The sequence below is a fragment of the Salvelinus namaycush genome, chromosome 16, assembly GCF_016432855.1.
Source record: "Salvelinus namaycush isolate Seneca chromosome 16, SaNama_1.0, whole genome shotgun sequence".
In the NCBI taxonomy this organism is placed as follows: domain Eukaryota; kingdom Metazoa; phylum Chordata; class Actinopteri; order Salmoniformes; family Salmonidae; genus Salvelinus; species Salvelinus namaycush.
Window position 1 is genome coordinate 13,572,666 of NC_052322.1, and position 72,089 is coordinate 13,644,754.

Genomic DNA, 72,089 nt, shown 5'->3' on the forward strand with positions numbered 1-72,089 from the left:
AAAAGACCAAGGCCGATTCAATTCCCTCTCCTTAACTGTTTATTGATTCCTACACGCGGTGAAATAACTTAAGTCATTATGAGCTTTTCCTGGGATAAACTAAATAAGCTACTTCCTTCACTTCTATAACGACGAGTCTCCACAGGGAGTGGTGAAAATCCTGCTTCACGCACCCTCGCACGCGTACGTACACGGATACACAACACACACATACGTGAACCTTTATTTTTGCAGACCACTTAAAATCTAATTTCTTTGTTACATTTCCTTCTTTAGATATCAACCTGTATCTCAGCTAAGCCTCATGCTCCAATCTGTGTATATTTATATTTTCCTCCAGCAGACTAAACCAAAACACACACTCACATACATGTACCATAACCGTAGGCAACAGTTTGCGCTCTGCCACAGCACCCCGTCACTGAGAAATCGGATTGTGGGAGATTTACCCGGGGGGCCGAGAGGCCCGGGAGCGCAGTTGGGGTAGATAAGACTTATCAGTCACAAACAGACTTACTGGCAGATCATTTTAAATGTTAGAATCCGTTTCTCTTCCCTCGTTGCCCTTCTCCCTCACCCCTCTCCCCCTCCGCCCTGTCAATAATACACCACCACCAACGACACAACCTCTTCCTCTAAACTTCTCTCCCTTTTCTCCCCCAAATCCACCTGCAGAACCGCTGTCCTGGTAATGCCAGTCTTCTTTATGCTCTCTGTCACACTCATATTGCTGTGTGTGTCGGTGTGTGTTTGTGTGTTTGTGTTGCGACCTATATGTCGCAGCCTGTTTAAGACTGCTAATGTGTGTGTGTCTGTGTGTGTGTATGTGTCCCACCCCAGGCCATGTAGTGTAGTGTTACTAGCGAGCTGTAACACTACACTAACATTGGCTGCGTGGCAACGTTGTGGCCTGTTTAAGAGGACTGATTAAATCCTCAGAGCGTGGCATGGATTCCTGAAGAGTTGCAGGATTTAACATCCAAATGCACCAGCCTTCTCATCTCTTCCTCCTACACCCCCCCCGCCTGTCTGTCTGTCACTCACTCACTCACTCACTCACTCACTCACTCACTCACTCACTCACTCACTCACTCACTCACTCACTCACTCACTCACTCACTCACTCACTCACTCACTCACTCACTCACTCACTCACTCACTCACTCACTCACTCACTCACTCACTCACTCACTCACTCACTCACTCACTCACTCTCACACACACACACACACACATACACACACACACACACACACACACACACACACACACACACACACACACACACACACACACACACACACACACACACACACACACACACACACACACACTAGATCCACACTCAACACATGCTCAACGCAATAACACAGCATACACACACAAACACACACACACAAAAACACTGACACACACACTATATTAACACTCGACACATGCCCAACGCAATAACACGCACGCGCACGCACACACACACACACACACACACACACACACACACACACACACACACACACACACACACACACACACACACACACACACACACACACACACACACACACACACACACACACACACACGAAAAAAGAGATTCTTGCCCACCTCATAAGACTTCCATGGCTGTGTGTGTTTGATGGCTCTGGGTGACCTGGTAGGTGCTGTTCAGTTCATTGTATGTGATGAGGTGCCTGTTCTGGCTGTTAAGATATATTGGGCTGTTGTTCTTTGTTCTTCTAAAGGGACTTTGTTGAAGATGGGATTATAATCAAACAACATGTCTCGTCATTTATATTTTAAGGGGCCCTACCCAAAAGGTTGCATCATTCTAGGCTTTCCGTGTGTATGATTGTGTGTGTGTGTGTGTGTGTGTGACGAAACAAAATGGAATTCAAATAATTGAACCGACGTTGGTCAATTTGTAAAAAAACAAAAAAACATTTCGATTAATCGCTCAGCATTAGGGGACACACAATTTATAACCATTCAAAATCCTATTTTCCCTAACCCTAGCCTTAACCCCAAAACCTAACCTTAACCATCACCCTAAACCTAACTCCTAACCCTAAACCTAAAACTAACACGAACTCCTAACCCTAAACCTAAAACTAACACGAACTCCTAAACCTAAACCTAAACCTAACTCCTAACCCTAAAACTAACACGAACTCCTAAACCTAAACCTAACTCCTAACCCTAAAACTAAAACTAACACGAACTCCTAAACCTAAACCTAAACCTAACTCCTAACCCTAAAACTAACACGAACTCCTAAACCTAAACCTAAACCTAACTCCTAACCCTAAAACTAACACGAACTCCTAGCCCTAAAACTAACACGAACTCCTAGCCCTAAACCTAATTCTAATCATAACACTAATTCAACCTTAACCCTAAACCCTCTAGAAATATCATTAGACCTTGTGGGGACTAACAAAATGTTAGTTTGTTTACTATTCTTGTTGGGAATAGTAAACACGTCCACACACACACACACACACACACCCACGCACCCACGCACATACACACACCACACACACACACCACGACAGTGTGATTTACAATGTATGCTAGCCCCCAAAGGAAGCTTAAATTTAATGGGGTAATTATACACTGGGGGCAGGAAGCAGGCACACTGATTTACACACACTGGCTGGGGTCTCTCTCTTTGCTCTAAGGGCAACTTCCCTGCTCCCTCTGTCCCTCTGGAACACTTGACTTCCTATTCCCCACAGGTCTTATATCCATGCACTTAAATATATATATTTGATTTATTTTCCTTCTATATTATCTTCCCCTAACCATGGTCACTTTTTCTCTTGTGACAGGTGTGCCTACATTCGCTGCAGCGTAGCCTATGCAAACATAATGTAAAGACTGAATGCGCGTCTCATTTACCCATCTCCATCTGGCTGCCGGGGGTCACCTTATTTTTTTATTGCAAATATTATTTTGTTTCAACAGTCCTGTGAAATCCATAGATTAGAACCTAATGAATTTCTTTCAATTGACTGATTTACAGTACCTATCGCAACTGTAACTCAGTAAAATCGCTGAAATTGTTGCATGTTGCGTTTATGTTTTTGTTCAGTATAGAATAGCTTGCTGGACAATATTTTGGGGGTTTTTATTATACCGATAGACTATTCTGAGACGGGTGCAAGCTCTTTTTTGCTGAACGTTAAACACAGCAGCCAATAGAATTGACCTTACGGGTAGTTTGAAAGAAGAGCGAACGCGGTAGGCTTCAGCAGTTATTTATTCAGATCCATAACCATTCAATCTCCGTGAAGACAAGTGAAAGCCTGCATCTAATTAGAATGAAGAAGATAAGGACAACAAAACGTATTTCATTTAACTGTTGAAAGCGGGGAAGAAATGAAGCAACAATAGAGAGAGAACGAGGAGGTAGGCTAATAACAACATTAGGGGAAATATTATGAAAGGTATATATTCGTCAGCCTACTCATTATACAAATAGTCCCTATTATATTTCAAAATTAAAATCAGCCTATACTTGTAACTTTGTAGGCTGCATGTGCTGCACCAGAATTGCATGTAATCTCCCTGCTTTATCATGGTTTAAACGATGTGCGTAATTCCAGTCCATATCATACAGTATAATACAATACAGTATAATACAACACAGTATAATACAACACAGTATAATACAATACAGTATAATACAGTACAGTATAATACAGTACAGTATAATACAACACAGTATAATACAATACAGTATAATACAATACAGTATAATACAATACAGTATAATACAGTACAGTATAATACAGTACAGTATAATACAATACAGTATAATACAACACAGTATAATACAACACAGTATAATACAATACAGTTTCAGGTAGCATCAGGCTTGAATTTTCAATCAAAGCTCCAATCAAATCCAGACATATAATGCTTTAGAATGACAGTTCCGGTTTTGATGGGAAATGCTGATTTACCCGGGAGAAAATTTATTTATTCTCTGGATGGATCATTTGTAAAATACCGGGAAAATATTCAACACACTCATTGGTGCAGGCCATGCATCAGTATGGCAAGCTAGTCATGCTCTGTAGTTGTGCTCGCGGAGAGACTCGGTGAAGAGAATGATTATGGAAGCACCACCAGCAAGAGACTGATTGTCTCTTTAACACCAGTACTCATGGAGAGAATTCTGTGTCTGAATGCAAGTGCTTGAGGGATTTGAAGTTTGTATGTGTGTTCTCGTAGCTGTGTTTTCGGGGGTGCATGTGTGTTTGTGTGTTAGAGGAAAACCATGCATGTCTAATGGGACTTAATGATGCAGGCCTCAGCAGCTCAGTTCAGCTCAGCTCAGCCCTGGGGCTCACAGATGCACTGAGCGTTGGGGTGGACAGGGAGTAGAGAGCAGAGGCAAGCAGCAGCTGGGCTTTGGCTGAGACAGCACATTCACAAAGTCTCTCAAAGTCCCTTTCAAATGAGCCACAACTCCCTTTCACTTTAACACTCTCTCTCTTCTCTCTCTCTCTCTCTCTCTCTTCTCTCTCTCTCTCTCTCTCTCTCTCTCTCTCTCTCTCTCTCTCTCTCTCTCTCTCTCTCTCTCTCTCTCTCTCTCTCTCTCTCTCTCTCTCTCTCTCTCTCTCTCTCTCTTCTCTCTCTCTTCTCTCTCTCTCTCTCTCTCTCTCTCTCTAACCCTGTTCTCTGACTGGGAGACAGCTGCTGCTGAGAAGCCTGGGCTTAACATCCCGTCACATCACATTCCCCTCAACAGACAGAGGCCACTTTGGGCTGCTCTTTCAATGCAGCTGAAATTATTCGAAATACGAACAACAAACTTTTTGAGAAGTGCGGGGTGAAAGCCCTCCAGGAAATTAAGAAAGTATTTAGGTGGGTAGGAGGAAGAGAAAAATAGTATCAGGCAGCTACAGAGAGAGAGAGAGAGAGATAGTGAAAAAGAAAGAGAGATGGTGAGAGTGAAACGGAGAGCGATAGCGAGATAGAAAGAGAGAGAGAGATGGCTAGCTAGTCAAACACGGAGAGAGATGGAGCAAAAAAAAGGAAGAGACGGCCGGGAGAGCTTTAAGTCTTGGGGGAATTTGAAAGTCACAGAAATCCAGTTGCGGATATTAAGAAGCTTATTTTTTGCAAGCTGACTTTCTGAGGTTTGCTGCTCGGTGCGGAGCCCCCTCAGTGTCATCCTTGACAGAGGTTACAGAAGAGGAAGGGGATAAGGAGGAGGCAGAGAGAGAGAGAGAGAGAGAGAGAGAGAGAGAGGGGGATAGGAGGAGGAAGAGAGGAAGAGTGAGAGAGGAAGGGGTGAGGAGGGGGGCAGAGAGGGACACAGAGAGAGATAGGGACGATGACATAGACAGAAGACATGTTTCATAACCACTGCCTGACACTGGCAGCCTGTTAAAATGAAATGTTGACTTGTGTCCTCACAAGCTATGTTGGTTCTGTTTTTATCTCCAACATTTCCACTAGAAAGGTGTTAGAGGACAATAATGTCTAAAAATCTGTGTGTTATTCTACGAAAGTGAGTAAATTATCATTTGTGGCCCACTGTTATTGTTGCTGGAGTTGATGCAGGTCCTCACCATGTTTCGGAAAGTGTTCCTTTCAAGGAAATACAAGAGCCTACACTCTTAGAAAAAAGGGTTTCAGAAAGGGTTCTTTGGCTGTCCCCAAAAGGGTTCTACGTTGAATCAAAAATAGTTATTCAAGGGGTTCTCCTATGGGGACAGCCGAAGAACCCTTTAGGTTCTAGATAGCACCTTTTTTGCTAAGAGTGTACTGTCTGTACTAGTCAGTGTATGTACAGTATTTTGACTGTGTCCCTCCCTCCATCTTCTCTCTCTCTCATTCTGTAGGAGGTATAAACCGTGCGGGGGCGATGCCTGCATTCCTGCGGACCCCCACTATGATCCAGCCTCACCTGGATATGAAGCCCTTCCTGCAGTTCCCTATGGATACAGCTCCACCACAACACAGCATGGGCTTGTTTCACAACTTCAACACCGTGAGTAGTATATACAAAACCGTGAGTACATGCACCCCCCCCCCCCCCCCCCCCCCCCACACAAACACACACACACACACTATATCCACACTCGAAACATGCCCTAAGCAATAAGCAACACACACACACACACACACACACACACACACACACACACACACACACACACACACACACACACACACACACACACACACACTATATCCACACTCGACACATGCCAAACGCAATAACAGAACAAACACACCCACATACACACCCACATACACACCCACACACACACACACACACACACACACACACACACACACACACACACACACACACACACACTATATCCACACTTGACACATGCTCAACGCAATAACACAACATACACACACAAACACACACACACACACACACACACACACCACATATACACAATTATGTACTATTCTGTAGATACTGACTCCAGGTCACAAGATAAAATACCAGCACAGTGTTTGTGTTTGCACATCATGGTCAGGAAACCTCCCTGTTAACTACAGTTAAGGTCAGGAAACCTCCCTGTTAACTACCTTTCAAATGAATTGGATTGAAAAGTAGCTTCAAGGTCGTTTTTACAATTCTGTATACTTCAGAACACACTTTACAGTGCTCTACTTACACTTTAAAACACACAATCTATCAAACCTGTCTGAGATGGTTGTTTGATGTGTGTTCTCCAATGTGCCCTGTGGATGTCCTTCTCTCATTTCTATAGGGACTCTCTGTGTCCTCAGGCCATTTGGGCTCAAATACTACTTGAAATCTTTCGGAGACTTCGAGCGTTTGCCTGGAATTCAACATGGGTGGGGCTTGCAGTCTTGTCCTTTGAGCCAGACAAGCTCAATGAAACGCAGCGGATGTATTATAAAGATGTCAAATACTATTTGAACCCAGGTCTGCCCTAGGCTAGGAGTTATGGCTGATCATTTTGATTAGGAGGATATTTAGCATATCACCACACTCAGCATATTGTTGAAAAGAGCTGTGCATTGCGTTCTCATTGTAAAAAGTACAGTGTGGTTCTGTTGGTCAGCAGAATAGAATGAATAGAACAGACTAGGATTGTTCTACTAGACTGGACTAGGAACATCATTCAAAGAGCATCTTGCTGATCTAGGATCATGTTTTGCCTTTTAGATCAGACAGGGGGGACCTGATCCAATTCTTTGTGAATAGACTATGGGCCCTGGTCTTTATGTTGGGTAAAAAGGTAATTCCCACACCAGCTGACTTTTTCTCTATTTGTTTGCCATCTCAATCTGTATCCTTGTCTCTCCAGCTGGCTCGGGACATAGCATGGCAACATATCGTACGACGCTTGTTGCCAATTGGAAGTATGGCATGTGACTTGGCCTCAGTGCAGGTGATACAGACATAGAACAAACAGAGACCTTAACCTCCATTTTATTTTACTACCCATTGACTTTAACCTCCCCCATAGTTTCCATAGAGCTGCACCCTGCTGACACTGCGTTGAAATTAGAACAGGACTGACCGGTCATAGATTGATAAAGTTACAGTTCTGTTTCAGATCTCGACAGATCTGATGTGTTCCTCTTAAACCAAACTAAACCCAGACTCTCTCTCATACTGTAGGCATTCTAGCTCTTTCCAACAGTATCGTGCTGCTGACCCGAACCATACTGTGCTGTCTTGGATATTTAGCCTACATCTCACAGACCTGTTCAGTACCGCTTGGCTCGATGCTGCTCAGGAGTGTGAAAAGCCCTTTTTGACTTTTCATTCCAAGTGCTCCTGTTTACCACAGCAACTATCTATATTTGGTCCAGTAGGATCTTGTGAATTGTAACAGCCTACAGACTTGTACTGCTGCTGACCAGTAGATGGGGGTGTTGGAGAGGACAACCTGACCTTACCAACGACGTCTTAGGACACCTTCAGAAAGGGATTACTGCATTGTGTGCACTAAAAAACAATGGGGTGATGAGTAACAGAAAGCGACATTAACGAGGATTCGCTCACGCAGGTAATAAACAGGTATTTCATCTGGAACCGTTGGGAGGGGAGTCTGCGGTCTAGAACGTTGACTACAAGTTCTAGAACGGATCGGGACTTACAGTGTGTCTATGGCAGTGCATGTGTTGTTGCTTCTGTCAAGTACGTATAGTAGTTGTGCAGGAGACGGCAGTCTTGTGCTGTACATAGATATAGCCAGTACATTCCGACAGTACATGTAGGATCAATGAGAGTGAGACCCATGTTTTCAGGAGCAGTACTTTTTACTAATGTACTACTTCTGTCTGCATGGTTGTCGTCATAGCAGGCGTTTATGGATTTTTGCCTTTTTTGGGGAGAGAGAGGTGTAAACAATGTACATTTTAGTGATTCAGCAGACGCTCTTATCCAGAGCTACTGTACTCACAGTAGTGAGGTCGTACATTTTCACACTTTTTTTCTTTCGCACAATTAAAGAGAAGAGAAGAGTTATCTGTTTGGGATCATCTTCTGTACTGTCTTTGACCCCCTCTGAAGAGACAAAGCCAGTACTCTGTAGTCCGTCTTTCAAGTTAACTCATGCAGTTCCAAATAGGTTTTAAATGTTACATTTAAAAGGATGCGAGATAACTAACCCGAGGCTTCTCGGTAACTATACAGTATAGGTGTATAGGTGGTTTACTACCAAAGTGCTAGCAGGTACACTATATGTATTTTACGGCTCTTTGTACCGGTAACTTCAGCAGGATGTCAATCTAGCTAAAAGCTAAATGAAAAAGTACTTATTCATAGTCTCTGTTATTAAATCTTCTACTGCCTTCTCTTATAGCTCTGTAGCGTCAATGTCTCTCTATAATGTCATTTGTTCTCTACCTGCATGTGTGTCAATCTGGCCCAACGTGCCCTGAGACAGTGATCATTTATCAGCAGCAGCTGCTACTGGTGGTACTATAGGCTTAAGGGTTGGGCTGAGGTAGACTGAGGTAGATGCCTCGCGCAGGCGGCAGAGTTAGGAATTTCCAAGGAAGCTGCCTAGTCATGCGAGCCATGCGCAGACGTGTCGATTCTCACTCGCTGCGGGGCCCCACCTGCACCTCCCTCTCTCCTTCTCCCTCCTTTCTATCCCTCCCCCTCCCTCTGTCCCTCCCTGCTTTCTTCCCTCCATGTCTCCCTTCGAACAACTTTCTCTAATACTGTAGCCTCAGGTCCCCTCTCTCGCTGTGTGTCTAGTCCGTCGACAGTCTCGTCTCACACGCTAAACATAATCCTGCCCCCCTTTAGAGACGTTCTGATGAGTATCCCTCCAAGGACCCTGAAACAGTTCAATAGTCTCAGGCTATGATTTAGCACTTATGTAAATGTAACGTAATGCTATCCATGTGACGATACTGTGGTGGAGTTGTTCCATTTGGGACTAGGGACGCGTCCCAAACGGCACCCTATCCCCCATATAGTGCAATAAAGTAGTGCACCCTGAAGGGAACAGGGTGCCATTTGGGACAAAGCCTAGATTTCTGATGTGTGTAATGAGGTTTTCTCTGGAAGTGGTTCCACATAACATCGCCATTTGTTTTGAACAGTTGGTGGTGAGTAGTGCAGTATGGGGCGAGGGAAAGGGGGGGATGAGGGGAGAGGGAATGAAAAGGGAAGGGGTGATGGGGAGGGCAAAAGTTCTACTGGCTGAGGATGACAACCATTGGTAGATGGCAAGAACAGAGGAGGGGGGAGGGAGGGAGGAGGAGGAAGAGAGGAGGGGAGCCGAGCATGACACACTGCACTGACTGCATCTGGGCAGATTGTGGGAGTAAGCATGTGACGGAGAGAGAGAGAGAGTGGGAGAGAAGGAGAGAGAGGGTGTGTGTGTGAGAGAGAAGGAGAGAGAGGGTATGTGTGTGTGAGAGTGAGTGAGTGAGTGAGTGAGTGAGTGAGTGAGTGAGTGAGTGAGTGAGTGAGTGAGTGAGTGAGTGAGTGAGTGAGTGAGTGAGTGAGTGAGTGAAGGAGAGAGAGGGTGTGGGAGAGATGGGGAGAGAGAGGGTGTGAGAGAGAGAGAGAGAGAGAGAGAGAGGGTGTGTGAGAGAGAGAGGGTGTGAGAGAGAGTGAGAGAGGGTGTGGGAGAGAAGGAGAGAGAGAGTGTTGGAGAGAAGGAGAGAGAGAGTGTGGGAGAGAAGGACAGAGAGAGTGTGGGAGAGAAGGAGAGAGAGTGTGGGAGAGAAGGACAGAGAGAGTGTGGGAGAGAGAGAGTGTGGGAGAGAAGGAGAGAGAGGGTGTGAGAGAGCGAGAGAGATGGTGTGTGTGAGAGAGAGAGAGAGAGAGGGTGTGGGAGGAGAAAATGACTACAGCACTGGGAGAGCGAGAGAGGAGCTGGAGAGAGAGAAAGAGGAGAGAAGTCTGCGTTGATAAGGCAGACACTTGCTAGCTAGGTGACGTATCAGTAGAGAAACAACAGAATCCCAACAGAATCCCTCATGGCCAGAACTGCTACTTCAAACACTACAGCTATGTAGAGACACAAGAAAGAAGGAGAACAAATAAGGAAAGGGAGAGGAATAGATGGAGTGTACCATTAGCTACATTCCCTGCTGAGGTTATACCAGTCTAGCATAGTGTAGGAGGTGGCTGAATGAGTAGAGAGACAGAGACACACACTCCCACTACCTCACTCTTACACACCACACGGAGACAGAGGCACAAACACACAGAGAGATACACACCGGCGGAAGCATGCAGCTTAAAGATCCAGCTGACTCAGAGCAGGAGACGAGGGTGAGTACAGGTCCAGAACCAGCAGTAGTGTTGAATACAGGGGTATATGGGACAGAGGGGAGTGATTTCATGTTGAGGTACTCTACAACTGGGCAGGAGACGAAAGGAGAGACTTTTGGCGCACGTTGGTGTTCAAAGGATGTTTCATCTGGCTTGGTAGAGTTGTTGCTCCTGTCGCCAGCCAAGTCCCACAGCGTGAAATAGAACAGTGTATGGTTGGACTGCAGGAATTTGAGTTGAGCGCCACAGGCAGAAACATTTCATCTCTCAGGGCAATGATAGACACACTCGGAGAGAGAGAGAGAGAGAGAGAGTGATGAGAGAAAAGGAGAAATGGAGAGAAGAAAGTTGACTCCTTGGCTGTTACTTTTTGGGGAATGCCATCGTTTAGTGCTGTTTTGTGGAGAGATGTGTGGTATGCGTGTGTGTGGTGTGATGTGGGGGGTGCCGGTATTGGTCTGTCTCACAGACACTGTTGTGAGTCTGGTTTGTGTTAAAACACTATTTAGGAAAAGAGAGGAGTGTTGGTGTGTTGAACTGTTGACATGTGCTGTGGGAGTGATGCCATTCTACAGTGTGTGTGTTCATGTGTGTGTGTGTGTGTGTGTGTGTGTGTGTGTGTGTGTGTGTGTGTGTGTGTGTGTGTGTGTGTGTGTGTGTGTGTGTGTGTGTGTGTGTGTGTGTGTGTGTGTTTGAGTGTGTTCCTTTCACCTGCTATGAAGGTGTCCGGTTGCATAGACACTGCCTGCCACTGTAGCGCTGCCAGAGAAGACACGCTCTCTTTCTCAAAAAACGTTTTACCAGAGATCAGAGACCAGTGGAGCAGTGACTGAGAAAACCTTGTTGGTTATAGTACTGTTTAGTACTAAAGTGAAGTGGAGCAACACCCAAAATACTGACCTGGACACTGCAGGAATTCAGACTCAACCCACCATTACTGTTCTGTTCAGCTTCTCATTATACTGACTTTATGAGGGTGTTGGACAGATCCTTTGTATTTTAGGAGCTAGACACAGACACACTCCCATTATGGGAAAACTGCCACTTTATACAGTATCTGTTCTTCTTTGATAAGGTCTGAAAATAAATACCAGTTACTGTCTCACTCCGACTTACTTTGAACGGTTCTTAAAATCCGAACGGATCATGGCAAAAAAAAGTTTGTTTGTTATTCAGCTCCGTGGTCTTGGAATTCTCTCCGGACCGGCTTGAAACCCCAGGATCTTGTTTCCTCTGAGGAGTTGAAAAGTTTGGTTGACTCGCGTCACTGAGAAATGATTATGTCTGATATTTGTCTGAAACATTGTTCCCCCCCCCTGCCGCTGTCTTGGTTGGACCAGGTCTCTCTTGAAAAATAGATTTTTATCTCAGCGAGACTAACCTGGCTAACTAAAAGGTTACGTAAACCTCTGAACAAACGACACACACAAACACACACGCACATACACACTGACGACAGCTTTGTTGATGTATGAGGGTTGCGCGTGCATTTAATCAACAACATATGGTGGCAGTGGCGTTTGTTTCTATGTGTGGGCTATGTGGCTGTAAGACAGGATTAGTGTACGGTGTGAGTGGAGGTTTCTCTCCTTTTTAGACCACTATGTTATAGAGCATTGACCAGTGAGCAATGACCAAGCAGGCTGCATGGTGTAGCTATGCAGTAACTTCCTGGAGGTCCAGGACCTCTGTATCATCATAGTTCAGCGTTACTGGCCAGGATCCATCCCCCCTTCCGCTTTCCCTGTGTTCACATGTGGACAACAGCACCAGAAGACCCTTGGAGAGATGAGTTTTGGGGAAATTGGAAGAGTGCAGAACAGAGGGAGAAAGAGGGAGAAGAGGGCCAGAGGAGATAAGAATGTGCGATGTCAGGATGTCCGGCGCTGAGCCTGGCTCTCTCTCTCTCTCTCTCTCTCTCTCTCTCTCTCTCTCTCTCTCTCTCTCTCTCTCTCTCTCTCTCTCTCTCTCTCTCTCTCTCTCTCTCTTCTCTCTCTCTCTCTCTCTCTCTCTCTCTCTCTCTCTCTCTCTCTCTCTCTCTCTCTCTCTCTCTCTCTCTCTCTCTCTCTCTCTCTCTCTCTCTCTCTCTCTCTCTCTCTCTCTCTCTCTCTCTCTCTCTCTCTCTCTCTCTCTCTCCTCTACAGATGGTGTCTGTCTGTACTGTCACCCTGTCACTCCCTTTCTCTGTTCCTCTCTGTGTGGTTTTTCCTTATTTGGGTTGCCTGGTTACAATCCCAGTGCAGATTTCCAAATAGTTTTGTTTCACTTAAGAGCGTATTCATTTCATCCTCTTCAGCTGGCTCCCCAGCCAACTTAAGCTATTTTTTAGACATGGCTCATTTTGGCCGTACGACAATGAGAAGAAACGTAATGGTTATCATCTAAACTTAGAATCTAAAATGTTAAAATGTTTTTTTTTTGTACAGTTGAGTTGAGAGAGATTTGTGTCCCAGTAACTGTCTGAATGATTTTTACTAGGACATGTCAAGGAATTGAAATTCAGATTGGTGTCGAATAAAGTTTTATCTATCTGGCAATGCTAGCGTAGGCTACACGACCTGAAGTACCCGACGGTTGGCTATGGTGGGAATCAGACCTGGGTTCAAGTAGTATTTATAATCTTTCACACAGTGAAGCTGTGCTTGATTAAGCTTGTCTGGCTCAATGGATCCAATGGAATCTCCGCAAAAGTGCAAACCCCTCCTAATGCCTTCCTGGCAGGCTCAAACAAACGCTCAAAGTATTACTCAAAAAAATGAAATACTATTTGAATCCAGGGCTGGTTGAAATCCATACCAGCGATGGATCTCCAACTAATGCTAATGTCAATTAAACATGAGCCCAATAATAAATTACAGTTCAGACAAAACAAGATAGAAAAAGATAAGGATACAGTTCAGAGACCACAGGACAGGCTGGCTGTCTCTCCTGTCTCTTTGTGTCTGGGACCAGGGCCGGCCCTAGCTTTTTGGAGGTCTTAAGCAAGATTTTGGTCAAGTGGTCCCCCCTCTTGATGGCTGAGAGAAAAAAATGAAGTTTTAAAAATAATTTCCTGCTATTCTATGCATCTTTCCATGGGGCGTAGAGAAAATGTTGTGGTTTTAAAACACATTTCATGCAATTCTACTCATTTTGCCATGGGGCGGACAGAAAATGTAGCAGTTTTAAAGCCAGTTTCCTGTAATTCTGCACCGTTTGACATGTTCATATGATATCTGAGTGAGAGTGACTAAACAAAATCAATGAGGGCCTCTGGAGGTGAGGGCCCGTGGGCACCTACCCTGTGTGCCTGGTCAGTACGTCGGCCATGATTACTACAAGGTGTAGATAGCTGGCTAGACTAACTTACCATAAAAAATGTTTTTAGTGAGGTGCTAATTGAGTGACTGTCAGTGACTAACATTACAAGAGAAAAACTGGTGCAAATATCGAAACTGCACCTTGTGTGTTCTACTATTCTAATTCGCAACAGTAAGTTGACACCCCGACTGAGTTCCTAGGGGCCGGTGGCCCCTTTTGCCTAGAGCCGGCCCTGTCTGGGACTGTGGTTTAAAAGAGGCTTAGCCTCCTGCAAATCATTGTCCTGGTGCTAAAGCTGGACAGTTAAATTTATACTGAGTGGCCTTACCGGCCTAACATCCCCATGATGGATACCCCAGCTGAAACAATTAGGAGGAGGTCACTCACTCACAAAGCTCTCCACCAGTTGCACCTGCCCACATAGCTTTCAAAGGTTGTGTTTATTCGGCACCAAACGTAAGAAAACAGACTGAAACAGGGAAGCACTGCCTCATTTTCTATTGCAAACCCCCACCCCCACCCCTCAGTGAAGGACGTACAAGGGAAAATATAAATGTGCCTTTCTTATTGGATTCAGATAGTACCTCCCTGTTCCCCCACAGCAGCTCTGGAGGGCACATGGTGCTCACCGACTGCTCTACAGCACTATGATCAGCTGGCCTGTTGGGCTAGACACTGCGCTTTGTAAGTGAGGGAGGTACACAAGCATATATATCATTTCCCTGTCTCATCAGTCTCCTTTTCTCTCCCTCCCTCTCTCTCTCTCTCTCTCTTCCTCCACCCATCCCGCTCTCTCTCTCTCTTTTCCTCCACCCATCCCTCTCTCTCTCTCTCTTCCTCCACCCATCCCGCTCTCTCTCTCTCTTCCTCCACCCACCCCCCCCTCTCTCTCTTCCTCCACCCATCCCGCTCTCTCTCTCTCTTTTCCTCCACCCATCCCTCTCTCTCTCTCTCTTCCTCCACCCACCCCTCCCCCTCTCTCTCTCTCTTCCTCCACCCATCCCGCTCTCTCTCTCTCTTCCTCCACCCATCCCGCTCTCTCTCTCTCTTCCTCCACCCACCCCCCCCTCTCTCTCTTCCTCCACCCATCCCGCTCTCTCTCTCTCTTCCTCCACCCACCCCCCCCTCTCTCTCTTCCTCCACCCATCCCTCTCTCTCTCTCTTTACCCATCCCTCTCTCTCTCTCCCTCCCTCCACCCATCCCCCTCTCTCTCTCTACACATCCCTTGGTCTCTCTATCCATCCCTCTCTCGCCACCCATCCCGCTCTCTCTCCCTCCACCCATCTCTCTCTCTCTCTCTCTCTCTCTCTCTCTCTCTCTCTCTCTCTCTCTCTCTCTCTCTCTCTCAGATGGACCCGGTTCAGAAGGCGGTGATTAACCATACCTTTGGCGTTCCGCTGGTGAAGACCAAGAGGCCCATCATCTCCTGTAACGTCTGCCAGATACGCTTCAACTCTGAGGTACAGTACACTATAGCACTTCTCACAGCATACTCACCATACTGTACCAATCTAAGCTTTTTTAAGCTAGCGTGCTAATCCAAACTAAACTCGACCGAATCTGCAAGGTTCCAGCAGCTATGATGGATGTGTAACCAGGCCAGTTCAGTACCCGCTTGGTTTGGCTCAGTAGTGTGAAATGCCCTTAACACTCCTAACACATCGTACAGTAGAATTTCGGACACCATATGCACACTGTTTAGTAGGCTCTCTCTGTTTACTATTGTTTATCTCTTTTTTTATATCTCTCTGGACAAAGTGGTGACACCATGGACGTGTTGCATACATCTGCTTGTGTTTCTGTAGTGTTTGTGTTGTGGTTTGGCAGTCAATGCCTCATTGGAATATGGCGTACCTAGCCCGAGTGAGAGTTGTGAGACAAAGACACAGAACAGCTGACCTTGGTTGAAATACTATTTGAAATCAATTCTAATATATTATCTGTACTTGATCGGGCTTGCTTGTTGCGATGGAACCAATAGAATAGTCCCAAAAGTCCCTGTCCACCTGGCAATCCAGGCAGGCTAAAACAAAAGTATTTTAAAGAATTGAAATAGTATTTGAACCCAGGTGTGGTATAATACTGCAGTAACAGCTCTGAAGTGTTGCTAGGCAAGCTGAGAGCATGAAATAAGATTTTCCTCCACGTTTCAAAGGGATTTTCTCTCCCCAACATCAACACGGGGAATGTTGATTATGTTCTTCTTGAGCGCATGAAAACTCATTTCACATAAGCATACCACAACGTTTTAAGTCTACATCTCAAATGGCCTATATAGTGCACTACTTTTGACTCGGCGGCCCCATAGGGCTCTGTTCAAAAGTAGTGCACTATGTGCTAGGGGATAGGGTGCCATTTGGGATGCACATGAAATCTCTCCAGAAATAAGTGCAACAGCAGTTTTTAGACGCCTTCTTTTATATAATCTGATTAATGTGATTAATCCACCCCCGCTAACTACATTTTCATCCAACCATATGGCACAGTTTATTTTGACTTGTTTTTAATGTGCATACAGCATGACTTGAAAAGCAGAACATAGGGGCTAGGTTTATCTAGATGTGTAATGTTGCAATGCAATATGCATGAATGATTTCATGAATGTACTGTATGTGCAATGTGTGTTTTTTGAAAGCAAAATGGAGTGGGTAGGTTTAATGTCTCGTGTCACCAACGTTCTCTGAATGCTTTAGAAGCTCCCAGTATACAAAGCATCCTTTATCTTAGCAAATCACACCATCAACGTGTACATCAGCAAAAATACTTTAGTCTGTAGGCCTATAGTGAAATATTTAAAGTTGGCTGTTATGGGCAAAATATTCTGCAGCATAGACTTCAGTTTAAAGCCAGGGTGGATCTTTTCCCATATCCCAATCCCACACAGGGACTAGGGAGTGCCCCATAACACATCCATGATAATAGTGTCAACCTAGTAAACAGTTTCTATTTTTACTGAGCAGGCCTACAATCATGGCCTGCTTGTGGTTTCTGTGGCGGTGGAGCTGTACTCTTCTAGGCTGCATTGAGCAGAGGTAAAGCCCTCCATTGGCCTCTGTAGGAAGCTGTAGATCTTGCGTGGCTCTGTTGTTAATCGTGTGGCACTGGCAATGCCAAGGTCGTGGGTTCAATTCCCACAGAGATCCCACGTAGGCTACATAGTGAAAGTGAACACAGTCATAGCTTAGACTACTATGCCACAGGAAACAGCTGAATAAGTGGATGTTTATGTCTGTTATTCCGTTGGAAACTTGACCCGGGCTATTAAACGGTAACACTGTCTGTTAGGTCCATTTTAAGTGATGGATATTTTTATTCAAGCTAATCTACCCATCTTCATGATTTCTATACTTTATTACTCCCATATCTGAAATACATGGCAACATATGAGACATGATTTCATGGACAAAATGTGATCGTTGCATAGGTATGCAGTGTAGTAAGTGAAGTGCATGTCTCAGACCTGGATTCAAATAGGATTGGAAGTCTTTCAACTGTTTTGAGCTTTTGCTTGAGCCTGCCTGGAGTGCCAAACGGGGGAGGTTCTCACGTCTGGGATTGTTCTTCTTGTCCCATTACGCCCGGCAAGCTCAATAAAGCACAGCTAAAGTACTTGAAATGATTTCAAATAGCATTTGAACCCAGGTCTGATGTCTTCAACATAAATGCCAGCGACCAGGGACTTGCAGGGTATAAGCTCACTGTTTATAGCCTAGTATGTGACCTCTCAGCCAAACAGGTCTGACACATAAACATGCTGGTAAATATTTACACATACCGTCCAATAAAGAGCTAAGTACACTAGCGTTGTCTGGCCACCTATGACCCCCGACTCCCAGCAGAACCAGTAGCTGCCTCGCTGTGTTTTGCGTGTGTGTGTACGTGCGTTCACACATGCATCCATGTATGTGTTCTTCCTTGCAGTGCTGTGTGGGTGTGTGGGTGTGTGTACGTGTCACCTTTAGGGACTTCTGTTGCAATCCCTTCTTACTGTCACAGCTAACACACATTTTTATTCCAAGCAGGTGAATGGCCTTACTGCACACTACGTTACGCTATGGAAAATAGGAAAGGACTGTGCTTTCACCAAAGCTTTTTCCAACAACATAGTACAGTATGGAAGTTAATATTCTAGATAACACTGACAGTTCTCATATCAGTGTTTATCTTTAAGATAAAGCCTCTCTTTTAATCAGAGAAACGTCTGCCTGGTACAGCCCAGAGAAACAAGTGGCCTCTGACCCTATCAACATACCATCAGCAGATATAGTACTTCTTCAAAAGCTTATCCCCCCCCCCCCCCCCCCATCCCATCTCTCCCCCCCCCCCCCCCCCCATCCCATCTGTGCTCAAGTCAGTCGAGCCATTTCATGCTTCATTGCTGCATTCATATTCCTCTCTGACTGTCTGTCATTCTCTCTTGGTCTCTCGTGCTCTCGCTCTTTTCCCATCTTTCTCAATCTCTTTCTCTCTCTCTCTCTCTCTCTCTCTTGCTCTCTCTATTATTTACAGTGCGAAAAGCCTGAAATTGGCTGCCACTACTTATCATAAGATGCATTCGTCAAGGGCCAAGGTTATGCCATGGTCTGTGACAGCCCTGTTGCACTCTGATTAAAGGGACAGAGAGGTGGAGAGATGGGTGAGAGAGGGTAGAGAGGTGGAGAGATGGGTGAGAGAGGGTAGAGAGGTGGAGAGATGGGTGAGAGAGGGTAGAGAGGTGGAGAGATGGGTGAGAGAGGGTAGAGATGTGGAGAGATGGGTGAGAGAGGGTAGAGAGGTGGAGAGATAGGTGAGAGAGGGTAGCGAGGTGGAGAGATAGGTGAGAGAGGGTAGAGAGGTGGAGAGATGGGTGAGAGAGGGTAGAGAGGTGGAGAGATGGGTGAGAGAGGGTAGAGAGGTGGAGAGATGGGTGAGAGAGGGTAGAGAGGTGGAGAGATGGGTGAGAGAGGGTAGAGAGGTGGAGAGATGGGTGAGAGAGGGTAGAGAGGTGGAGAGATGGGTGAGAGAGGGTAGAGATGTGGAGAGATGGGTGAGAGAGGGTAGAGAGCTGGAGAGATAGGTGAGAGAGGGTAGAGAGGTGGAGAGATGGGTGAGAGAGGGTAGAGAGGTGGAGAGATAGGTGAGAGAGGGTAGAGATGTGGAGAGATGGGTGAGAGAGGGTAGAGATGTGGAGAGGGGGATGATGTGGCATCAGCCTCCAGTGTCCCCGATCGGTGTGTATGGTGTGTGTGTCGCCAGCCCCCAGTATCTCTCGCCCTGCCTGTGTGTGGGGTTGACAGCGATGGGAGGAATAACCTTGCTGTGAGTTGCTTCAGGACAGGAGTGATGTCACAGGCCGGTTTTACGCTGCATTGGTCAACGTCACTCAGTGCTGCAGCATGACCCAGCTGGTCCGGCCCCTCCTCTCTCCTCTCTCTCCTCATCTGGAGCTGCTGCTGCACTGCAATGTGTGTCCTTGTGCCACAGCTCTTCTCTCAGTATCCAGGCTTGCCTTACCCTGAGAGCGTATATAGCAGGTCCCTGTAACTGTAAACGTCCTGGGGTCTTAAGGAGGCTAAAGCCGTTCAGAGTCGGTATCAGAAGGAGAAGGTATTAAGGAGGAGCGATAAAACAGGACACACACACACACACACACACAATGATAGAGGCTTTTTCTCCGTCTCTCTGGCCAGCCATTATCTTCTCCCATAACCCCTGCCAACCCCCCCATCCCCCTCTCTCTGTGCTGTCTTCCACCCCCCTCTATCTCTACCGCTGTCTTTCCATCCAGAAACATATGAGCACCTGGGTCTTGGCTGGTGATCCCAAACTTTGGAAGTAGAGGTTAATCAGAAAGCCTCCATCATTGTGTGTGTGTGTGTGTCCTGTTTTATCGCTCCTCCTTAATACCTTCTCCTTCTGATACCGACTCTGAACGGCTTTAGCCTCCTTAAGACCCCAGGACGTTTACAGTTACAGGGACCTGCTATATACGCTCTCAGGGTAAGGCAGTCTGTCATCGGCAATTACAGCTCTCGGCTTAAAGAGACATCGACCATACTGGCTGTTGCCTGGGCATACCTTACGCCCTGACCACAGGGGATAGTGCTAGAACCATCCGGCCTAGCCCGAGTCCCAGATCTGTTTGTGCTGTCTTGCAACTCCTATGTCATTGTCACGCCAACAGCAGGGAATGCCAAGAGTGTGCAAAGCTGTCATCAAGGCAAAGGGTGGCTACTTTGAATTATCTCAAATATAAAATATATTTTGATTTGTTTAACACTTTTTTGGTTACTACATGATTCCATATGTATTATTTCATAGTTTTGACGTCTTCACTGTTATTGTACAATGTAGAAAATAGTAAAAATAAAGAAAAACCCTTGAATGAGTAGGTGTTCTAAAACTTTTGACCAGTAGTGTACCTATTATTTACAATGACGGCGTACGCCGGCCAAACCCTCCCCTAACCCGGATGATTCTGGGCCAATTGTGCACTGCCCTATGGGACTCCCGATCACTGTTGTAATACTGCCCGGAATCAAACCAGGGTCTGTAGTGACGCCTTAGACCGCTGCGCCACTCGGGAGCCTGAAGCCTTGACCGCAGACTATTGCCATCCAAACCACAGGATCTCCAGCCTAGGCCCTCTCTCCCTCTCCCCCCTTCTCACCTCCCCACCCCACCTCCTCTCCTTCCCTGCCGAACCAGTATAACTGAGCCCCTGCCCTGTGCCCCTAGTTAGCCGGTGGTGTGGTGTGCTGTGCCACTTGATTTCTCTATCCCTGTCATCGCCTGTCTGTTGCAGCTGTCAGCGGCTCTCCAGCCCTGTTTTATAAGCCTTAATAATCATCATCATCATCATCTTGATACAATAATTATTCGCCCGGCCAATGTATGCACGCACACACACACACGCACACACACACACACACGCACACACACACATCAACATTCCAGAGGCTTTGGGCATGCCTTTTTCATCCTGCTAGCTGCCAGATGATCTGTTTGAAGTGCTCACAGCGCACAGCGGGAGGGCAATGTGTGTGTGTGTGTGTGTGTGTGTGTGTGTGTGTGTGTGTGTGTGTGTGTGTTTGTGTAAAGCACAGCACTGCTGCAGCAGCAGGCCATCATGAGGAAGTAGACCATGGGCGACTGCTCCTAGGTGTCTCAAGACCTAGCCAGGCAGAGGTCAATCTGTCCATCCAAACAACCACACAAATACAGACAGACAGAGACCAATTGGCCAATCAACACACTGAGCTGAGACAGACGTATAGCTGTGCATATTTCCAAATAGTGGCCAGTATCAAAAAGCGTTTGGTGGTGAGAAGTGAGGGATGGATGGAGAGTCTTGCAAAAGGACAGGGGCTGTCTCTGTCTGCAATGTCCCCTACTCCAGTCCCGTCCTTTTAATGGATGACTCCCTCTGTTGTTTACCCCTGAACCAACACATTACCAGGAGCATTACCATTACCATTACCTTTCAACAGGAGATTAACCAGAACAGTGCTACTGTAATGGACACGTGGATTGTGTTTCTCTCTGTTGAACTGCAGGACATTCTCCAGCCTTTTACAAAACATGCCTTCCATCCACCAGCACCTTCCAGTTCCCACCACTGCCACAAAGGGTATAGATACCCACTGCCCAGTAGCACGTATATTTAGAGAGATATGCATTTCTATGTAAGCAATTAACTCCGAGTTTGTCTAGGCCTATTGGAGAAGCTGTAGGCAGCCTTGGTATTCTGGTGTTAGGTTTTGCTCTGTAGGAGTAGAAGGATAGACGAATGCCGGCTTCCCCATTGATAATTTACACAGTCAGATGATGAGGTCGAAGGGTGAGGTGTGTGTAGGGGTGGGTGGGGCTTATGGGGCCATAGGCAGACAAGATGGCCCTGACCTGCAGTGCAACCCCCCCCCCCCCCCCCCCCCCCCCTTACTGCAGGCATGTCTCTCATGTCTGTCTGGGATAATTACATGAGTGGGGGAGGGGGAAGAGGAGGGGGGGGGACCAGGAAGTTTTCCTTGATCAGGTAAAACTCCTGCCTCCACAGCCTAGATCATTACTGCCTAGAGTATCAGTGATCAGATCACCTGTTACACTCTGCATGCCATTTTGCAGCCTGGCTCCTGTCTCCTATCCCCGATGCAGATTGAATAACATACCAGACACCGAAACTGTGTGTGTCTGTGTGTGTGTGCGTTTATCACTCCTGGATTCGTGGATATGTATCAATGTACCCAGGCGCACAATGGCAGGTATACTATATCAAACTGCGTCATTGTGAGCACCACATTCATTGGCTGGTGTGTATGGTGTTTTGGGCCTCTGTCTTCCAGTCAATTTGTATCCATCCAATGTTTTATTCACCCGTTGTTTTCGTTAGCCTAAATCCTCTTCTCCATCTCTCCATCTCTACACAGAGCCAGGCAGAAGCCCACTACAAAGGCAACCGCCACGCCCGGAGAGTCAAAGGCATCGAGACCTCCAAGAGTCGCCCCCAGGAGGGTGACAAGCCGGCCCCACCTGTCCCCCCCTCCCCGTCCGACCCCGGTGGACCGCATACAGCCACCTCGGACATCAGCGACCCCTGCAACGCAGGTAAGACCATGGTGGAGAGAGACTTTGAATATCCCCTAGCACTTACATACAGGGTGTACAGTAACAGTATACTGCCAATACCAGCTCTCAGTACAGGGTGTTGGGTGTATACCAACTATACCCTACACAGTTCCATCATCACCACACACCAACACAGTGGAAATAAATAAACCTAAGACATCGAAACAAATTGTATTTGTCACATGCGCCGAATACAACCGGTGTAGACTTTACCGTTTATGCTTACTTTTAAAAAGTAAGAAACAATTGCTAAATAAAAGAAGGGAATAGTAACACAATTAAATAACAGTAACGAGGCTATATACAAAGAGTACTGGTACTGAGTCAATGTGCAGGGGTACGAGGTAGTTGAGGTAATTGAGGTAATATGTACATGTAGGTAGGGGTAAAAATGAGGATAGATAATAAACAGAGTAGCAGCAGCATATGTGAAGAGCGTGAAAGAGGGTCTATGTGTGAGTGCGTGCTTGTGTGTGCGTGTGTGTGTGTGTATTGGAGTGTCAGTGTAGTATGTGTGAGTGTGTGGGTAGAGTTCAGTGAGTGTGCATAGAGCCGGTGCAAGAGAGTCAGTGCAACAACAAAAAAGCGGAGTCATTGCAAATAGTCTGGGTAGCCATTTGATTAACTGTTCAGCAGTCTTATGGCTTGGGGGTAGAAGCTTTTCAGAATCCTTTTGGTCCCAGACTTGGCGCTCTGGTACCGCTTGCCATATGGTAGCATACAGATCGGTCTATGACTTGGGTTGTTGGAGTCTTCAACAATTTTTAGGGCCTTTCTCTGCACCGCCTGGTATAGAAATCCTGGATGGCAGGGAGCTCGGCCCCAGTGATGTACTGGGCTGTACGCACTACCCTCTCTAGCGCCTTTGCGGTCGGATGCCAAGCAGTTGCCAAGTGGTGATGCAACCAGTCATATTCTCTCAACGGTGCAGCTGTCAAACTTTTGAGGATCTGAGGGCCCATGCCAAATCTTTTCAGCCTCCTGAGGGGGAATTGGCGTTGTCATGCCTTCTTCACGACTGTATTGGTGTGTTTGGGCCATGATAGGTCCTTAGCGATGTGAACACAGAGGAACCCGAAGCTTTCGATCCATTCCAATAGAGCCCCATTGATGTGAATGGGGGTTTGTTTGGCCCTCCGTTTCCTGTAGTCCAAGATCAGCTCCTTTGTCTTGCTGACATTGAGGGAGAGGTTGTTGTCCTGGCAACACACTGCCAGGTCTCTGACCTCCTCCCTATAGGCTGTCTCATCCTCGTCAGTGATCAGGCCTACCACCTTTGTGTCGTCTGCAAACTTAATGATGGTGTTGGAGTCATGCACGGCCACACAGTCGTGGGTAAACAGGGAGTACAAGATGGGACTAAGCACACACCCCTGAGGGCCCCCCGTGTTGATGGTCAGCGCGGAAGATTTGTTGTTGCCTACCCTCACCACCTGGGTGCGGCCCGTCAGGAAGTCCAGGATCCAGTTGCAGAAAGAGATGTTTAGTCCCAGGGTCCAAAGCTTAGTGGTAAGCTTGGGGGGGTGGCACTATGATGTTGAACGCTGAGCTGTAGTCTATGAACAGCATTCTCACGGAGGTGTTCCTTTTGTCCAGGTGGGAAAGGGAAGTGTGGAGTGCAATAGAGATGGCGTCATCTGTGGATCTGTCAGGCGGTATGCGAATTGGAGTGGGTCTAGTGTGTCTGGGATGGTGGCGTTGATATGACCAGCCTTTCAAATCATTTCATGGCTACAGATGTGAGTGCTACGGGGCAATAGTCATTTAGACAGGTTACCTTGGTGTTCTTGGGCACAGGGACTATGGTGGTCTGCTTGAAACGTAGATATTACAGACTGGGTCAGGGAGAGGTTGAAAATATCATTGAAGACACTTGCCAGCTGGTCACTGCATGCTCTGAGTATTTGTCCTAGTGATCCATCTGGCCCTGCGGCCTTATGAATGTTAACCTGTTTAAAAGGTCTTACTCAAATTGGCCATGGAAAGTGTGATCACACAATCGTCCGGAACAGCTGGTGCTCTTATGCATGGTTCAGTGTTGCTTGCCTTGATGGGAGCATAGGAGGTATTTAGCTCGTCTGGTAAGCTTGCGTCACCGGGCAGCTCGTGTCTGGGTTTCCTTTTGTAATCCGTAATAGTTTGCAAGCCTTGCTACATCCGACAAGCATCAAAGCCGGTGTAGTAGAATTCAATCTTAGTCCTGTATTGATGCTTTGCCTGTTTGATGGTTCGTCGGAGGGCATAGCGCAATTTCTTATAAGCATCTGGATTAGTGTCCTGCTCCTTGAAAGTGGCAGCTCTAGTTAAGTGCGGATGTTGCCTGTAATCCATGGCTTCTGGTTGGGATTTGTTCGAAAGGTTACTGTGTGAGCCACGTTGTCGATGCACTTATTAATTGTGACCGACCTGCTCAAATCGGTCTTATGTATAAAAATTTGAAACAGTGTTTTTTTTTACATTTTTGGATAAAAGTAGAGACTCAAAATGGTATATCATACACTACAGTTGAGGAACAATGGGAAAGTAATTTTGCTTTGAAAGTTGAACTTGTAAACTCTCTTTTGAGAAAATAGTCTTTGAATATTTTGGTACTACTACTGGAGAGGCCTTCTTTGTCTAGACCCATTCAGCATCGTTCACACCCTCTTAAGCTTTAGCCCCACCCATCTCTTTAAGGGTTAATCCGAGCATTCTGTACAAACAGCCTAGTGGTTAGAGCATTGGGCCAGTAACCGAAAGGTTGCTAGATCAAATCCCGGAGCTGACAAAGTAGAAATATCTTGTTCTGCCCCTGAACTAGGCTGTCATTGTAAATAAGAATTTGTTCTTAAGGAACATTCCCAATTTTCGCCTAAAATGACATACCCAATTCTAACTGCCCTGAAGCAAGGATATGCATATTCTTGGTACCATTTGAAAGGAAACACTTTGAAGTTCATGGAAATGTGAAAGGAATGTAGTAGAATATAACACAATAGATCTGGTACAAGATAATACAAAGGGGAAAAAAACGTTTTTATTTTATTTATTTTTGTACCATCATCTTTGAAATGCAATAGAAAGGCCATAATGTATTATTCCAGCCCAGGAGCAATTAAGATTTTGGCCACTAGATGGCATCAGTGTATGTGCAAAGGTTTAGACTGATCCAATGAACCATTGCATTTCTGTTCAAAATGTTGACTCAAGACTGCCCAAATGTGCCGAATTTGTTTATTAATAACATTTCATGTCGTAAAATTGTGCACTCAAACAATAGCATTGTTTTCTTTCACTGTAATAGTTACTGTAAATTGGACAGTGTAGTTAGATTAACAAGAATTGAAGCTTTCTGCCAATATCAGATATGTCTATGTCCTTGGAATTTTTTGGGTTACTTACAACCTCGTGCTAATTGCATTAGCCTACGTTAACTCAAGGTTAAAAAAATAAATAAAAAATAACAGCAGTCAAGCACCAAAGCTAACTTGCTAGCTACATCCAGATACAAATGAGAGAACAGCTCACTGAACATTATTCACTCTAGTAGAGCTGGTTAGGCTGTTATGTTATCCAGAGCGTTGGTGACTGTAACTGTGCTTCCAGTTTGTCCGTTCGTAAATTCAGAGCATTTCGCTCTCGGAGTGTTCAGAGCCCAACCTGGACGCTCTGGCCGATGAGTAGGGTTGAGCCGAACGTTCTGACCTCACAACGGCAGTCAAGCACCCAAGCTAACTGGCTAACATTGGCTAGCTTGCTAGCTACTTCCAGACACATAATGACAGAACACCCCACTTTGACTATTTTACTCGCCCTAGCAGAGCTGGTTAGGCTGTTTTCATGTTATCCAGAGCGTTGGTGACTGTAACTGTGCTGCTGGAAACAATTTAATTACACTTTTTTGCTGACGTTTACTGACACCGGCCATATTCAGCGGGTGTTGAGCGTTCGTAAATTCATCAGTTATTCTGCGCTCTGGCACACTCAGATGAGTCTTTTGTTAAGACATGTAGCTAGCTAGCTAGGTAAACAATGAACCATAATCCCATCTCTTGATGTTACTACCCTGCATGAATCTGCAGGTAGCTAACCAACCAGGTTCAATGTTAGCTAGCTAACATTAGGCTATAACTAGTGGCTCTGAGATACGAATTATAAGATCATACACGTAACGTTAGCTAGTGAGCCAGCCAGCTAACATTAGCTAGCGAACAGTACACTAATGTCAAATAAAACAACTTTCTGTCAAAATTACAAACGTGTAATATCTGAAAATATAGATAGCTAGACTATCTTACCCGTATACATCATGGAAGGACGAGTCTCCTGTTGGATGCCATGGTTGCCCTTAGTTTGAAGATGTAATCCGGAGACAAGTGTTTTCTCCATCTCCCGAGCTATCATACTCGAATTCCACTGCTTTCAAAACTCGGTTCACCAGAAAGTGGAGCCCATACATGTAACGTTAGCTAGCAAGCCAGCCAGCTAACGTTAGCTAGCTAACAGTACACTTTAACTTGACATTAGGTTATGCAGTTTAAACTACTCAATACATTTTATAGAAAGCCACGTTAGACAGGTTTATCTACATACTGACTAGCTCAAATAGACAGAAGCGTGCTTTATGGCAGACCAATCCAAGCTCATCTCTCGGCATGCTCAGCCCACTCATTATCTCAGCCAATCATAGCTAGCGGAAAGGTTGAAACTTTTTCTATGGCTAGACCAACTAGGCTCATAATTTAACAATTTTATTTGTATTTACAGCATACAAGTTTGTTATTAAGGCACATGAAATTTCACATGTTTGAGAAGGCATTTCTGCCAAAAACATATTTTGAGAAAAAAATATGGTTTTTTTGTAAGCAGGAATCAGGAGGATAAAGTTAGGGTCAGATTTGCCATATGGAGGGCAAGGGAGATTAAAGGTGATTAAACGTTTTTTCGTATCTAGTTGCACAGGTGGCTTGTTAGTAGAAATGAGGTAAGGCTGCATTAAAATCACCTGCCACTAGGAGCATTTTGTTGTTTGCTTATGGCCTTATACAGCTCGTTGAGTGCGGTCTTAGTGCCAGCATCAGTTTGTGGTGGTAAATAGACAGCTACGCAAAATATAGATGAAAACTCTCTTGGTAAATAGTATGGTCTACAGCTTATCATTAGGTATTCTATCTCAGGCAAGCAGAACCTCAAGACTTCCTTAATATTAGAGATTTGGGCCTGGTCTGGGATGAGCCGTATGTTCTTCGGCGCCGACTGTTGAAGTAGAAATCCTCATCCAAATCAAGGTTAGTGATCGCCGTTCTGATGTCCAGAAGCTCTTTTTGGTCATAGGAAACGATGGCGTGAACAATTTCGCATTGCTTGCTCTTTGAGGTTTTAGGCTGGGTTCTGTATTTGTGACATCTGCTGATGTAAAAAGAGCTTTATAAATACATTTGATTTGATTAAAACATGATGTACAAAAAAAGTTAAGATCAGCTAAAAAACACACACAATACAGCACAATTGGTCCGGAGCCCGTAAAAACGCCTACTATTCCCTTCAGCGCCATTCTACGATAACAATTCTACTACATCCATTCTACTACATCCATTCTGCTACAACAATTCTACTACATCCATTCTGCTACATCCATTCTACTACATCCATTCTGCTACATCCATTCTACTACATCCATTCTACTACATCCATTCTACTACATCCATTCTACTACATCCATTCTACTACATCCATTCTGCTACATCCATTCTACTACAACAATTCTACTACATCCATTCTGCTACATCCATTCTACTACATCCATTCTACTACATCCATTCTGCTACATCCATTCTACTACATCCATTCTACTACAACAATTCTACTACATCCATTCTACTACAACAATTCTACTACATCCATTCTACTACATCCATTCTACTACATCCATTCTACTACATCCATTCTACTACATCCATTCTACTACATCAATTCTGCTACAACAATTCTGCTACATCCATTCTACTACATCCATTCTACTACATCCATTCTACTACATCCATTCTACTACATCCATTCTACTACATCAATTCTACTACAACAATTCTACTACATCAATTCTACTACAACAATTCTACTACATCCATTCTACTACATCCATTCTGCTACATCCATTCTGCTACATCCATTCTACTACATCCATTCTACCACATCAATTCTACTACATCCATTCTGCTACATCCATTCTGCTACATCCATTCTGCTACATCCATTCTGCTACATCCATTCTACTACATCAATTCTACTACATCCATTCTACTACATCCATTCTGCTACATCCATTCTACTACATCCATTCTGCTACATCCATTCTACTACATCCATTCTACTACATCCATTCTACTACATCCATTCTGCTACATCCATTCTGCTACATCCATTCTGCTACATCCATTCTACTACATCCATTCTACTACATCCATTCTGCTACATCCATTCTCCTACATCCATTCTACTACATCCATTCTACTACATCCATTCTGCTACATCCATTCTGCTACATCCATTCTGCTACATCCATTCTGCTACATCCATTCTCCTACATCCATTCTACTACATCCATTCTACTACATACATTCTGCTACATCCATTCTACTACATCCATTCTGCTACATCCATTCTGCTACATCCATTCTCCTACATCCATTCTACTACATCCATTCTACTACATCCATTCTGCTACATCCATTCTGCTACATCCATTCTCCTACATCCATTCTACTACTTCCATTCTGCTACATCCATTCTGCTACATCCATTCTCCTACATCCATTCTGCTACATCCATTCTACTACATCCATTCTGCTACATCCATTCTACTACATCCATTCTGCTACATCCATTCTACTACATCCATTCTACTACATCCATTCTACTACATCCATTCTGCTACATCCATTCTGCTACATCCATTCTACTACATCCATTCTACTACATCCATTCTACTACATCCATTCTGCTACATCCATTCTGCTACATCCATTCTACTACATCCATTCTGCTACATCCATTCTACTACATCCATTCTGCTACATCCATTCTGCTACATCCATTCTGCTACATCCATTCTGCTACATCCATTCTACTACATCCATTCTGCTACATCCATTCTCCTACATCCATTCTACTACATCCATTCTACTACATCCATTCTGCTACATCCATTCTACTACATCCATTCTACTACATCCATTCTACTACATCCATTCTACTACATCCATTCTGCTACATCCATTCTGCTACATCCATTCTGCTACATCCATTCTACTACATCCATTCTGCTACATCCATTCTGCTACATCCATTCTACTACATCCATTCTACTACATCCATTCTACTACATCCATTCTGCTACATCCATTCTACTACATCCATTCTGCTACATCCATTCTACTACATCCATTCTACTACATCAATTCTACTACATCCATTCTACTACATCAATTCTACTACAACAATTCTACTACATCAATTCTACTACATCCATTCTACTACATCCATTCTACTACATCAATTCTACTACAACAATTCTACTACATCCATTCTGCTACATCAATTCTACTACATCCATTCTACTACATCCATTCTACTACATCCATTCTACTACATCCATTCTGCTACATCCATTCTACTACAACAATTCTACTACATCCATTCTGCTACATCCATTCTACTACATCCATTCTACTACATCCATTCTACTACATCCATTCTACTACATCCATTCTACTACATCCATTCTGCTACATCCATTCTACTACAACAATTCTACTACATCCATTCTGCTACATCCATTCTACTACATCCATTCTACTACATCCATTCTGCTACATCCATTCTACTACATCCATTCTACTACAACAATTCTACTACATCCATTCTACTACAACAATTCTACTACATCCATTCTACTACATCCATTCTACTACATCCATTCTACTACATCCATTCTACTACATCAATTCTGCTACAACAATTCTGCTACATCCATTCTACTACATCCATTCTACTACATCCATTCTACTACATCCATTCTACTACATCAATTCTACTACAACAATTCTACTACATCAATTCTACTACAACAATTCTACTACATCCATTCTACTACATCCATTCTGCTACATCCATTCTGCTACATCCATTCTACTACATCCATTCTACCACATCAATTCTACTACATCCATTCTGCTACATCCATTCTGCTACATCCATTCTGCTACATCCATTCTGCTACATCCATTCTACTACATCAATTCTACTACATCCATTCTACTACATCCATTCTGCTACATCCATTCTACTACATCCATTCTGCTACATCCATTCTACTACATCCATTCTACTACATCCATTCTACTACATCCATTCTGCTACATCCATTCTGCTACATCCATTCTGCTACATCCATTCTACTACATCCATTCTACTACATCCATTCTGCTACATCCATTCTCCTACATCCATTCTACTACATCCATTCTACTACATCCATTCTGCTACATCCATTCTGCTACATCCATTCTGCTACATCCATTCTGCTACATCCATTCTCCTACATCCATTCTACTACATCCATTCTACTACATACATTCTGCTACATCCATTCTACTACATCCATTCTGCTACATCCATTCTGCTACATCCATTCTCCTACATCCATTCTACTACATCCATTCTACTACATCCATTCTGCTACATCCATTCTGCTACATCCATTCTCCTACATCCATTCTACTACTTCCATTCTGCTACATCCATTCTGCTACATCCATTCTCCTACATCCATTCTGCTACATCCATTCTACTACATCCATTCTGCTACATCCATTCTACTACATCCATTCTGCTACATCCATTCTACTACATCCATTCTACTACATCCATTCTACTACATCCATTCTGCTACATCCATTCTGCTACATCCATTCTACTACATCCATTCTACTACATCCATTCTACTACATCCATTCTGCTACATCCATTCTGCTACATCCATTCTACTACATCCATTCTGCTACATCCATTCTACTACATCCATTCTGCTACATCCATTCTGCTACATCCATTCTGCTACATCCATTCTACTACATCCATTCTACTACATCCATTCTGCTACATCCATTCTCCTACATCCATTCTACTACATCCATTCTACTACATCCATTCTGCTACATCCATTCTACTACATCCATTCTACTACATCCATTCTACTACATCCATTCTGCTACATCCATTCTGCTACATCCATTCTGCTACATCCATTCTACTACATCCATTCTGCTACATCCATTCTGCTACATCCATTCTACTACATCCATTCTACTACATCCATTCTACTACATCCATTCTGCTACATCCATTCTACTACATCCATTCTGCTACATCCATTCTACTACATCCATTCTACTACATCAATTCTACTACATCCATTCTACTACATCAATTCTACTACAACAATTCTACTACATCAATTCTACTACATCCATTCTACTACATCCATTCTACTACATCAATTCTACTACAACAATTCTACTACATCCATTCTGCTACATCAATTCTACTACATCCATTCTACTACATCCATTCTACTACATCCATTCTACTACATCCATTCTGCTACATCCATTCTACTACAACAATTCTACTACATCCATTCTGCTACATCCATTCTACTACAACCATTCTACTACATCCATTCTACTACATCCATTCTACCACATCCATTCTACTACATCCATTCTACTACATCCATTCTACTACAACAATTCTACTACATCCATTCTACTACATCCATTCTACTACATCCATTCTGCTACATCCATTCTACTACATCCATTCTTCCACATCCATGTTTTCCTACAGTTAATCTTATCAATCCTTAGGGAAATTAACTGACCACTGTGGGCTGAGGGAGATATGAATAGCACTCCACAGATATGGAGGAATAACAATCACATAGGCCTTGAAGTATGTTGTTCTGGTCCTTCATGGCTCCTCTCTCTGTGTGGTCGGGTCTAACTCTGACCTTAATCGAAGGCTAGAGTCTGCTCCTCCCACATTCCCACCAGCACAGCACAGCATCAGCAAAGCACCACAGACTCTGTTTAGGCCCAGATCTCTTCTGTCACTGCTGTCCGGCTGACCCTGAGATGACAATGACAAAATGACCAACACACAGAGAGAAGCTGGACCAAAAACACAGAGAGAAGCAGAAACTCACTAAGGACTTAGAAAGCAATTCTTTGTCTTTAACTCCATGCAGAGACTAACTCCTTTTTCAAATAGCTTAGAAATACATAGTTACTCAGTCACTGCTGTCTCCCTAACCCTGAGATGACAAACACACAGATAAATGCTGGACCAAAATCTCAGCTGCAAGTAGAGACCAAGGACTTAGAAAGGGGAGCTATAATCTGGTTATAAATTCTTGCAGAACCTAGCTCCAAGTTAAAATACTTTACAAATGCATCCTTCCTTCCTCCCTTCATTGAAGTAGGCAAACAACTGATCTTGTGATCGGACATGACAGCATTGGTGAAAGCTGTATGGTGGAAACCCTTCATCCCAAACGTGTCAGTGAATACTTCAATGAAGGGAAAAAGGAAGGACTCATTTTTTATCAGAATTTGAATATGGCCTTTTGAGCAGAGACGCACGAGTATCACATTGTGGAAAACCTCTCCTGCCAACCAGCAGGTCGATCTGAGGACAACAGCAGCGTGTATTGTTGGACCTGAAATGACGATCTGAGTTCTTTGAGTTCTTTAAAGGAATGTATTGCACTACTAATGCTGTGTTGCCTTCAAAACAATGAAAGGCTTCTACAATGCTTGTCCTGTTAAGTAGCCTGGTCCCAGATGTGTTTGTGCTGACTTGGCAACTCCTATGTCAATCCTTTGGTCATTGTCAATTTCACGTGGGGTGTTGGCAAGACGGCACAAAGATATCTGGGACCGTGCTACCTATTAAAAGCTTGACCTCAGAGAAACAAACCGGTGAATTTGCAGTTCACACAATGGCACCATAACGTGGCAGCTTTTCTTGGCCTCTTTAATTCGGTGTGTTTATAGTTATGGGTCGTGTTTTATTAGGTATTAGAGTGTGATTTGTCACACAGTCAAAATAAACTGTGGGGTCTGGGAGGAGGTAGAGGGTGCTAAGGGAGGGAGGGAGAGAGCACGCGAGAGAGACGGCTTAGCTGTCGGATGACAGCTATTGGTATGGAAAGATCACAGCTGACATCAGTTTAATCAGTCTAATCTAATGTAATTCAGTGTTGTTGTCAGATTATTGGAGTGACAGGTTGGTTGTTAGGGATAGAGGGCAAGGTGGAGGGTGTAGCTGTTTTTCTCTTCCTCTCTTTCTCTCACTCTCTGTCGCTGGGAAGCCAGTCTCTCGCTCTCTTTCTGCCTGTCTTTCTCACTCTCGCTCTCTCTTTCTGCCTCAGTCTCTGCCATACTCTCTGGTCCCGAGTTGCTCAGTTGGTAGAGCATGTTGCCTGCAATGCCAGGGCTGTGGGTTTGATTCCCACGGGGGACCAGTACAGAGGGGGACAGAAGTATGAAGTGTATGCAGTCACTACCGTAAGTCACACTGGATAAAAGCATCTGCTAAATGACTCAAGTGTAAATACTCCTCTCTCTCTTTCGGCCTCAGTCTCTGCCCATCTCCTCTGTCTCTCCACCCGGGACTTTCCATTCCCTCACTCTGTCCATCTCCGTCCCTCCCTGAATCAAACACTTCGTAATTAAATAACTGGGGCATATTCTGAATCTGGTGTTGGCATTTGATAAAGGTTATACTGACCATTATTTCCCCAGGGAAACACAGAGCAGGTGTCATCAAACAAAGCTGAAACAATAACATAGAAACTGATAAAGGACAGGGACCAACAGACATCATACGGTGTTATAACTCCTAACTGAAGGGCTCTGCCTTTCTTCTTCCTAAGTTTGTTTCATATCTTTCTCGTGGCTTTGTTTCCACTTACCCCCAAGAACTAAAACCATTTCCACGCTACTGAGTCAAACAGAGCCGAGCCAAATTGAGCTGTACTGGACTGGCCTGCGTACACATTCCACCATACTTGAAAGGACAATGTGAAAATGAAATACCTCAGCCAACCTAGTACAGTTTGGGTCGCCACAATAGTGAAACATGTTTATGAGGGCAGACTCTCTGGCAGTCTCTCTGCCTCACAGGGTGATCTGTCGCCTGCAGTCCTTCAGTCACACAGCCCTCTGCCCAGTCATATCAGAACTCCTAATTGAGGGCGAGGGGCTTAACATTCTGATGTGGCTGCCTTTCTTCATCCCAAAGGTGTTTTCATATCTCTCTTCTGACTTTAACCCACCACTAGAACCATGAGACATCATATGGTGTTGTGACAGAAGGACTGGACATTCTGAAGGGGTCTAATGGGTGACCACATAGCTCTAAAGGGGACTAAAACCAAACCAAGCTGTACTGATCTGGCCTGGTTATGCACCCACCATAGTTTCTAGAACTGTGGGTCGGCACAATACTGCAACAAGGTCTTAAGAGGCCAGTCTGACCGTCTATATAGCCTACAGCCTTGCAGTCACAGAGGTTTCAGTGTCCAACCACTCCAGCCTCAATTAATGAGGCTCTGAGAGAATTCCAGAGGGAAGCAGAGTCAAAACAAGCCTACCATGATCTAAATGTGAAAGCAGATACATGTGAAAGAATGCATTTTTCCATCCAAGACTCTTTCTTGTGACCCTGGAAGCCCAGTCATCTCCCTGAATGTCAGTGAGTGTGTGTGTCTCTCTCTCTCTCTCTCCCTAGCTGCGATTGTGTGTGCATGTGTGTATCCCAGTGCACTCAGTGTTTGATGCAGTCTCACAATACCAGTTTCACAACATCAGTTCCATGGATGGGGACATCCAGGGCCTGTGAGGGCCAGCAGCTGTGGTCCCAGCTGGGGTATGTAGCAGTTGGAGGAGCCTTGTCTGGAGGATGAAGAATGGGTGGGTGGGTCTAGCTGGGCGGTCACTGTAGTTCACATAGTGGGGTCCATAGGATAACATACACACATGCTACGCAAAGACACACACATAGGCACGTACAAATACACACAGATGCACTCGTGTGAAAACACACACACAGACACTGTGGGCTGTGGTCAGGGAGGGTGAGAGGAGAGAAAAATAATTCCCATGCTTGAGCAGAACTTGGCTACTACCATGCAGTTCCGTGTGATGGTCGAAACAGATTGTTTTACTGTGTAAAATCTGTTTGTTTGGTCTGATTTTCAGACGTTACAGTTCCGTGTGACGGTCGATGCAGATTGTTTTACTGTGTAAAGTCTGTTTGTTTGGTCTGATTTTCAGACTTTACAGTTCTGTTTCCTCTACTGGGACTTTGAGATATGACTATTGAACCTCAGTTATCAATGAATGTGCAATGTGTTCTATTGAAATATATAATATATTGAAGGTTGAGTATCTTTTCAGAGAATTTCATGGAAGTGTGCTAATAATAGACATTCCAGTTGAGATATTTGTTTGTGAGATGGATTATATGGGCTTGTTGTTACTGTACTGTACTAAGATCAGTTACTGGCCCTTGGGGGACTGTGAAGGAAAAGCCTGGGGCTGAGTTGTGGTCAGTGGTTCTCCAGAGAGAAGGTCTTTAGCTCTCTGGGGTTTGGAAGAGAGCAGACGGGTTTGGCTGGGCCTGTACTATACAGGGACAAGAAGAGGCCAAGCCGTGGCCCTCCTCCTCCTCCTTCTTCCTCCTACTCCTCTTTCTCATCCACCACCTCCTTCTCCTCCTCCTTCTTCACCTCCCCCTTCTCTGACTCCCCTCCCTCCCTCTCTAATGAGGGCCCTAGTAAGCCACCCGCCAAGCTGCGCCCAGTGTGCTTATGGTGTGCTTACAGTGTGCTTAATCCACACACCCAAGGTTATTTAAAGAGATGACTTTCATTTGAGGGCTATAGTTACATTACTGCATGCATACTGTAGAGTAGTGTTGAATAACAGGAAGTTGATCCTGTTATGATTCAGGGATATGATTAAGGGATATGATTATGACTAAAAAATTAGCCTGACACAGACGTCTCGTCCACAGCAAAGGTCTTCAGGGCACTCTGCATTCTTCATATCATGTCTTATTCATTCAATTCTTCAATATACGTTGTCTGGGACTTTGATGACAAAGTCATCTGGATCTGGATCTCATACACTACTCACATAAACTATACACGGCTACCAATCACTGCAATATCCTAATGTGATGTTGGTTGTAAAACGGAAGAGTTGAACTGTAGTCTATAACTTTTACCCCCCACACCGTACAGCAGAAATGTTTATTTGCTAGTGTAAGTCGACAGCTCTTCCACCCAGGCTGAGTGACGCTTGGGAGCCTGCGTGTGTATCTGAGTCATAGTTAATACGGAGTCCAGGAGGAGAGGAGAAGGCACCATGCTGCATTATAAATGATGCTGAGTGCTCGTTAGAACAGTGTTGGGTTTCTCCATTCATGAATCATTAACGCTAGAATCCTTAGTTGCTACATCCATTTTTGGACTTATAAATTAATCATATACACTAAGTATACCAAGCATTAGGAGCACCTTCCTCCCCATACTCAACAGTTTGCCGTGTGTATCAAGAATGGTCCACCACCCAAAGGACATCCAGCCAACTTGACACAATTGTGGGAAGCATTGGAGCCCTACCCCCCCCCCCCCCCCCCACTCCCTTTTGCCCTCAGAGTAGCCTCAATTTGTCAGGGCATGGACTCTGAGCATTGACTCCTGTAACACAGCCAGGGAGGAGAGGGCTGGAGGGGAACCACACACAAGGGTTACACCCTACCTCTGACCCTGTACACAGGCCCCTTATCTCCTCCTGTAAACATAACAACTGACCACTCGAAGGGGGTACACCTTATCCCAGCACACCCCCCTGGTTACTGGCAGTACCATAACTAGCCAGCACTATGCGCATGTGTTCAAACAGTGTACTGTAGCTACCAAAGAGATCAAATGTTTTATTTCATCAGCTACTTTCTCTGAGTTTGTAACTAACATTTTATGCTTTATTTATTAGTGTCACGCCCTGACCTTAGAGATCCTTTAAATTCTCTATTTGGTTAGGTCAGGGTGTGACTAGGGTGGGCAATCTATGTTTTCTATTTCTTTGTTGGCCGGGTATGGTTCCCAATCAGAGGCAGCTGTCTATCGTTGTCTCTGATTGGGGATCATACTTAGGCAGCTTTTTCCCACCTGTAGTTTGTGGGATCTTGTTTTGGTACTGTGCTGTTTAGCCCTACTAAACTTTATGTTTCGTTTGTATTTGATGTTTTTCGGTGTTCATTGAATAAAGTAAGATGTACGCCTACCACGCTGCACCTTGGTCCATTCATTCAGACGAACGTGACAATTTATATTTAAAAATGTGGTATTGGTATGCTTTTTGTCTAGGGTTTTGGCTCATATGTGTTGAATTTATTGTTAGTGAACATTTATTAATTTGTTTTGTCCTTCCAGGACAATGGCACTAGTTTAGCACATGGTTTTTAAAAGCATTTTTGGATGAGGCAGTAGTCCCCCTTGAGCAACTTTTACTATGTTATTGAAAACACATCTCTTTGGTTCTCCCTCCGCATTAAATTGTAATGACCTTTAAACAAAGGTAACTTTTTTTTTTTAAATAAGAAAAAAATAAGGCAGCTATACATGTTTTTTCCTTAAAATAAGCCATCTCTATCCCTACTTCTGCCTCTTTCCCTATCACTTCTTATCTTGTCTTTTATCCAGCTATCGGCCAATCATCCCTCTCTTTCTTCCATTCCTGTCTGTATTCCCATATAGAGAGCCAGCTACAGGGTGGATTGATGGTACACGTCTGGTATCTTCTAACGCATCAGAGGAGAATGGATGCCTATCTGATTAACCATCCCCCCTGGTCTCAGCTGTCTAGCCCACACCATCCTCACTCTTTAATTATCATGCTGAATAACAACATTATTATACTGAGGACAACTTTAAAGCATCTGGTTGTAGTTTGTAGTCGGTGTGTGTGTATGTGGGTGCGTGTGTATGTGGGCTTGTGTGTGGGTGCGTGTGCGCTCGTGTGCAACTGTGTTATTTTCTCTACTGGCCTTTTAAATTGGAGTTATCCATCTGTAATTGGAGTTATCCATCTGTAATTGGAGTTATCATCTGTAATTTGAGTTATCCATCTGTAATTGGAGTTATCCATCTGTAATTGGAGTTATCCATCTGTAATTTGAGTTATCCATCTGTAATTGGAGGTATCCATCTGTAATTGGAGGTATCCATCTGTAATTGGAGTTATCCATCTGTAATTGGAGTTATCATCTGTAATTTGAGTTATCCATCTGTAATTGGAGTTATCCATCTGTAATTTGAGTTATCCATCTGTAATTGGAGTTATCCGTCTGTAATTTGAGTTATCCATCTGTAATTGGAGGTATCCATCTGTAATTGGAGGTATCCATCTGTAATTGGAGTTATCCATCTGTAATTGGAGTTATCATCTGTAATTTGAGTTATCCATCTGTAATTTGAGTTATCCATCTGTAATTGGAGGTATCCATCTGTAATTGGAGGTATCCATCTGTAATTGGAGTTATCATCTGTAATTTGAGTTATCCATCTGTAATTTGAGTTATCCATCTGTAATTGGAGTTATCCATCTGTAATTGGAGTTATCCATCTGTAATTGGAGTTATCCATCTGTAATTGGGAAAAGCCTGATCAATTGAGGATCCAATTCTTTTTTCTGGAGGCTGGGAATCAATGCGAAATGTCTGCCGAAACATGTTTGAAACATGAAAAGCTGAGCCGAGTTTGAGGGGGTAAACCATAGGAATCAAATTCAATACCCAAAGGGCAATCAAAGACACAAATACATGGGTATTACAATGCATAAACAATAAAGACATTCATGTTAAAAGCACTAGTGGAATCCATTGCATTAAATGGAATGTATTCTAAAACATACGGTACCTAATGCTGAGACCTAGTTGAACTCGGTTTCAGGGGGGGACCACCCGAAGGAGTGACTGTGGTGAATAAGCAGGAAGAGTATTGAAATGATGCATTGAAATGAAAGTTCTTAACAGCATAGCTCTCCTCCAGCCCATAGAGGATCATGAAATCCCCTATTACGATCTCTCATCCCCTCCTCCCTCCTTCTCTCTTTAGCCTAACATGAACCACATGCAGGATGCTATGGGATCAACTTCAATACTATTCCATGAGGCACGGTCGGAGGCCAGCGCTCTTCCATCGGCGTGCTGACGTATTGTGGTGGTGGTGTGTGTGTGTGTGTGTGTGTGTGTGTGTGTGTGTGTGTGTGTGTGTGTGTGTGTGTACTTCGAGAGATCTGACAGAAGGGGGTACGAGGAGTGTGTTTAAGGGCCTGTGTATGTACATGTCTGTAGGCGCTTGTGTGTGAGCGTGCACGTGCGTGTTTTATGTGTTGTCATTTTCTAGAACAATCTAAGAGGGTAAAGTTCAGCTTTACGATCACACCCTCTCTCCTTCCTCTGCTCTGATGTTGCTAGCGGTTAGAGCGTTGGGCCAGTAATCCAAAGGTCGCTAGTTTTAATACCGGAGCCGACAAGCTCAACAATCTGCCGAGGTGCCCTTGAGCAAGGCACTTAACGCTCATTTGCTCCAGGGGTGCAGTACTACTATGGCTGACCCTGTAAAACAACACATTTCACTGCACCTATTTATGTGACAACAAAACATTATTTGTATTAATATTTTATATTTATATATATATATTTTTTTGTATGAACCCTCCCCTCCCAGCCGTAAACACCACTCACCCATCGCCCCACACAACCCCGACACACCCATCACCCTGCTCTTTGATGCAGCCGCGCTTTTTGTTCAAGATTGACTTCGAAATTGGACGTCTATCCATCCGTCCTGATGTCCAATGCCACTCCGACATGTCCAATGCCACTCCGACATGTCCAATGCCACTCCGACATGTCCAATGCCACTCCGGCATGTCCAATGCCACTCCGACATGTCCAATGCCACTCCGACATGTCCAATGCCACTCCGACATGTCCAATGCCACTCCGACATGTCCAATGCCACTCCAACATTGCTCGTCCTAATATTTATATATTTCTTAATTCCATTCTTTTACTTTTAGATTTGTGTGTATGGTTGTGAATTGTTAGACACTACTGCATTGTTGGAGCTAGGAACACAAGCACTTCGCCACACCTGCAATAACATCCGCTAAATATGTGTGACAAATAAAATTTTATTTTATTTTGATTTGATTTGATTTGAAGACATCGGGAAATCCATTCAAAGATGGCTACTAGGGGCAACAGTGAGCGCCATTCAAGAAGGCTTGGGTGTAATCCCATGACTTTGGATCAGAAGGAGGTGTGTTCGATCCCATGTTTTTCTTAACCCTATCCCACACCGTAACCCTTACCTTAACCATTCGGGATAACGCTAAACTTAGCCCTTCATTTTGAAATTTGAGGTTTGGAGAAATGGAACTATACAGAGCAGCAGGAACAACCCTCGGTGGCAAAAAAAACGTTGAAATTTGAGGTTTGGAGAAACGTGGATAAACGTCTAACTCCGCAGTGAGACTGTGAGAGCTTGTTGAGGAGGCGGAGTAATCCTGAAAAGGAAATTGAGCAGTTAAAGTCAATATTTGTGTTCTTCCCAAAAATAGTCCACCCTAGCCCCTTTAAGACCCATAATCCCACAGGGCTTTCATTCCCGTCCGACCCCCCCCCCCCCCCCCCACCTGCAGCCTGCAGCTACATCCTGTGGTCGGTGGTTGTGTGTGTGTGTCCTGTGGTGGCAGGGGTGGCAATGGTGACAATGTTGGTGGTGAAGGAGAGTTTGGTGCCCCAACTGAGGGGGGCCTGTGGGGCGGAGGGCAGAACTCTGAATTGCACCCCACCCACCCAAAGTTAGGGGGTCTTTATGGAACACCATCAAGTGGCTTGTCGGGTGAATACCAGAGGCATTGCAGCATGGGAGTGGCTGACCAGAAACATGTGTGTACTAGATGTACATCTGTGGGAGAGAGAGAGAGAGAGAGAGAGAGAGAGAGATCAAGTGTGTGTATGTGTGTGGGAGGAATAATGTGTGCCCTAGCATGAGTGTGTGTGTGTTTTGTGTTTGCAATGTTTTCCGTGGAACCCCTTTTCAAAACACACTTGTGCCACTTTCCCCCTGCTCCATCTCATTCTCAGCCAACAATAACAGGTGAAAAAACATCCATCCACTGCCAAGGGAGTATCTGTTTCCCATTTCTATCTCCTCTTCTTTCCTCCGAAACATTTTAATAAGATGAGACCAGGGGTGAGGGCCCTACGGGCCCTGGCCAAAAGCAGTGCACTAGAAAGTGAATATGGTGCCATTTGGGAAGCAATCCACATCACTGAGAGGAGAGGAAAACTCGGACACCTCAGAAGACCAAACATTGTGGTTTCTGTTCTGTCCCCAGACATTCATATATTCACTATATATTGTATATGCCATGTGTTTATATACTAGTATGTATACGTACATAGTTGGTTCTGTCCCTGGTTCCCCGCCTGCTTGGTCAAATCCTCCCTATGGGTTATTGCTGTAGTACAGATTAAAAGGAAGGAACCGTTCACAATTATAAGGTCGTACTGAATACTAAAATACTTCCCCATGGCAGGCCAGTGTTTTTCTTTTGGAATCCTTTACTTTAGTGAGATAAAATGGGGTTTGTGTGATCTTTGAACCAGCCAGTGGGTTGTAGTTGAAGTGGCCTCTGGCTTGGGTTGGGATGTGTTTGGTTATATGGTAAAAGAAAACACTTGACTTTGCTTCACCTCATACACACTTGAACAGCATCGTGGAAGTCTATTGTAAACACGTTATAGTTTCAGTCACATGCTTTACTCATTTTTTGTTTTGTTAACACTGCATTTTATTTGACAATGATTTCCCTTTGTGTTTCCTCTTTATAGACGAACCGCGCCCTCTGCCGTCACAGTTTAATGGGGGACCTCTGCTGGCCCTGCCTCCCCTCTCCACCTCTCCCACCACCGACTCCTCCCTTGCCCCCTCTGTGTGTCCCATGCTGACCTCCCCCACCCTCACTCCTCCTCCTCTGCTCCCCCAATCCTCTGACTCTCCCCTGAATTTCGGCACCACTAACCCAGACCAGAGTGGTGGTCCAGTGGCCCCTGTGGCTCCCGGGGCCCCGGCCGGCCCAGAGACAGAAGAGGACAAAGCTAAGAAACTCCTCTACTGCTCACTCTGCAAAGTAGCCGTCAACTCCCTTTCACAGCTGGAGGCTCACAACAAAGGTACGTAAATATACGTATGGACAGTGACATCTTCAGGTTACTAATCTCGGAGAGGACACGTGGCAGTCCTCTGAATAGTCAGTACTTAATGGAGAATTCCTTACCAACAGACCTGGGCTAATATAGTGTTTGTTTTCTTTCAAATACTTTGAGAGCTTGAGATTTAGCCTGTGTGGAGTGCCAGATGAAATAATGAAAGATTTAAACTCAGATCGAATCTCCTCTACCCATCTGCCTGGCCTGCGTCACCCTCATCAACACCACCATTTTCATTTCATCCAGCACATAGGGAAAATAAAATCCAAAAGGGGTAAGAGTTTCAAGTTCAAACACAGATGAGGGTGCTTCTATAACAAAAGTATCTTGATGACCAAATAAAGACTCTAGCCAAGCATAACCTCTACAACCAGAAACGTCCTTCCCAAATGGTTTTACTGTAGTGTCTGATCCAACATGCCCCTAGTAGCATATTTCTCCTCTTCTTCCTTCCTGTTTCTACACGTCCTCTATCACCCAGCCAGCGTAGCCGACACAGTCCAGTGACAGTACAAATAAGTCTTGATAATAATTCTATGAAGTTATTGAGTCTCCCACTCAAACATTCATGATGTATCTTGTGATATTGTAAGCGGATGCAGCAGAAAGCTGGTCTCTGTTGCCTCAGGCATTCAGCCTGAATAGGAAGCTGAGAAAGTCCTGTTAATGCTGGTAGATGAGGCCCTCTTAATGCTCCACCACTGGAGGAGTTTCTTTAAGCCTGTAAAACCACAAAGCTGTTATGAGGCCAGACCTGGGTTCAAATAGTATTTGTTTCCTCTCAACTCCATTCGGGCTCAACCTTCCACTCAGTCTCAGTGGCTTTGTTTTAAACCGGGGAAGCAGTTAACTTGCCCTCACTCCCTCTGTGTTCTGATTCATGTCACACACACACACACACACACACACACACACACACACACACACACACACACACACACACACACACACACACACACACACACACACACACACACACACACACACACACACACACACACACACACACACACACACACACACACACACACACACACACACACACACACACCCACCAGCCCCTACATATCACCATTACCACGCCACAGCAGTAAGGCAGTGTTGTTAAGGGAATGAGAATAGCCTTGGACTACCAGCCAGCCAGACATGATAATACACATCAATGAACAGCTTAATGTAGATTAAGTGTCCACCAATGGAGAAATAATCACTGATATCATTAGAGTAACCTCTGGAAGGCTTTTTGTAATAGATGTTTGATTGAGCCCCAGGGGCAGGACACAGAGATGAAGGAAAAAGACAAGATTGCTAGTTGATCGTGTAACAGAGGGCTCCCTCTCATCTCTTACAGTATGCATGTGCACTCAAGCACTAATTAAGTACGTACATGCAAACTCCCACAAAGATAATTTACGCTACACAGGCAGATATGAAACAATCAGAGATAAACGAAGACACTCAGATGTGTGTGTGACTCAGTAACAGCCCAAATCAACACACAGTCTGGAAGCAATATTCTCTCTTTCCCTAAATAATACTCAAACGTTACAGAGTCCAAAATAAAAAACACTTGTTGCACAGACAGAGAGACAGACAGTGTGTCTAGCGGTGCGACGAACATTACATCCAGAGAGGAGAGGTCAAGGTTATGGATGGAAGTGTATTCAACCGTAATCATACGTTTATACAATGGTTTCCTTTCTGTGTTTTTGTCTATTTTCATGTTTAGAAACTTCTCCTGTCTGTTTGCGTAGTGCTTTAGTTAATTGTAAACATGAGTCGAGCTCGACTCGCAGAGCACAAGTGAAAAACACCCCGAGGGGGTTCGTCCATTGTCGGCCCAGAATAGAACAAAGGCAGTAACAAAAGTGCACATTTTTGTCCACACATGAAATCAGTCATTCCAGACATCGCTCCCCCCCCCGACCTCCCCCCCGACCTCCCCCACTCCCCATGTTCTCCTGCTGTAACCTCTAACTCACTTCTCAAAGCTCAAAGATTTGGTAGAACAAGTTAAAGTCTGCGCCCCAAATGGCACCCTTCCCCTTATATAGTGCTCTACTTTTGACCAGGGCCCATAGGGAATAGGGTGCCATTTGGGACGTACATAAACCTCTCAGTCAGACTCAGTGCAACCAGACTGCTTGGGGGTTTGGGATTGGGGGCGGAGGGGGGAGGGGGGAGGACAGCGGGGGAGGAAGGAGTGGAGGCAGGGGCGGCAGAGGGTAGGACATGACTGGAATTTTTTCAACCAAGAGCAAAACATGCAATTAATTATAGGGACTATTTTGGCACAACGTCGTCAGTGCTGTCTGTCTGTGTAATCCTAACCATTCAAAAAATGTGAACACTCATATTTCTGCTCATGCGAGGCAGCTCACAGAACATACTGCACCATGCTCTTCCATTCTTTCAAGACCTAAAGCAGTTGATCTGGCTACGCACGAGTCGACTTCAATTTATAGATGTTGTTCTAGACAGTTGACCCCTGTAAGACATTCTTACAACCACCCACATGACCTCTCAGTCAAGCTAACCCTGACCCAGAACATTGAATTAGCTACCCTAACAGAACAGAGAGATCTAAAGATGTGTTTCAGTTCGGTGCCAACGTCAACGGTAACACTGCAGAGATTCTGAAAAACACCATCTTAAGTTACTTCCATAACTAACACTTCTGTAGACGACCGGCGTTACCTTATCACTGTGGCCCTCTAGTGGTGAATATATTACACTACACCTCCCAGTCCCATTCCACTAACTGAACGTGTGCTGAGTTAGAGATGATGATGATACGTTCCAGAGAGTCCATTAGGCTGGCTCTCTCGTTGTCATATTCTCCTTCACCATATGCTGTTCTGTGGTATGAGGGAAAGGATTCCAGATATACATGGGTGACGAGCTCTAGCAATTGAGATGGGGTTAGCATGAGCCATATAAGAGTTCAGCATAGCGTACATGTTAGTGTTTTTGGGGGTGATGTCATCCTGAACTAAAGACTTATTTTTGTGTCTTGACCAATCCTTTATGGGATCGTTAGACACCATTTTCTTTATGTCAATTAAAGAACACGTGTGTGTGTGTGTGTGTGTGTGCGTGCGTGCGTGCGTGTGTGTGTGTGTGTGTGTGTGTGTGTGTGTGTAGGTACCAAACACAAAACTATCCTGGAGGCTCGCAGTGGGCTGGGTCCCATTAAGGCGTACCCTCGACTGGGCCCCAAACTCCCGGGGGAGCTGGGAGGGGGGCCGCTGGACCCCAACACTCAGGAACGCACCTTCCACTGTGAGATTTGCAACGTGCGGGTCAACTCTGAACTGCAGCTCAAGCAGGTGAGAGAGATGGAAAGAAAGGGGGGACATCATACTGCATCTTTTCTTTCCTCTTAATCTCCTAACTAGAGACTACTGCTTTTGTTTACCTATCATTTGTACCTTATATATTGCAGTTAGGCTCCTTAGTCCAGAGCTCAGCTAGTTCAAATTCGCTAAACCCTTCCTTGTAAGCTCCACCATTACCCTGATTATACCTATTCAGATCTGCAAACGTTGAAGGGTTAGGGAGTTAGGGAGTAGTTTGGGACCGGCTGTTAGAGAATTCAAGAGGTCAGAGTTCAACCCTACCTGTCTGGCTGGCTGGCTGCTGTCTAACACTGCACCCTGTCTTTCTCTCGCTCTCTCTCCTAATCTCTCTCTCTCCCTCTCTCTCGCTCTCTCGCTCTCTCGCCCTGCAGCACATATCTAGTCGAAGGCACCGGGACGGAGTGGCAGGGAAACCCAACCCACTTCTCAGCCGACACAAGAAGCACAGGGGAGCTGACCTCACGGTAACTTTTCACCTCTACGACCACTATCGTGCCAGGGCTAGATCAGATTAACAATCAGCGCGTTTGACTGGATCAGCCTAGTAGTAATTTGGGACGCGAGGGGGATGGTAGATCAGTGATTCTGTAAAGTTCAAACTGCAATGTCGTCTATCTCAAACATGCACACAGTTAATTAACGAGAGGAGGTTTGGCTGTCTCCTGAGTAGCCAGTACTTAATGGTAAAGTAGATTTAGAGGAGGCTGCTGGGAGGAGATGTAGGAGGACGAGCTCATTGTCATGGCTGGAATGGAATCAATTGAATGGTACCAAACAAATAAAGACAACGTGTTTGTCTCCGTTCCATTAATTCATTCCAGCCATTACAATTAGCCCGTTCTCCTACAGCTCCTCCCATGAGCCTCCTCTGAGTAGATTCCTTACCAAAGCGCTGAAGATCCATTTTGTAGCTTGCTGGAAACATAGTTTGATCAGAAACCTCTGTGTTATGAGATCAAAGAGGTTCAAACAGAAATGGAATTTCTATATAAATTCCCCTGAATCCCTTGTGTTCACCTTCTGCCACTAAACGTTGTATCTGTCTCTCCCTCCCTCTCTTTCTCCCTCGCTCTCTGCCTCTCTCTCCCCTCAGTCCTCTCTGACCTTCTCTAAGGATCTCTCCAAATGTTTGGGGGCTGGGCTCTTGCCCAGTCCCCTGGCGGTCGCCGCAGCGATGGCCGCCGCCGCTTCCTCAAACCACCAATTGGCTCAGCTTCGCGCCGCAGCGTCTTCCGTCCACCACCCCTCACATCACCACCACCACCACCTATTACAGGGCCCGCCTCTCAGCCACGCCATCCTAAGACCCGCCCCCGGACCCATGCGTACCTCCCACGGGCCAATCCTCTTCTCTCCTTACTGACTCCACCCCCCTCCACCTCGGCCAGTCAGGAGCAGCCACTCCAAAAGCACACTGTGAAGAAAATAATCAACATAAACGACAAACAGCAATTGATAGGTTAAACAAATCATCGGTGAACAAATCAAACGTAAAAAACATCTAGAGGAGTAGAAAAGAAAGGGAAGAGGGCACCCTGACCTGAAACTCTCCCTCCATCTCATAGACGTGTGACTGCGAGTGATCGACTGATGGAGAGAGAGAGCGAGAGAGAGAGAGAGAGAGTGATAGGAGGAGCGATACACAGTATGCATTGGATAGACTCCCCTGTTCATCTCTCACCTCCCCACCTCCCTCTCCCCCACACACTGTGAGATCCATCACTGCATATAGCGATAGAACAAACTGATGAGACTGATCGCACACACACACACACACATATACACACACACACATATATACACACACACACACACACACACACACACACACACACACACACACACACACACACACACACACACACACATACGCACACGCACACACACACATCTACACACCCCTCCACTGCAGCTAACTATTCCAGTGCAGTATGTGCTGGGCCACACTATAAGTATGTATGGTTTCCTCATCATTCTGGTCTAACGTGTACTTAATGTACTATTCACCTCCACCTCCTCCTATGCACCTCCAAACCAAGAGAATATTGTTACTATAGTATGCCAGTACAGTAGGCTAGCTGCTTTTCAGTGGTCTTCTTCTTCGCTATTATAAACGTGTGTAGCCATGTATAAGTATAGCAATATTCCACAATACTGTAAATTTCTCCTCCCGCTCTCGGGGGCACAAACGAAACAGGCAACCTTGTTCCTCATTTGTGGTTGACCCCTAGGTTCTCTTCCTATTGGCGGACCTATAGGTCCTTGTTAGAGTATTACTGTGGGTGACAACAGGATTGTGATGGTCACGTCTTGATGTGTGAAGCGTGGGGGTGGGGCAGAGGAGAGAAGAGAACAGGACTGTAAAGGTGATTGTGAAAAAAGGTGCTATCTAGAACCTAAAAGGCTTCTTTGGCTGTCTCTGTAGGAGAACTCTTTGAGGAACCCTTTTTGGTTCCACGTAGAACATTTTCCACAGAGGGTTCTACATGGAACCCAAAACAGTTCCTCTGGAACCAAAAAGGGTTCTCTTACGGGGACAGAGTGTAGGGTGATTATGGGGGAGAGAAAGGAGAGCGGGGTAAGAGAGGAGAGGGGAACAGGACTCTATGGCACTTGTGGCAGGGCTAGGTGAGAGGACGACCAGCGTGGGTCACTGGATATCTAGACCCAGGGGCACTGTGGAGGAGGCGGAGACACGCTGGCGTTTGAAAATAGATTGTAACAACAAAGATGGCTGCGGGGGGGGAGTGTGTCAACCACCATAACGATCACAGCTAAACCTCTCCTCAGGATAGGAGAGCGCGAGAACAGAGAGAGAGGAGCTAGAGCAGAGGAGGCATGCGTTGGTTCATACTGCACCTTTAACACAGTAACCTGGAACCTTGCCATATACTCTAACTGGTATTGCAGCATCTACTACTCATTGAGACCGCAATGTCATTCTTAGTCCTCAAAGTACAACATGAGAGTCTGTTCTTGTTTGTGTGTGTCCCTGAGAGCGTGCGGAGAGAATGATTTGTGTATCTGCGATAAAGCACAGGATTCCGTATTCCATCCACCTATGCAACCCCCCCCCCCCCCCCCATACAGTGTGGGTGGTGTGACCAGTGTACAGTATCTCTACGTAGAGTATCTCCCTGTATGTCTCTCTGTCCTTCTCTCTGTGTGGGGCCTGTAGTTCTGGGGTCCGGAAGGGTCGGGGTCTTCTCTTATGCATCACTGGATCGGCCTGGATCGACCCCCCCTCTCTCATCCTCTTCCACCCGGAGGGTTGGTTTAAGGCTACATAAGGGCAACAACGGGACCGCCTACTTCCAAACGATCTCTACCAGATCCCCCGAGAGAGACAAAGAGCGAGAGCGGCACAGCGAGATGGAGCGAGAGAGAGAGAGAGAGAGAGAAGACACTGAACTTAAGTGACAACCACCCCGGAGCACTAGCACAGCAAGGTCACACATAGTGTATTTAGGACAGGCCTGGGAAACCCTGCCCAGCCCTCTTTATTTTTGACTTCCACGCCTTCCTGTCTTTAAATGGAAAGCCATGCAATGCTATGTGTATTATTTTACCATGACTGATCAATGTTTTGTTCTGTTGTGTTTTGGGTTGGTTGGTTCATTTTCATAGTTACCTACACAATTATAGTATATGTGCAAATAATAATTAAAAAAAAAATACAAACATTCTATTTAGGAGGGAATGGTTGGAGACGGGTGGAAGTGAGAAGGATGGAATATTTAGGAGTTGGTGAGATACCTGATGCAGAGACTGAGCTGTCCACCTACAGTAGGCTAACTGAACTGAGACTTAGACGAAGAGAAGCCTGCCCTGCTGAACACTGCTATAGCACTGGGCCATGTTCACGGCGGTCACAAAACAGAGGAAAACTAGCCGAAACAGAACTGAACAGGGTGGTACTTCCTGAACTCGTCCAATAAGAAACGCCTGCGTTCGTTTTTCTGTTGCAAAAAGTGCCCTAATGAACACCACCCAAACGGAGATGTACACTGCCCTTCCAGCGAGAAGCAATGTGTTCTAATGTCTTACCTTTGATCGGAGAGTTAACTTGTTGTTGTTAAGCGTAAACAATGTGTTGTACACTACAGGGTAATGTACAGTGAACTCTGGGTCCTAGGTGTGCTTAAATGCATTTTGTCCTGGCCAGGTCACATGGTCGAGTCACATAGTCAGTGTAAAACTCCTGGTCCTATGAATGGGAAACGTGCCTGATAATAGGCCTTTTATGTTCGTCCACAGAGTAGGTGACCTGCAGAGTGTACAGTAGAGAAGCCCAATACTAATGGACCCCTAGACCCTATGCACTTGCAGCGATCTCAGCGGATTGGACACAACAATGCCATCTAGTCAATCAGTCGGACAGATTGCGCTACTACCATATGGCGTATCTAATCATCTTAAGATTTCTTCAAGTGCATAGGTTGAAGGGTCTAGAGGTCGATTTGGGACAGGGCCGGAAGAGGGACAATAAAGAAGCGGTTTAGGGAAGGGCCATTAATATTAAAGGGGTCTAATCCAACGGTAATTATGGCTGTGGTCCAATTCTCTAACCTTCTACCCAAGTGTGCAATCCTACACCCACCCTCATGGATTTAAAATTGACTGGTGTAAGGAATATGGCGTAAATCATGCTTGCAAAAATCCAATGCTTTTAAATAAGGGGGAGTGAAAAAGTGTACACTTATGGGTGAAAGAGAGATAATTGGAAAGCAGACAATCTCTGCTTGGGGAACGGTACGTACACGCCAGGTAGCGACCTGGCATTAAAGTTGATCTGACAAGATGTTTTCATTTAGTTTGGACTTTTGTGTTTTTGTTGCGTTGTGTTTCATTTTCGTGTGTGAGAAATAAGGTTGAGTATTGAGTAATAAATCCTGATATGACAGAATATATGATTATATCAATGCCATTATGTAAGAGCTGACTCAGTCAGTTTATCCACCAATGTGCTCTTTTGGTTAACTTGATCTTAATCCTGATCTTAAACTTGATCTTGACTTGGTGGAGATGATTTCATTTGTGGTGAAGTTAAAAAGTGTACTTGGAGTAGTGCTCTTGTTCATGTTGGTGTGTATCATTATGTCTGCGTCCCAAATGGTACACTAAGCCCATCGCGCTCTGGTCAAAAGTAATGCACTATTAGGGAATAGGGTGCCATTTCAGATGCACCCTGTGTAATATTGTGTGTGTTGAGACCTGCTCTCCCCACTCCCCACCAATCAGAGACCAGAGAAGCCATGGCTGGAACAGAAGTGGCCTATCACGATACAGGAGACAAACCTTAACCCGCCCACGCAGGCACAGACGTTAGAGATTCTTGATATAAGGTTGACAAAGCATCAAACATTATTAACAACCATGACCCAACCGATCAGTTCAAAGTGTTTGATTCTGTCACTGTTAGATCCATGAAGTAGAAATTCACATATATGTTCATATCGTAGTCACCTCAAATGGTACGTACATCCTCATGTATTATTCAAACTGTTGAACATATTTTCTGAGCAGGTGTCCTGGTAGCTGTGTGTAGGCTCTTAGCCTTATTCCATCCTTATTAATCACCAGAGGCAGAGAATGCTGCCCAAATGCCACCCTATTCACTCTGTACTGCCCTGGTCAAAAGTAGTGCACTTTAATAGGGAATAGGGTGCCATTTGGAAAACATCCAGAGAAAGATAAAGATGGAGACACTTTGGTGAAACCGTGTCTTGCCAATAAAGTAATTTTTTTGAATTTCATTGTCAGAGGGGACAAGTAAGAGTTTGTATGTCGAATTGTAGCAATACCCAACTCATAGTGGCTACTCTTGTTTATTGCAATAATACAAAAAAATGAGCCAATAAAATACATATGTGAGTAAAATATTATAAATGTCATTTTAAACAAAAAAATATACTTTATGAAAATGCTATTGGTGTCTGTCGAGAGAAACTAATGGTGAAAAAAAGAAAATCAATGTCAATAAATCAATAAACTGAAGAAGGAAACCTCCGCAGCTTCCTTGTGTGAGTCAAAGCAGTCCCCGTGTTCAAAAGACACAAGGCTCCACCTTAACTTGAACTGTTTTAATAGCAAATACTCAGCGGGAGATACATACCTTTGGGCCAGGGTCAAACGTATTGCAATATATAGAGCCGGACATAGACACAGTATATCAGGCATGATATACAATGAATGTCATCACACGTAATTGACCAGCTCACCAGCACTGCAATTATATCCTTAATGAATGTCGGCTCCGCCATTTCACCATCAACAGAGCCGTATATTTAGATCTAAATAAATATATGTCTCTGATCATCACATCAGATATCAAATGATGAAATTCTAGAAGCCCAATTCCTCTGGATTTTGGAATGGCGAAACATTCTATCTAGTCTAGAGCAGTACTTTCTGTCGCTGAATGTCCCAGCTGTCTCAGAATGGATGGCTTCATTTTTAAAATGTTATTTTATTTAACTAGGCAGGTCAGTTAAGAACAAATTCTTATCTACAATGGCGGCCTACCAAAAGGCAAAAGGCCTCCTGCGGGGGGCTGGGATTGAAAAAATAAATAAATAAATATATATAAATATAGGACAAAACACACATCATGACAAGAGAGACAACACTACATAAAGAAAGACTTAAGACAACAACATAGCATGGCAGCAACACATGACAACACAGCATGGTAGCAACACAACATGGTAGCAACACAACATGGTAGCAGCACAAAACATGGTACAAACATTATTGGGCACAGACAACATCACAAAGGGCAAGAAAGTAGAGATAACAATACATCACGCAAAGCAATCACAACTGTCAGTAAGTGTCCATGATTGAGTCTTTGAATGAAGAGATTGAGATAAAACTGTCCAGTTTGAGTGTTTGTTGCAGCTCGTTCCAGTCGCTAGCTGCAGTGAACTGAAAAGAAGAGCGACCCAGGGATGTGTGTGCGTTAGAGACCTTTAACAGAATGTGACTGGCAGAACGGGTGTTGTGTGTGGAGGATGAGGGCTGTAGTAGATATCCCAGATAGGGGAGGCCTAAGAGGGTTTTTATAAATAAACATCAACCAGTGGGTCTTGCAGAGATGACCAGTTTACAGAGGAGTATAGAGTGCAGTGTTGTGTCCTATAAGGAGGATTCGTGGCAAATCTAATGGTCGAATGGTAAAGAACATCTAGCCGCTCGAGAGCACCCTTACCTGCTGATCTATAAATGATGTCTCCGTAATCTAGCAATATAGCATGGTCATCTGAATCAGGGTTAGTTTGGCAGCTGTGATGAAAGAGGAGCAATTACGATAGAGGAAACCAAGTCTAGATTTAACTTTAGCCTGCAGCTTTGATATGTAGTGAGAGAAGGACAGTCTAGCCATACTCCCAAGTACTTGTATGAGGTGACTACCTCAAGCTCTAAACCCTCAGAGGTAGTAATCACACCTGCGAGGAGAGGGGCATTCTTCTTACCAAACCACATGACCTTTGTTTTGGAGGTGTTCAGAACAAGGATAAGGGTAGAGAAAGCTTGTTGGACACTAAGAAAGATTTGTTGTAGAGCATTTAACACAAAATCCGCGGAGGGGCCAGCTGAGTATAAGACTGTATCATCCGCATATAAATGGATGAGAGAGCTTCCTACTGCCTGAGCTATGTTGTTGACATGCCAGAGGATTTGTAGTTCTTACAGTGGGCCTCAAGCCTGCTTATATAGACGGATACTGTAGCTTGGCTGCTGATCACAAGCAGGACGAACAGTTGGTGCCCTAGACTCAGTTGTCTGATGTAGAGCCACCATCCGACCACTAGATGGAGCCAGTGTTATGTACTATTCAATCGCCATAGTGACAGCAGCATTACTGGGTCTTCTGTAGTTCACTTGGCAGAGCATGGCACTTGTAACGGCAGTATAGTGGGTTTGACCCCGGGACCACCCATACGTAAAAATGTATGCACGCATTAAGTAAATCTGATTTATCTTTTAGATCACAATGACTATATGGACAGGGAGGACCTGATCCGAGATCAGCACTCCTACTCTGAGACAATGTACAGACCCAGATGAAGACATGCCTTGATGGTCATTAACGTGACCATTATGTTGACAGAAAGCAGATGGTCACTAGCCACTCTGTCTTTATAACCAGGGTATTGGAAGACACCGTAAAACTAAACGACCGGTACTAATACAGTAGGTACAGTACAGGCCTAAAACATTAACACATCTCTATTGTAAATCTCTACAGTTGATCTATTTCCATCATACTAACAACAACATCCTCTCTCTCTCTCTCTCTCTCTCTCTCTCTCTCTCTCTCTCTCTCTCTCTCTCTCTCTTTCTCTCTCTCTCTCTCTCTCTCAGCTTGGTGATGTACCTACGCAGTGAGTCACATCTAATTTGATATTAAGGCACATGAAAGTTTACATGTTCGAGAAGGCATTTCTCCCAAAAAACGCATTTTGATTCAAAAAACTTTTTTTACATTCAAACAGTTCTCCTGTGAAGTCGTGACTTGCGACCTACACCTAGTTTCCTGAATCGGGTCAGAAATGCTTATCAGCTGTTTCAATACAGCTTTTGAGCTGCTGTTGTTGCAGAAGTAGAGGCTTTATACTATATTTAAGGGTTTTGAACATTAGGTCTTCATTTCTGGCATGCTGTGTGCAAGCATTTTTAAATAAAACAAGAAAGATCCATCATTTTGGTATTGGGTAAGCTTGTATGTAAAGACAATTTAAGCATTTTAGAAACGTGTTAATTAACTGCATATTCTGTGAAAACAACATGAATTGTGTTAATGGTATGGTCCACAGACGGATGTTGTGCTAATTGTGTTTAGAGTTTTGAAAATGTGACTACAGATTGGACAAAAAGATGTTAGCGATTGTAAAAAACTGTAACCTTCGATAGTTCTCATGGTGTTCAGGTCATGACAGGGTAAAGTCCATCCATCCCATAGATTGAGAACAATAACAGAGGGTAAAGGAGGTGAACAACTACAAGTACTTAACAAGAAAAGAGAAAAAAGCAACTCAGGGAGCAATGCATGACCCAAAAACAGACAGAATACTAGTGTCAACAACATCGCATGTACATGGAGGGAAGGATAAAGGGATGACGGATCTCTAAATGGAACCTGAAGAGGTAGAGAGGTAGCCTAGTGGTTGTTGAGTTCAGACTCTGTGCAGCGGGTCCTCCCTCTCTCTGACTCTCTCTCTCTCTTTCTCTTGCTCTCTCCGCCTCTCTCTCTTTTACGCTTTCTCTCTGTGGCGACCCGTCATTCAGGTTTTGAGCCCCACCTGTTTAGCCTAAACAAATATATATATGTATTTTTTTGTTGTTGCCTGTTTTGCATGTTATTTTGACATTAAAATACGCATCTCTTATCAGTTTGCAAACAATGTAAAAAATAATAATAATTGAGTTAACAAAGCCATATATAAACATGGTCTCTTTTTTGCTTTCTTGATTAAGGCAGCTCCAAAATGCAGGTGTTTCAGCCTAGCTCAGTGCTTTCTGTGGTGGTGGGGCAGCCAGCGGAAAATATGGAGCGTAAGGGTTGTTAATGTTTTCTAGTTTCTGATTGGCTCAGTGTTCTGTCACTCATGGGGACACTACTACAAAATCTACGGGTAGAGCTCGAAAATTCAAGCCCCTTGGGTGCTGCCATAGAGTTACATTAGAAGTGCCCATTGGTCACAGATATTAAGTCAAATCAGGTTATATCTACCGTAGCTTTGATTGGACTGATCTCAACATCATACTTTCAAAATCTTAGTCATCATCATGAATCAAGTCAACAATCTTCTGGCAAATCCTTTTCAATACTTGTCGTATGAAGAGAAATTATTGATAAAACATATCGGTGCTCATTGTCCATTGGAAATAAACATTACCCAACAAGTTGGAAATCGTAAATTCAACAATGAGTGGTTTGGAAGGAATCAGTGGCTAACTGCAAGCGTTACAAAGCAATCACTAGCCTGCTAATCAGTGGAGTTGGTGTGTGGTCCAAGTCTGGGTTTATGGGTCTCTTTTCCAAGCTTAAAGGATAAACATTCAATAAGATTGTCCAGAAAATGTTGCGTCAATCAATCAATCAATCAATCAAATGTATTTATAAAGCCCTTTTTACACCAGCCGAAGTCTCAAGTGCTATACAGAAACACAGCCTAAAACCCCAAACAGCAAGCAATACAGATGTAGAAGCTAGGAAAAACACCCTAGAAAGGCAGGAACCTAGGAAGAAACCTAGAGAGGAACCAGACTCTGAGGGGTGGCCAGTCCTCTTCTGGCTGTGCTGGGTTGAGATTATAACAGTACATAGCCAAGATGTTCAAACATTTATAGATGACCAGCAGGGTCAAATAATAATAATAATCACAGTGGTTGTAGATGGTGTAACAGGTCAGCAGTTCACAAGTAAATGTTAGTTGGCTTTTTATAGCCGAGCATTCAGAGTTAGAGACAGCAGGTGCAATAGAGCGAGAGTCGAAAACAGCAGGTCCGGGACAAGGTAGCACGTCCAGTGAAGAGGTCAGGGTTCCATAGCCGCAGGCAGAACAATACACTGGCAATGACTTCTGCCGTGTTCAAAACAACTGGAAACTCTGACCTGGAAAATCTCACACTTCAGTGAGTTCAAGACAACTGGGAACTCGGAAAAAAATTTGCTCAGACTGGGAAAATAAGTTTTGAACGATCACTCAACTCAGAATTCCAAGTCGAGAACTCCGGTCTCTTTATAGATCTCCGACCTGACCACATCTCCAACCACATCTCTATTGTAAATCTCTACAGTTGATCTATTTCCATCATACTAACAACAACATTCTCTCTCTCTCTCTCTCTCTCTCTCTCTCTCTCTCTCTCTCTCTCTCTCTCTCTCTCTCTCTCTCTCTCTCTCTCTCTCTCTCTCTCTCTCTCTCTCTCTCTCTCTCTCTCTCTCTCTCTCTCTCTCTCTCTCTCTCTCTCTCTCTCTCTCTCTCTCTCTCTCTCTCTCTCTCTCTCTCTCTCTCTCTCTCTCTCTCTCTCTCTCTCCTTTTTTATTTTATTTATTTACAATTGCTAACAAACGTTTACCTATACTTAAGACTTTCAAAATACTAACAGTTGATGGCATTACAAAAACTGCATTACTTTTCATGTTTCAGTTCTACCTGCAGACAATAGACAATATGACATCCACTGTTTTTTAGAATTCAGTTTCCTTTTACTGTAAACCACTCTACATGTTTTGATTGAGTGTCGAATGAGTGCATTTTTAGAGCAACACACTATCTAAAAGTGAGTGAGTCATCTTTTTACTTTATAGAATGTACAGTAGAAACAAATAGTAAGTGACGGAATTGCTGCAGTGAAAGCTTTATTAGCAACATGAAATTGCTGCCAGTGATCAACAAAAAATCCAACATACATGGCCTTTGGTTCCAAATGTGTAAAAATATAACACAATTACAGTAAAATAGGCACAGAAGGGGGAAAAAAAAAATGCACAGTCCTGTTCTAATCTATAGGATCTTCAGCATTTGGCCACATGTTCTCGTCCACATCACATCTTATGTCGTCTCTCGCTATGCACCTTGGATAGAAACGCTTGGCATGCCTTATCCATCCCTGGCAGTCTTCAGCTGAGATGTCTCTGCAGACGGCATCCATTGCACCCAGGAAGGACATTTGGTCATGTGGCTGATGATCATACACTTCCACCTCCAGGCAGAAAAAAATTCCTCAATGGGGTTGAGGAAAGGCGAGTAGGGGGGGAGGAAAAGGGAAACCATTCTTGGATGGGCTGCAGACCAGTTTGTGATTGCATGTGAATGGTGGAATGCTACATTGTCCCACGCAATCACAAATATACTCATGTTTCCTCCTTTTCTGCTTCTGGCACCAGTTGTTGGTGGAGGTCGTCTCAAAACAAAAGAAGGCGCTCAGTGTTGTAGGGACCAATCTGGTATTTCTGCAGGACCAAAGCAGCACTCCAGACTGCAGCACACATTGTGAAATGTTCTCCTCTCTGACCCGGCACATCAACGGTGGGCCTTCTCCCGATGACTTTTCGTCCACGCTGACGTGTTTTTGCCAGGTTAAACCCTGCTCGTCTACATCAATGATGTAATGTGGGGTCGGATTAGCCTCCAACTCCATGACTCCCTGAAAGAAATCAAACACAGTATGTGTAAATGCTTTTCAGTATGTCCTACTGTATGTACTGTAACCCATGTTTACATGTAGAGTAGCATAGTGTAAAACTCACTATAGAACTAGACATATTGGATAGACATCATACCTGGACGTATTGGTGCCGGAGTTCCTTGACCACGCTCACTGTTCCTTTAAAAAAAAAAAAAATTCATTCCAATTCTGTCTTTGGTCAGAGTCCGAGCAATGGTAGTCAGGCTGATGCTTTCCACATTGTGAAATAGCAGGTTGTCCTCCACAATTCTGGTCTGAATTTCTCTCAGTTTTATTGCATTGTCAGCGATGACCAATCCTACAATGGCATGCTCTTGGTCTTCACTGAGGAGCTTTCCTCTACCCCCAGAGGGAGGAAGACGTTGCGTCTTTTAGAGCAACAAAAATACTACATATGTATTTTCATTGGGACTGGTGGCCTACAGTTACTGTAGGACATAGCAACAGTAATGACAGAAGAAGCCCTTGTGAAATGCATTACTTACCTGTTGGTTTGTTGAAATTCCAGATAATGGAAAGCACGGTTGACCGTCTGAGATTAGGCTGGACTCTTTCACCAGTCTCTCTCAGTGATCGACCATGGTATTAGGCTGGACTCTTTCACCAGCCTCTCTCAGTGATAGACCATGGTATTAGGCTGGACTCTTTCACCAGCCTCTCTCAGTGATAGACCATGGTATTAGGCTGGACTCTTTCACCAGCCTCTCTCAGTGATAGACCATGGTATTAGGCTGGACTCTTTCACCAGCCTCTCTCAGTGATAGACCATGGTATTAGGCTGGACTCTTTCACCAGCCTCTCTCAGTGATAGACCATGGTATTAGGCTGGACTCTTTCACCAGTCTCTCTCAGTGATCGACCATGGTATTAGGCTGGACTCTTTCACCAGTCTCTCTCAGTGATCGACCATGGTATTAGGCTGGACTCATTCACCAGCCTCTCTCAGTGATAGACCATGTTATTAGGCTGGACTCTTTCACCAGTCTCTCTCAGTGATAGATCATGGTATTAGGCTGGACTCATTCACCAGCCTCTCTCAGTGATAGACCATGGTATTAGGCTGGACTCTTTCACCAGCCTCTCTCAGTGATCGACCATGGTATTAGGCTGGACTCTTTCACCAGCCTCTCTCAGTGATAGACCATGGTATTAGGCTGGACTCTTTCACCAGCCTCTCTCAGTGATAGACCATGGCATTAGGCTGGACTCTTTCACCAGCCTCTCTCAGTGATAGATCATGGTTTATTACATGGTCTACGATTGTGGCTCTGGTTGGTCTATTTTACACAAATTACAGTAAATCAGCTATTTCTCAATGTTTCAATGATCTGTTCATTCAAAAATGTGACTTACCACCTGGATTCTGTCTTATGTAGCAACATTTGAATTTCTGTTTTTTACATTGCATAAAAGTAGAGACTCCGAGCTACAGAATTGTATATCATACACTGCATTTGAGGAAACAATTGGAAAGTAATTCTGCTTTGAAAGTTGATCATCTTGTAAACTCACTTTTGAGAAAACCGTCTTTCAATGTTTTGGTACTACTATTGGGAGAGCCCTTCTTTGTCTACACCCATTCAGCATTGTTCACACCCTATTAAGCCTTAGCCCCACCCATCTCTTTAAGGGTTGATCTGTGCGTTCTGTACTTACTTGCCAGCTACTTCCAGACATCTCAGAGAGAGAGAACAGCTCACTGAACATTACTCACCCTAGCAGAGCTGGTTAGGCTCTTATGTCATCCAGAGTGTTGGTGACTGCAACTGTGCTGTCAGATTGTCAGTTCGTAAATTCAGAGCGTTTCGCATTCAGGGCGCACACTGGACGCTCTGGCCAATAAATAGAGTTGTTCCGAAAGCTCTGACCTCAAAACGACAGTCAAGCACCCAAACTAACTGGCTAACATTGGCTAGCTACTTCCAGACACATCATGAGAGAACACTCCACTCTGACCATTTTACTCCCCCTGCTGGTTAGGCAGTTTTCATGTTATCCAGAGCTTTGGTGACCGTAACTGGGCTGCTGGCAACAATTGAATTACGCTTGGTTGCCGACGTTTACTGACACCGGACATATTCAATGGGTGTTGAGCATTCAAAAATGCATCAGTTATTCTGTCTCTGGCACACTAAGACGAGAGTTTTTTGTTAAGAAATGTAGCTAGATAGCTAGCTAGGTAAACAATGTATCCCAATGCATGATGTAACGTTAGTTAGTGAGCCAGCCAGCTAATGTTAGCTAGCTAGCAAGCTAACGTTAGCTAGCTATCTAACAGTACACTAACTTCAAATGAAAATGCTTTGTCAAAATTAGAGTTGAGTCTTTTGTTAAGACATGTAGCTAGCTAGCTAAACAATGGACCATAATCACAAGTCATGACGTTACTACCCTGCATGAATCTGCAGGTAGCTAACCAACCAGGTCTATGTCTATAACTAGTCATGCAAATGTGTTTGAGATACAAAGATTAAGATCATACACATAATGTTAGCTAGCGACTCAGCCAGCTAAGGTTAGCTAGCTAACAGTACACTTGAAATGAAACCAATTTCTGTCAAAATTAGAAACGTGTAATATCTGAAAATGTAGCTAGCTAGACTAAATATAGTTCTCCCACTAGGCTAGACTAAGTGGGAGAACTTGCACAATTGGTGGCTGACTAGTTTGATATTAAGGCACAAGAAAGTTTACATGTTCGAGAAGGCATTTCTGCCAAAAAACGCATTTTGATTAAAAAAACTTTTTTTACATTCAAACAGTTCTCCTGTGAAGTCGTGACTTGCGACCTACACCTAGTTTCCTGAATCGAGTCACAAATGCTTATCAGCTGTTTCAATACAGCTTTTGAGCTGCTGTTGTTGCAGAAGTAGAGGCTTTATACTATATTTAAGGGTTTTGAACATTAGGTCTTCATTTCTGGCATGCTGTGTGCAAGCATTTTTAAATAAAACAAGATCCATCATAAAGACAATTTAAGCATTTTAGAAACGTGTTAATTAACTGCATATTCTGTGAAAACAACATGAACTGTGTTAATGGTATGGTCCACAGACGGATGTTGTGCTAATTGTGTTTAGAGTTTTGAAAATGTGACTACAGATTGGACAAAAAGATGTTAGCGATTGTAAAAAACTGTAACCTTCGATAGTTCTCATGGTGTTCAGGTCATGACAGGGTAAAGTCCATCCATCCCATAGATAGAGAACAATAACAGAGGGTAAAGGAGGTGAACAACTACAAGTACTTAACAAGAAAAGAGAAAAAAGCAACTCAGGGAGCAATGCATGACCCAAAAACAGACAGAATACTAGTGTCAACAACATCGCATGTACATGGAGGGAAGGATAAAGGGATGACGGATCTCTAAATGGAACCTGAAGAGGTAGAGAGGTAGCCTAGTGGTTGTTGAGTTCAGACTGTGCAGCGGGTACTCCCTCTCTCTCTCTCTTTCTCTTGCTCTCTCCGCCTCTCTCTCTCTTTTTCTTTCTCTCTGTGGCGACCCGTCATTCAGGTTTTGAGCCCCACCTGTTTAGCCTAAACAAATATATATATGTATTTTTTTGTTGTTGCCTGTTTTGCATGTTATTCTGACATTAAAATACGCATCTCTTATCAGTTTGCAAACAATTGTCACGTTCCTGACCTGTTTTCCTTGTTTTTGTATGTGTTTAGTTGGTCAGGGCGTGAGTTGGGGTGGGCATTCTATGTTATGTGTTTCTATGTTTAGGTTCATTGTCTATTGGCCTGATATGGTTCTCAATCAGGGACAGGTGTTTTACGTTTCCTCTGATTGAGAACCATATTAAGGTAGGTTGTTCACACTGTTTGTTTGTGGGTGATTGTTCCTGTGTCTGTCGCACCACACGGGACTGTTTCGTTTTCGTTTGGTTAGTATGTTCCTGTTCGTGCGTTCTTCGTGTTTTATTGTAAGTGCACATGTTCAGGTCTGTCTACGTCGTTTTGTAATTTTCCAAGTGTTTTTTTGTGTTCGTCTTTGCTTTAATAAATATTCATCATGTCTTCACAACACGCTGCATTTTGGTCTGATCCCTACTCCTCCTCTTCAGACGAAGAGGAGAGAAACCGTTACAACAATGTAAAAAATAATAATAATTGAGTTAACAAAGCCATATATAAACATGGTCTCTTTTTTGCTTTCTTGATTAAGGCAGCTCCAAAATGCAGGTGTTTCAGCCTAGCTCAGTGCTTTCTGTGGTGGTGGGGCAGCCAGCGGAAAATATGGAGCGTAAGGGTTGTTAATGTTTTCTAGTTTCTGATTGGCTCAGTGTTCTGTCACTCATGGGGACACTACTACAAAATCTACGGGTAGAGCTCGAAAATTCAAGCCCCTTGGGTGCTGCCATAGAGTTACGTTAGAAGTGCCCATTGGTCACAGATATTAAGTCAAATCAGGTTATATCTACCGTAGCTTTGATTGGACTGATCTCAACATCATACTTTCAAAATCTTAGTCATCATCATGAATCAAGTCAACAATCTTCTGGCAAATCCTTTTCAATACTTGTCGTATGAAGATAAATTATTGATAAAACATATCGGTGCTCATTGTCCATTGGAAATAAACATTACCCAACAAGTTGGAAATCGTAAATTCAACAATGAGTGGTTTGGAAGGAATCAGTAGCTAACTGCAAGCGTTACAAAGCAATCACTAGCCTGCTAATCAGTGGAGTCGGTGTGTGGTCCAAGTCTGGGTTTATGGGTCTCTTTTCCAAGCTTAAAGGATAAACATTCAATAAGATGGGCCAGAAAATGTTGCGTCAATCAATCAATCAAATGTATTTATAAAGCCCTTTTTACACCAGCCGAAGTCTCAAGTGCTATACAGAAACACAGCCTAAAACCCCAAACAGCAAGCAATACAGATGTAGAAGCTAGGAAAAACACCCTAGAAAGGCAGGAACCTAGGAAGAAACCTAGAGAGGAACCAGACTCTGAGGGGTGGCCAGTACTCTTCTGGCTGTGCTGGGTTGAGATTATAACAGTACATAGCCAAGATATTCAAACATAAACAATATTTTTATAGCCGAGCATTCAGAGTTAGAGACAGCAGGTGCAATAGAGAGAGAGTCGAAAACAGCAGGTCCGGGACAAGGTAGCACGTCCAGTGAAGAGGTCAGGGTTCCATAGCCGCAGGCAGAACAATACACTGGCAATGACTTCTGCCGTGTTCAAAACAACTGGAAACTCTGACCTGGAAAATCTCACACTTCAGTGAGTTCAAGACAACTGGGAACTCTGAAAAAAATTTGCTCAGACTGGGAAAATAAGTTTTGAACGATCACTCAACTCAGAATTCCAAGTCGAGAACTCCGGTCTCTTTATAGATCTCCGACCTGAAGATCCCTGACGTCATGATTCAACCTTGTAATTTTCAGAGTTCCCAGTTGTCTTGAAAAGCACCACAAATCCAGAGAATGACCGACTTTGATGACAAAATTTGCCCACGAAGCACAACAAGATGAGTCCAAAAATGTATTGTATACGGCTGCATAAATTATTTAATATGCCAGGGAGATATGTATACTGTAGCTAAGAAAGTAATACTAAGTGTATGTTGTGTGGTAAGGTATTAGTAGCCCATGTGCCTCACCCTAATAATTTGGTCACTTTCCCCCTCCATACTTAGCCTACTGTTCTGACTTGGTGGTGCACATGTAGCCTATAGCCTATTTAATCATTGAATATTGTAAGAGCTTTCATTGCCTGCTTATATGCCCCCTTTATTTATCCAATGGTTCTGACTTGGTGTACAGGGAGAATACTGTAAGGACAGCCCATGTTCTGAATTCTGTCATTGTACATTTCAAAAGTGCTGAACAAATAGTTATATTGACTACGTCCATCCTAGCTTGCTCAATAATGTCTTAATCGAAATCATGGATTGCCTCTTATCCGTATGTTGTCCCCTTATGCCGTAGTTTGTACATCTCAATTGTCAGTTGAAACCAGACAGGGCCTGCAAACTATTACAGACTCCAAAGGGAAGTACAGCCGCAAGCTGTCCAGTGACACGAGCCTACCAGACGAGCTAAATCACTTCTATGCTCGCTTTGAGGCAAGCAACACTGAGGCACGCATGAGAGCTTCAGTTGTTCCGGACGACTGTGTGATCACGCTCTCCGTAGACGACGTGAGTAAGACCTTTAAACAGGTCAACATTCACAAGGCCGCGGGGCCAGACGGATTACCAGGACGTGTGATGCTGGCATGTGCTGACCAACTGGCAGGTGTCTCCACTGACATTTTCAACATGTCCCTGATTGAGTCTGTAATACCAACATGTTTCATGCAGACCACCATAGTCCCTGTGCCCAAGAACACTATGGCAACCTGTCTAAATGACTACAGACCCGTAGCACTCACGTCCGTAGCAATGAAGTGCTTTGAAAGGCTGGTAATGGCTCACATCAACACCATTATCCCAGAAACCCGAGATCCACTCCAATTTGCGTACCGCCCAAACAGATCCACAGATGATTCAATCTCTATTGCACTCCACACTGCCCTTTCCCACCTGGACAAAAGGAACACCTACGTGAGAATGCTATTCATTGACTACAGCTCAGCGTTCAACACCATAGTACCCTCAAAGCTCATAACTAAGCTAAGGATCCTTGGACTAAACACCTCCCTCTGCAACTGGATCCTGGACTTCCTGACGGGCCGCCCCCAGGTGGGGAGGGTAGGTAAAATCACATCCGCCACGCTGATCCTCTACACTGGAGCCCCTCAGTGGTAGGCCTGATCACCAACAACGACGAGACAGCCTATAGGGAGGCGGTCAGAGACCTGGCCGGGTGGTGCCAGAATAACAACATATCCCTCAACTTAATCAAGACAAAGGAGATGATTGTGGACTACAGGAAAAGGAGGACCGAGCACGCCCTCATTTTCATCGACGGAGCTGTAGTGGAGCAGGTTGAGAGCTTCAAGTTCCTTGGTGTCCACACACCAACAAACTAGAATGGTCCAAACACACCAAGACAGTCGTGAAGAGGGCACGACAAAGCCTATTCCCCCTCAGGAAACTAAAAAGATTTGGCATGGGTCCTCAGATCATCAAAAGGTTCTACAGCTGCAACATCGAGAGCATCCTGACTGGTTGCATCACTGCCTGGTACGGCAACTGCTTGGCCGCGTCTCCTTCCTGAGTGGTACCTTCAGGCGTTTGGAAATTGCTCCCAAGTATGAACCAGACTTGTGGAGGTTTACAGTTTTTTTTTCTGAGGTCTTGGCTGATTTCTTTGGATTTTCCCATGATGTCAAGCAAAGCGGCACTGAGTTTGAAGGTAGGCCTTGAAATACATCCACAGGTACACGCTTCTAAAGCCATGACATCATTTTCTGGAATTTTCCAAGCTGTTTAAAGGCACAGTCAACTTAGTGTCTGTAAACTTCTGACCCACTGTAATTGTGATACAATGAATTATAAGTTAAATAATCTGTCTGTAAACAATTGTTTGGAAAAATGTATTGTGTCATGCACAGAGTAGATGTCCTAACCGACTTGCCAAAACTATAGTTTGTTAACAAGAAAATTGTGGAGTGGTTGAAAAACGAGTTTTAATGACACCATCCTTAGTGTATGTAAACTTCCGACTTCAACTGTATATAGGAGTGGTTAAAACATGATAATAACGGTCCTCTGAGTATATCCAAAAGGGTTTTGGTATACCTCTACTGGTATGCCATCCAGCCCTGGAGTTTTCCCGAACTTAAAGGAGTTCCTCCTCTGTAATTTATTAGACACTTCTCTTTGCACCATGCCTCTTTCTTTGACCCTGATAGAGTGAGGTGAGTGACATAGCACCTTGAAATACAGATGGGTTTACACAGAATGCACAGAAGAAAACTGCACAAAGGAAAAATAAGTTCAATTCATGGATATAAATAAATTGTGCTTCTCAGGGACGTTCTCATAGGAGGGCTGTCGGCTGAGCTGGGTGGAGAGCTGAGACCCTGGAGGGGAGGGTCCGGCAGGGGGGAGGTAGTGACTCACCAACCCATCACCCTCGCCCACCAGACCCAGCTCGCTCTGAGGCAGGTAGTGGGTGAACATGTCCCCGCCAGAGTGAGGGTGTGCGTGTGGGGAGTGTGCATGTGGGGAGTGTGCGTGTGGGGAGTGTGCATGTGGGGAGTGTGCGTGTGGGGAGTGTGCGTGTGGGGAGTGTGCGTGTGGGGAGTGTGCATGTGGGGAGTGTGCGTGTGGGGAGTGTGCGTGTGGGGAGTGTGCATGTGGGGAGTGTGCGTGTGGGGAGTGTGCTGGTGGTGTAATGGAGGTGGTTCGGTGAACCACATTGCATGATGATTAATGTTGCCTGACATCTGAAGACTTACTTTATCTCCCAGACCTAATGCCTAGGCTTTAGCTCATTGGGTCATTGGGTCTCATTAGCTCAGGTTGGGTTGGAACCTGGTTAGTCAGTCACACTAGTTGAGACAGGCTGTGGATGAGAGGAGAGAGTGACGGCACAATTGAACGATGCCGATTTCTCCTCAAAAATATGTCTAGCCTTTAGCTCAGTGGACTAGGACAGTCTTGAGGCGAGCAGCTCCGTGAGATGTGGGTTTAAAACCTGGTTGGTCACCACTATCCGAAACATAGGCTAGATGAGAGTCGTGAGTGAGTGACAGCTCATTTGAATGATACAGATGGCTTGACGCACAGACTTCAAAGGAAGACAAACACCAGATAATTGGAGAGGTTGTAATTGCTCAAATCAAATAAATAATAGCACAACATCACACATTTGATATGCTTATTATATGAGGATCTATTCAACTAAATACACGTAACCAACTCGTAATTGTGATTTGATACCTCAAGTGGCTGTTGTGTATCTGACGGAAACATAAAGAAGAAAATTAAGCTACGGTGAGGCTGACAACCTCTTGTAGAACAGAGGAGTCTGATTAGGATGCCACATCCTGAGATCCCAGATGATGATGTGTTGCTGGCAGAGGAGGCTGGTGGGAGGAGCTATAGGAGGACGGGCTCATTGCAATGGCTGGAATGGAATTAATGGAAAGGTATCAAACACATCAAACATATGGAAACCACGGGTTTGACTCTGTTCCATTTAATCCATTACAGCCATTACAATGAGCCCATCCTCCTATAGCTCCCCCCACCAGCCTCCCCTGGTTGCTTGTGATCACAATAAAATGACACGAGGCGAAAAAAGACTTGGTGTTGTCTGGAAGGTTCCATATGACTATCACACACACACGCACGTGCAAGGATGCAGATACACAAGCACACACACAGGCACACACACAGGCACACACACAGGCACACACACGCATACACGCACCCTCGCACACATCTCCTCCCAGACAATGGGTCTATGGCAGGTTCAGGTGTGTTCTCACTGAGAAGATGATTAGTCCAATCCCTGTAACCGCTCACTCTCCTACAAGCTGTTTAAAGGTCCAATACAGCCGTTTTGATCTAAATATTAAAGCATTTCTGGTTAACAATTACATTACCTTGGTCTGATTGTTTTCAATCAAAATGGTCAAAACAAAAACACAAAAAGCTTCTTAGCAAAGAGCATTATCTCAAGCAAGAATTTTACTGGGACTGTCTGGGAGTGGTCTGAGTGGGGAGGGGAAAACTGAAAACTAGAGAGGCAGAGAGGTTTGGAACTCTCTTATTGGTCTATTAAAGACAGAACTTTGGCGATGACTAAGTATTTTATGAACTTCCTGCTTTGGGCTGGAAGTGTCAATGTGTAGTTCATACATGCATAATCAATGAGCAGAATTACTGTCTTACCTCAAATAGCCAAAAAATACTTAGTTTGAAAGCAACTGTTTTTCTGGAAAGTAGTGCTCACGAGCCAAAAGTGGTCACAGAAAATGGTGTACTACGTCATATATGTGCAGATATGTGCACCACATCATTGCTCTCTCTCTCGCTCTGCTGTGTTTCCATGATGTGCCTCTTGCTAAATGTCACTCAAATGGCGAAAGGGTGAAGCTTATTGGCTTGAACTCGAATTGCCAGGGGACTGGCCCACGTGGGCGAAAATGTAGGGAAAATGGTGAACAGCTGCAAAAGAGGCTGAAAATGGTGCACAAATGGTGCACACCAAAACAGGCTGACATTTCAGGCAGTCTTTTCAAACAGCTCTTACACTAAAAGGGCATTATCATCATGTTCACTATTTCACAGTATTATTGCAACCTTGTATTATATATAAATCATGTTATTGTCTGCACTGGGCCTTTAACAAACAGCTGCTCATCCTAACTCATTTTCTGAAACTAATGTACAGTAAATTGGTTTGTTACTGCCTGTTCAATTTTCTCAAAGGGCTTAAAGCACGCCATGCCCCCCCCCCCCCCCCCCCCTCTCTCACAACATTGTTATACATTCCCATATGTACCCAGCTGTGAATCTAACATTCATTGACGCTTACAATTTCCACTAGCTTATGCTTGTACCTCTACTCAACAGGACATGTCCAGGAGGGTCAAATCAATCATCCTACTGATACCCTATGGGCTACATGGAAAATTGAACACAAAACCCACTCTGAGGAGTCTGTGCAATAACCATCTGTCGCCTACTCACAAATGGTCAGAGTCAGAGTAAGACATTCACAGCACGCAATGCGGTATTCCTTCAGGTAGTCGGAGTGAACCATCACGCTCATTGTTTGAGATGCTAAACAACGTGCAGTCAATTGCCAATATGTGTAGTACATGGCTGGTGTCTTTGGCAATCTCTTAAGTGACTTTCATCCATGTATACATTTCCTCATGGTAATAGTACAATATAAGTGTCCTACGGGTCTGTCATCATGTGGAAAATGGAAAGATTGAATTGTGTCTTTACAAGTGTAGGATCTTAATTTGAGCCAGTTTGTTACAATAGGAGTGGATATTCTCAGCACGGGAAAATTCTCAGCAACAAGAGTGATCAAATTAAGATCCTACATCCGCAGATCCACAGATGTGTATCATTAACCTGTCTAGATGGAGGGTCACCTTGACGTAGCTGGTAAATACCAACCCAACATACACGCCATGTCCTTGAAACACACAATTCTTCGATATCTCCCACATATCACTCATTCTTTTAGATCAATAGTTTTTTATCATATAATCAAGCAAACAGGCATGAATAAACCGTATTGGACAAATAATAGTTTCATTATCAGAGCACATCCAACACAAGATATTCAATAAACACAACATCTCACATGTAACTAACGGCTGCTCTCTGACTTGAATATAATGTTGAGACCAATATGTTGAGTGGTGATGGACCCCAGTATATTACATTAGAACCTCATCTCTTCATTCTGTATGACCTTCTCATTGAAATCTTAATGAATCTGATATCAGTCAACCTCTGATCGTCTGTTAATCATAGTGACCCTTCCTCTGGGCTGGTAAACTCAGTTAGCTTACAGTATCGTGTCATATTCAGATTTTCAGAAGTAGTAGACCCTACTCGCGCTCCAACCAGTGTGCCGAGTCGTGCTGGACCAGAGTAGATTACGTCTTAATCAATATAAAATGTTTATGAAACTCATATCCCTCATTCTGCGATGACCATCGGATCATCATTGTGATCTTCCATCTTTTGGGTTTCCGAACTCAGTTAGCCTACAGTATTGTTAGATGTGTAGATACATAGATAAGCAGTGGACCCTCATCTGCCCTGTGGACATGATTATCCCCCATGACAGTGACTCACAGTAGGTAACTCTCCTAGCTTCCTTGTTGACGTTCGGTGTTGAAGGAAACCCATGTATTAGTTTCTATTTAAATCTATCAATAAGTTAATAGGAGCCACAAAGCCCTGGGGATTACAGGAAGTGAGGTGACAGAATGGCTGCTGGTCTGGGCAGTCATACGTTAGTTAGACGTAATGCAACAGATAGGACGCCACATTTAATTATGCTGTGATGTTGATGATCTGACATCTTCAGGACACACACAGAGACAAATGATGTTGCCATTCAACAGTGCTGGTGTCGTGACAACCTCTCTCTCATTATTGCCCTCTCCCTCTCTCGCTTTTTCTCTAGCTCTCTCTAGGTCTCTCTCTCTCACTCTCATACAGACCTTCTCCCGTCAAATAGCATGTACAGTATCTCTTTCAAACCTCTTGTTTCTCCCTCGACCTGCTTCCAGACCGTGTTGACTTTGATGTAAAATGTATTGACCTATAACGCTCATGTATTGTTAAGATCATAATTTGGCCAGACACGACGGTAAAGCCAAGAGATTCAGGTGCTTAAGGTTTTATTCTGTTAGAGGTAACCATAGCACCATGGGCACTGACATTCAGAGATAAAAGGTGTACACTCATTTGTGGTGATTAAGAAACCATAAGCATCTTATCAGCTCTTCAACCTCTTATCTGCCTGTCTACTCCGTCTCTACGTAGACCTCTGGCACCTGGTACGCCTACTACAGGCGTGTGCACATTGAGGTCCTATTTCTAATTCCTCATTCTACGCGTGTGCACCTGCTGGCCCAGACATGGCAACAGACCTGGGTTCAAATAGTATTCGTTTTCTTTAGTTTAGACATTTGATTGAGCCTCCCTGGAGTGGCAGATAGTCCAACAACTACAATTTGAACCCTGATCTGAACAGCAACTGTACTTCAGAAAGTGGATGTTACTATGGGTGTATTTCACATGTGAGACCCTCTTTCCTAAATCTGAAACCGATGAGTAGTGTATTTAATTCGTCTTTCATATGTTAGACCCTTGTAAAAGATGAAACCATATGGAGAATGAGCAGTGTGTCTTACATGAATCTTTGTGAGACCCTCCTACCTAAAATATAAAACCACATTTGTTGAACAATGAATGAGTCGTTTGTGGTGCTATCTCTTATGAAATACTATCTGCCATTTGTGTTTCCTATGACATGTCTGTTATGAACAATAATCAAATCACTAGAAGAAGGGTTGTCTTTTAGATGGCAGTTGTCATTTACAGAGGAGAGGCTTTGAGGAGAGCCCAGGGTCATCAATCTTGTGTGTGTGTGTGTGTGTGTGTGTGTGTGTGTGTGTGTGTGTGTGTGTGTGTGTGTGTGTGTGTGTGTGTGTGTGTGTGTGTGTGTGTGTGTGTGTGTGTGTGTGTGTGTGTGTGTGTGTGTGTGTTTATGTGATATGTGAGCAGCGTGACTGAGCCCATGGTTATCAATCTTATGTGTGTGTGTGTGTGTGTATGTGTGTGTGTGTATGTGTGTGTGTGTATGTGTGTGTGTGTGTGTGTGTGTGTGTGTGTGTGTGTGTGTGTGTTTATGTGATATGTGAGCAGCGTGACTGAGCCCATGGTTATCAATCTTATGTGTGTGTGTGTGTGTGTGTGTGTGTGTGTGTGTGTGTGTGTGTGTGTGTGTGTGTGTGTGTGGTGTGTGTGTGTGTGTGTGTGTGTGTGTGTGTGTGTGTGTGTGTGTGTGTGTGTGTGTGTGTGTGT

General features: G+C 44.3%; 1 protein-coding gene across 1 annotated transcript; it reads left to right on the forward strand.

Annotated features, from left to right (window-relative positions):
* Positions 1 to 10,430: 10,430 nt before the first annotated feature.
* znf385a (zinc finger protein 385A) lies at positions 10,431 to 48,242 on the forward strand. The gene is made up of 7 exons (XM_039010500.1): positions 10,431 to 10,753; positions 15,404 to 15,514; positions 22,460 to 22,637; positions 42,675 to 43,016; positions 46,197 to 46,381; positions 46,783 to 46,875; positions 47,505 to 48,242. The coding sequence occupies exons 1-7, from the start codon at positions 10,712 to 10,714 to the stop codon at positions 47,772 to 47,774; spliced, it is 1,221 nt and encodes a 406-aa protein (XP_038866428.1). The 5' UTR covers positions 10,431 to 10,711; the 3' UTR covers positions 47,775 to 48,242.
* The last annotated feature ends 23,847 nt before the right edge of the window (positions 48,243 to 72,089 follow it).

Coding starts and splice junctions, on each gene's coding strand:
- znf385a (XM_039010500.1), top strand. CDS start 10,712: ATGCAGCTTAAAGATCCAGCTGACTCAGAGCAGGAGACGAGG. Junction 43,017..46,196: donor GCTGGAGGCTCACAACAAAG/GTACGTAAATAT, acceptor GTGTGTGTGTAG/GTACCAAACACAAAACTATC. Junction 46,876..47,504: donor ACAGGGGAGCTGACCTCACG/GTAACTTTTCAC, acceptor CTCTCCCCTCAG/TCCTCTCTGACCTTCTCTAA.